This window comes from Xenopus laevis, chromosome 2L (assembly GCF_017654675.1).
Source record: "Xenopus laevis strain J_2021 chromosome 2L, Xenopus_laevis_v10.1, whole genome shotgun sequence".
NCBI lineage: Eukaryota > Metazoa > Chordata > Amphibia > Anura > Pipidae > Xenopus > Xenopus laevis.
The window spans coordinates 148135389-148196734 of record NC_054373.1 but is presented as its reverse complement, the minus strand read 5'-3'; the positions used below and the strand labels follow the sequence as shown (position 1 = coordinate 148196734).

Sequence of the window (61346 nt, the reverse complement as noted above, 5' to 3'; positions counted from 1 at the left end):
CACCTTCCCTCATGGCAGGAGCGGCCCTGCAGAAAGCTTACGGAAAGGCCGCCTCCCATAGACTCAATTTTATCCAAATAATTCGAATTTTTAAAAATGATTTTCTTTTTCTCTGTAATAATAAAACAGTAGTTTGATTTGATCCCAAATAAGATATAATTAATTCTTATTGGAGGCAAAACCAGCCTATTGGGTTTATTTAATGTTTACATGATATTCTCGTAGATTTACATTATGAAGATCCAAATTACAGAAAGATCTGTTATCCGTAAAAACCCTGGTCCCAAGCATTCTGAATAACAGGTCCCATACCTGTAGTAATTTTCTGTTCTGTTTTGAAGAATATTGCGCAAAAAGATGGACATTAGTGATGGGCGAATTTATTTGGCAGACATGGATTTGCAGCAATATTCTGCACTACGTCGACTGCAAATATTTTCGAGAAACCGCTGCGAAAAATTCGCCATAAAAAAATTCACTGCAAGCATCAGGTTCATGTAATTTAACCATCTATGTGACATTTTTTTCTCATTAACATCTATAGATTCTATAGGTTCTTAAACACGGGTGTATCTTGCTGTGTTTTCCTACAGGGGATCACTCCTGTGTTCTACTCACTGTGTTGTACTCATTCAGACACATGCACCTAACGGCAGTGGAACACAACTCAAACTGGAAAATGTTTCTATATACTCCAATTCTATATATCCACTATAAGGTAATGCAGCAACAATAAGTATAAGTGTATAAGAGCCCTTACAAGTAACTTGGAATGAAAGATTCACATTTCTATTCATTCCCACTGACTGCATTGGTTAAGTGCCACCTGCTGGATACGCTGACATACAACTACTATCGCTTTCTTTTTTTTCTAATTTAATCTTTGTATTTGTGCATGTATGCTTTGATTTTTACGCATAACTATTCTACCTCTTACAATACATCTTCCCACAAAAGGCAGAGTTCAATATTAACCAATAGATTGATTGTTTATAATCATTATCAATAGATATATTGATAGCCATTGGTGGAACGCACAACCATAAGTAAGAAAATGCCTGGGTGCCAGTCTATAGAAGACAACATGTATAACATCAAGTGATGGCCAGTGTCAGACTGGGACACCAGGGGCCCACCAAAAACCGTAGACCAGGGGCCCACTCTAAGTATTATATTCTTCCTCTCCTCACTCAACCTCTATTCTGTTTTTCACTTCTTCTTTACATACTATAAACTATTATTCCATCTATTTCACCTCTTTATTCTCATAGAAATAGGGAATGGCCATGAAATAAGCTAAATGTTTAGAAGCAGGAGGGCCCACTGATACCTGGGCCCCCCGGAAGTTTTTATGTTATCCCGGTGGGCCAGTGTGACACTGGTGATGGAACATCGAAGAATATATCAACAAAAACAAAAAAAGTCATCTAAATCAAGGTTTATTTATTCCAATGTATGGGTTCCGTGTTGGAACCTTCGTCAGGGAAAATAACATAACAGTGCATAAAAGGATGCTTAAATATGTATGCTTGGCACCAAAAAGCTGTTGCTAGGATCTCTAGCAACCAGTGTAAACAAGAAAGTGGATAGCCCCGTGTAGTGAAAAGAGTAAAAAGTATTACATTATTACTGCATTACAGAAGAGGATCACCACACAAATCACCGTACAACTCGTACTGGAACTCGTCTGAAGTTTCCTGGTGAAGGCCATTACGGGCGACTTCGGGAAACGAAGCATACTGTGTGCCTGCCCCCAGGTGATTTGCATTTTAGCCGGCGGAAGGCAGGGGAAGGCAGATCGAGGAGATTAGTCGCGGTGAAGAAGTGGAGATTTCTCGCCTGGCGACTAATCTCCCCGAATCTGCCCATGTGACCAGACCCTTAAAGGGGTAAATCTTAAAGGGATGGCTCAAAACTTAAAGAATGGGGATATATATCTGTCATCCATCCACTTGCATATATGCCCTCCATCTTCCTGGTGGAGGCACCAGAAGAGCCCAAACAATGGACTACGGAAAGAGCATCAGCATTCATTTGCTGTTTTCTGGGTCTATGCTCTACCGCAAACTTGAACTCCTGGAGTGCCAGGAACCGCTGCCTTACCCTCACATATGCGCATGCACCCCTGGGCTAAGCCGGCGCCGCGTTCACCGGCTTGCCTTGGGTGCATGTGCAGCGTGGCCCTGATCAGAGATCAGTCAGAATCTCTTACCCAAAATGTTATAATGGAGCGAATCTAAGGGCCACTTGATGGCCAGGCATTTTCATTCAACAATTGTATAGTTTTTCTCAGCTGCCATCAGCTTTCTACTGAAGAACACTACAGAATGCTTCTCCGTATTGATAACCTGTGAGAGAACGGCTCTCAGACTTACATCAGAAGTGTCTGTCTGGATAATAAATTCCTTACTAACCCCTGCACAGAGTAGTAAACAGAGTGCAGACTTGAGCACTAGGAAGGCCTTTTCAATGTCTGCGTCCACTCCTGACCTTGGGTCAAAGTAGTCAATGGTTGCTAGGGTGCAGAGATTTGGGAACAAAACTCTGGTTATATATATTAAGTCCCCACTAAACAGTTTCCTAAACGCCATATACCTGTATGATGGGTTACAAGACCTCCATAGAAGCGCATGGCCTGCACTTTCATTCATTTCATGGTCATCAAACTAATTTGCAACAAATAAAATTATATTTATAATATAAATAAAACTCCAACATATTCAAACTATCCCTGTTTCTTGGTGTCAATGTAGGCACATTTCCACATTTCTGTGGTTTTTATGTGTTATTACAGTTTTGTTAATTAAGGTGAATTGCCCTTTAAACTGCAAGTCAGTTCCCCCAAGAGAGCTGCTTGTCTTATATTGTTACAAAAGTATCTATTCTGGGCTTTCTGCCAAAAGCCAATTAAATTAGAAACTTTGTATCTTTTACTAGCTGTTTAGTGCAGGAGATCAAACAGAAAGTCGGGATATTTCAGTAACAAACCCGGGAATGTGGGTTGATTTGTCAAAATCAGGACTGTCCTGGTACAGTTGAGAGGTATGACTTAACTGACACCTTGTGCCGGTGCTCCTATCAGCAGAAAACCGCACCGACCTGGGTTATACCAGTGAGCACCATGGAACAATCGTTTTCCAGCTTCTTCTTTCTTCTTGTGGCTGCGCATGCGTAGTAGAGCAAAAAGCCGAACTTTAACAAGAAAGACAGATATTTCGTTCTACTGGTCATGCGACTGCCCCTCTGAAAATTTAAAGAAAGAAGAAGCAGGAAGAGGAGCGCTCCATGGTGCTTGCTGGAAGAACCCCAGCCTGGGGTGTCAGGTAAGTAAATGCAATCACTTGGGGGTGCATAACTTTTGGCACCCCAAGTAAAAACAGCTTTCTTTCTCCTTTAAGCTTTGTTAGATAGGATTTATCTGACAGACAATGAATGTTGACAGTGTGATGAGTGTTTATCATTTCTTTACTCAAATGTTCTTAGACCTTTGCAATAAAAAAAGGAAAAATAGACTTTAACAAACATCTGTTCCACTCAAAAGCAGCCACTTATCCTCTCATTCAGATGACATAAAACATCCCTTTCTTGCCTGCAGCCACATATTTATATTCATTGTCAACACAAATCATTTTAGCTAAAACGTACAAAGAAAGGCAGATTTTTTCTTTCTCAAGAGCAGCGTTGGGTTTTTTTTCTCAGCAAGCTATATTGTTTATCAGTCACATTGTAAGGCTGGTGCAGCTCAGAACACTACATGTAGTCCCCTGATTTGCCTTTTCTCTCCTTTGTCTGTAACACACAGGCACGTATGAAGGATAAGAGAAGACCCCTGTTAGTGTTCCTAATGGTTGTAGCTGTGGTGAGGATGCAAGCAGCAGATGTGCGTGGGAACTGAGAAAGGACTAAAGGAGGAGATCAGGGTTTCCTGACATCACAGGAATAAATAATTCAGTGAAAAAGGTGTGCTCCTCTCACCAGAACTCGCAAGTGCCTGGGTGTGGGAGCAATTATTATGCACAGGAAAAAACAGCTCCACAGATACTGTGCCAATGTCTTAAAGAGCCAGCAGTGAGCAATAATTGAAGGGATTATTACATACTGGCACTTAAACATCTCAGGGTTTATGTACTTATTGTTGCCAAAAAAAATCATGCCTTTCTCTTATTTTATCTTTCTTCCCTATTAATAACATTGACATTAAGCATAATGTTTTCAGGCCAGGTCAGGTGGCAACCCTATATGTACCATAGGCAGGGGTAGGGTTGCCACCTTTTTTAAAAAAATTTACCGGCCAGTGATCGGGGCGGTAACTTGACGTGACGTAAGATGGAGCGGAGCTACGGGTCAATGGGCGGGATGTGACGTTGTGGTGCGAAAGGGGGCGGGCCCCATCGCGAGAGGGGCAGAAGACAAAGGAGAGGCAAGTTTCTGGGGGAGGGCCAAGGGCTTTTGTTATAGGTATTACAAATTACCGGCAGCTACATTGTCGGTAAATTTGTAATACGGGCCCAGCCGTGGCAGATATTTTACCGGCTAGGCTGGTAAAATACCGGCCAGTGTCAACCCTAGGCAGGGGTGCAAGTGCTGAAGGGGTATGAGACAGAAAATTGCCCTCCCTCTTAGAATTCATACACTGGTCTACATCAGTGAAAATGTCTTAAAACCTCAGGCCTACATATATATTTTTTATTATAGAACAGAATAAGCAAAAGGCAAAGACCATCAGACATAAAATTAAGGAGGAAGGAGGCAAAGGGTATGGATAGGGGTGGAGGGTGAATGCCAGGAGGAAGGCCCTTAAGTTCAGCCCCGGTGGGCTCCAGATGCCTCAGTCTGACCCTGAGTATATATCTCTTTTATCTGTTGCCCTATGGTGTAGACACATTGAAATAGAGACTCAGACATGATTCAGTTGCAAATGCTCCTTTATTCAGTAGGAACTAGAATGGCCATATAAGCAAGTGACATTGTGTCTGTGACTGAAAGCTTTCCAAGCAAAAAGACCCAAGGACATGAAGAATGATGAGCTATAGTGCAGCACAGAGACAATGCTCAGAGGAATCATTTAGGGACACAAATGTGACTCAAATTCGTATTTATTTACAACTGAATTGTAATACAAGTGCAAAGTGCTATTTTCAGGCGCAAGTCACCATATTTTTGTCCACAATCCACTTTTTTTCCCCATAGTTCCAGCAACACCGCATCCGCCAGAATGTTGGCACAATTGAGACATGTTAAAATGTGCACAAAATCTTTGGTGTCGGGATGCACATTTCCAGCAACAGGAGTCAAAATGATACCTGCAAGTGATATTTTGGGGGGATGTGCACTACATCCACTATGGGAACCCTGACAGTAGCTCCAGTTCTCCTAGTCATTCCCCTGCATTAATAGTAACATTGTATTGATTCTAATGGTGCTTCTAGATCTAGATGGTTCTTCAGTTGCAGTGTAGCCGAGCAGTGTCAGCTATTGACCTTACATAGTGTATTCATAAAGCCATGTCTCCTTGCTGGGCCAGACTATTATCTAAATAATGATATCTGACAGATGCTGTACCTACTGTATCAGTGCTCGATGACATGCATAGCTTGCAAAATGAAACCTTCTTCTCAGATAACACTGAACTCACCTCTTGTAAAATTCATTAAAGCCTAACCTAGTTATACATTCATAATATAAATTGCATTGTATTCCCATAGCTCAGCTGTTTTATTTCTGCCAGAAACATTACTAGCATTTTAAATGTGTATTTAGGAAATGTATGTTGACTCCAATGTACAAATAGCCCTATTTGGTCTCAAAAGCTGGGTAATTTACTAAAACTAATTATTACATGAGCACTAGATATTGTATTAGGCTATAAGATGATATAGAGCAAAAAACAGGCATTCAGGAGAAAACATGTCAAAACCAACATTAAACTACTGGCGGAATGATATTATTAGCAATATTATTAGAATCATAATAGGGGGACTTTTAACCACTGAAGTTCAAAAATGACTTTACTAAATAATCATAGATCTATGCTGAAAATTAATATTGTGTGCTTTTTAATCCAACATTGTATGGATTGGCCTTTATTATTTTCTGAGTCAGAACCATAAATCCCTAAATCTGATTCTGGTGGTCCCTGTATATTGTATGTATTTGAGTTTAGTTATGTTATTTTGATGAAGGCTGAGGGGAAGGTATGGGGGAAACAGAGAAGGTGTCAGGTGGGGAGTGGGTCTGGGTTGGTTTTATCCCAGTGTCCCACTGGCCCAGTCCGACCCTGAACACAGGATTTCCTGGGGAGCCCCTGCCCTGGTGGGCCCCACCTGAAGGATATTACCATCAGCCCTGTCTTACTTTAACAATACTAAATACTAAATGACACCAGTTATATTTAGTACTGTCTACATCTAATTCTTGGAAAAGTGGTCTCTCTATTAAAGGTTGTCTTGTGGGCCCCAGAAAGCCCCTTTGGTTTCAATGAGACTTAAATACTTTGCTACCAGGAGGTCTTAGTGTTATTTGTCCCTTTAGTATCAAGAATTAAAATGTAAAATAAATAGACACTGGGCGCTTCCCTGATCTAGCAAATTCTTTGAAAGAAGTGACTTGGCTAAGGCCATTTCTGTCACATAAAAGGAATTTCCAAAAGCAGCGGTTAATCTAATAAAAGTGACCCATAATGCTCTTCTAAGGCGTAGCAAGCTGGGGAGCAATTGGCTATGCACTACAGACTACAGTGAACATTATCTAACTGTAGGAAGGCTGATGTGTAAAGGGGACCCAATTCTTTACATTACAATTGAAGTTACACTGGTTACATTACATATAGAACATGCAGTGCTAGTGTCCTTCCAGGTTAGATCTGATGAAATGATAAAGAGCTGAAAACCTAACTTTTAATAATATTACTTAATACAGAATTGTATCTATATACACTCTGCCAACAATACAAAATCAACCAATACACTCTTCCAAATGGCTGGAAGCAGTGTGGGATTGTGTCCGTAAAACACACGTAATTAAAAGGCAACAGGTGGAACAGTGGAGGTAAACACTTGCTTGAAATCTTTTAAATGGAGTGTGCAACTGTTAATCCAGGTGCCCAGAAAGTCTCCACCAGTAACCCTCCCTTCCAATCAATTCCCCAACACCAATCATCTTAACAACGTTATGACATAGTTGACAGCAGCTACAAAGAAATTGTTATTCTGGTTATCTGTATCTACACCTTCAATAAAGGATATCTTGTCCCTCTTAAATCACTTATGCTGGCAAGAAGCGATAAGGATTAAGACTGCTGATCCTCACCTTACGAATAAAGCCATACTGGGCGTTTTGGGGAGATTTGGTCGCCTAGCGACTAATCGCCTTGTCTTTGCGGCGACCAATTGTCCCGTAAAGGGCGTCTTCGGAATACGAATTGCCACATGTGATTAGCGCCGGCGTTTTTTCATTCTAGCTGGCGCAGAGTGAGGAAAGGCGTTTGGGGAGATTGGTCGCCACAAAGATGAGGCGATTAGTCGCCAGGCTACCAAATCTCCCCAAAACGCCCAGTGTGGCCTAACCCTAAACATGATTTCATTAACAATTGGTCGTTATCTTGGGACTTTTTTGACTCAACTAACAAACTCCGTTCACTTGGACTGCTACATTTATAATTATAGTTTGTAACTCATTTCAAAATGTTTATTTACATTTGTGATGTGTTTGTAGTCACTTACATGTTCCGGCATATCCTTAATAATATATTTCTTGTTCAATTTACAAGATTAGCTGAGCATTATTAGGTTAATATGTTTTGTTTTACTTTAATTTTCTTACTTAGCTCTAACAGCTTAGGTGTATTCTCTATAATCAAATGGATTATAATCATTCTTCTAGGACACCTAACTCTCTAAGCTGTATAAGTTTGTGATATAGTCCTTCGATGGACCAATGTTATATCTTGCTTGTTTTTGTTAAATCCACATATCACGAGTGAGGCATCTCGGGCAAAAGCAACTTCGGCTCGCAACATTGTAATTCTTAATTCTTATGCCCCTGAGGAAGCCTAATCTTCAGCGAAACGCATAGGGCAGGCGGCATAGGTGGACGGTGGGGGATTAGGTCCCACTCGTTCCCCACGTAGACAGGCAGAATGGGGGAGGCTTTCTGGGCACCTGGATTAACAGTCCATTTAAAAGATTTCAAGCAAGTGTTTACCTCCACTGTTCCAATATTCCTCTCTTGGCATCTGTTTCTCTTCATTCTGTCTTCATTCAGGAGTTGGGTGTCAGATGAATGATCCAATATGTCTTATATATTCTTTTGCCTAGAAGATGTATTAGAGCTCACTCTATTAAAATCACCAGACATCATGTCTCTCTAAAATGCAGGATTTGGGCAAAAGGCTATTTTGTTAGATTTTGTTTGTACTGGGATCAGTTATTTGAGTTAGCTCTAATACATCTGCTAGGAAAGGAACCCCCCCCTATAAGATATATTGGATCATTCAACTGACACCCAACTTCTGCATGAAGACAGAATGAAGAGAAACAGATGCTGAGACAGGAATAGTGAATATAAACTTGACTATTTCAGAAACAATGCAGAATGTTTAATTGATTGTATTTAGAAAGTTTCTTACTTCAGTATGAGGACGCTTATATTAAATTTTAATTTTCATGATAGTTTCCCTTTAAGACCTGTCCCCTCCAGCCACTGTGATATACAATTCTTCTCATACGCAATTTAGTTTTAAAGTTTCCAGCCCAAATAACTGGATAGCCCAGTGTTTGCCCTCCTTGGCTTATCCTGGTGATATACTCCAGTATACCCAATGAAACACGTCTTTACTCTTTTTCTACTACTAGCACATAGACTGACATGTACCATCACCACTGTGTTCCTCGCCCACATCCCAGTGTTGTTGGGGCACCGCATCAAGTTTCCTTCTAAGCAGACGGATCAGTCTCTGGTGCAACAGACAGGAACAAATCGCACACCTGCCTGCTCTTGTATTCAGTGATGTGCTAGTGCTTTCTGCTTCCGTATATAAGGAATGCATTCATTTCTGACTTCTCAAAGTCAGGGCACATCTTAAAGTATTTATTATAAACTTAATTTAAAGGGAAATACATGGTATCTACTCTAATAAGGAAGACTGAGTGAATACATGATACGTTTCATGATTGCATCACAAAAGTTGTGGTGTTAAAATTGTATTTTGTAATTCCTATACCTACAAAGACAAACCCCCCTTTCAAAAATCTTGATTGGAGGAACCACCTACAAGGGGACCCACACCGCGCTCTTTTCTTGGGCAGGCAGTCGAATTTCACGCCTCTAAGTGCTGGACTCGTCACTGACTCAAGAAAACTGTACCCCTCCTATTCAAATTGACCTAAATATAAGGGTTCTAGTGAAGTTTCGTTAGGCAGGAATGAACTCTAGTGAAACTTCGCTATGAAATGGTCGCACTGCAAAAGTAACAAAAGAAAAACTGCAATTGATTCATTTATTTGTACCTTGCACACAAGGTTGTGCCCCTATCTATCCAAGATGGGCAGGCAGGGGGAGGCACATTGGTGTCTCCTTTCCACCCCCTACCACGCACATCTTTTTAGGGAGCAGCAGGAGGCACAGGGCTCAACATTCACCTCCTGATACTGCTGTCTGCGCCAAGCGTCGGATTTTTGATCTAGTACTCGGTGCAGAGAGCAGCATTCGCCCGGGTGCAAGTGCTTCAAGTGCTTGTTAAATATAACTGTTTTTAGTGCCAGAAAGGATGTCCATTGGGTTACATAGTCAAGCTTATTAAGCATAGATGTGTCTTAGCCCTACTTGTGAAGGTAACATTGTGTGTTGTGGTGTTTATATGTAGATGTCACTGTGCTCAAGACTTATATTGTGCATACTTCATACAGCTTAAAAGTGAAAGTTACTGTTGTGTAATGGCTGCATGACTCTGCTAATAAAGCACTGTTATACTCTACTCATCCTCGGCTACCCAAAACATAACACATGGTGACAAGGATGCCTCTTCTACATCTGCAGCATCCTGCACCTTTTCTTCCAAACCCTGTTGAGTCTACCATACCTTTTACTGCTTGGATCCGTATGTTTAAATAGTACATTATTGCTGCTGACCAAGGGGAGATTTCTGCTGCTAGAAAGCGTGCTTTACTTATTCACTGCCTGGGAGCAGAGGGACAGCGTACATTCTATACATTACCATTACCTGATGATACTTATGAAACTGCTCTTACTGCTATAAAGAACTTTTTTGTGCCAAGAGTAAATGTGTTTGCTGAAAGATATAAATTCCGCCAACGTGAACAACGTAATGGTGAATCCATAGAACAATTTGTAGCAGCTTTGAGAGAGCTGGTTGTTACCTGTGAGTTTGGGAATCTAACAGATGAAATGCTAAGAGACCAAATAGTGGAAAAAAAAAACTCACCTCTCATTAGAGAGAGACTGCTCCTAGAGCATGATTTAACCCTTGCAAAGGCTATTACAGTTGCTAGCCAAATTGAAACAGTGGCAGAGGCTAAAACTCTCAGTCAGGGAACTGCTGGGAATGTGCAGATTGTGAATTCAGCACTGTGGCCTAATAATGCACAGTCACAGGCAAAATACAGTGCTAAGGAAAGGGATTCACTGCAAAAACGTGCAGCAAAGACAAATAAAAAATACTGCTCTCGCTGTGGTTCAACACAACACACTGCAAATCATGTTACATGTCCTGCAAAAGCTAAATGGTGCCGCAAATGCACAAAAGTAGGACATTTTGCTAAGATCTGCCGTAGTTCTGCTAAAGATGTTCATGAAGTCACTACTACAAATGTTACAGTATTAAGTGTGGATAAAGCTGGTACATTTATTCCAGACAAGTTTATATGCACGGTCAGTTTCAGTACTGCTACTGTTGACAAGGGACACTCCATTAACCTAATGCTTGATACAGGTTCAGCTGTTTCTATACTACCAAAGGATATTTTCTTGAAATACTTGAAAGATCCGCTTGTTACACCTGCCCTGAAACTGGTCAGTTACTTAAAGAATCCAATCCCTGTGCTTGGTTGCTTGCCAGTGACTGTACAATTTGAATCAAATACTGCAAAATGTGACTTTTACATTGTGAATAAGGGCACTGCTATACTTGGAAGGGATCTCTTTGCTGCATTAAACATACAATTAGTTGATGGTCTCATTACTACAGCACCAGTGCCTGCCACACAGCCAGTGTCTAAAATTTCACCACAAATCAACACTTCACTGGGTTGTGCAATGAACTTTGTACACCAGATGTAAAACCAGTAACATTCCCTGATTCAGTATGGGAAAAACTTGCTATTGATATTGTTGGTCCTTTTGCAGATGCCCCTATAGACTGTAGATTTGCTATAACCTTGATAGACTATGACAGTAAATGGCCTGAAATTGCATTTGTTTCTCATATAACATCAGCTACAGTAATTTCTGTCTACAGTCTTCAGCAGAGAAGGTAATCCAAAGGAGTTAATATTAGACAACGGCCCACAGTTTGTCTCATCCGACTTTGAATCCTTTCTGAGAAAGAGGAATATTGTGCATAGGAAATCTTCAGTGTATTACCCACAAACAAATGGAAAAAAAAAGAGCGATTCAACCGAAGTCTAAAAGAAACACTACAGACAGCAAATCTTAATCGGAAGATACATAACTACAGAGCAACGTGCCATGCAACAACCCAATCATCTCCTGCTGGCAGACAGATGCGCACTAAGTTACAAGTTGCAGACATCAAACTTCCACAAAATAATGTGCCTACAAAATCGTCTACTGCTGACATTGTGAAACGTTAACAAGCATAATGCAAGGCTTATACTGACAGAAAACGTGGTGTCAGAGAAATACACTTTCAGCCTGGATCTTTAGTCAGAATTGAGAAACAAGGAATACTGAAACAAGGACAATCTAAATTTACTACACCACTTGAAGTGAGATGCCAGCGAGGACCATACACATGTGAACTGTCTGATGGACGCATATGGAATGCAAGTCATCTTGTTCCTGTTAGATATGACTTTGGAGAAGCACCATTTGATGAAAGACATTTTCCTACTCCTGATGTCAACTACAATAGACCTGAAGAAAGTGAACCTATAAGACGTACTGAGAGAATCAGAAAACTACCTGCATGGACCCAGGACTATGTGATGTGAATAATATATATTATTGCTTTAAAATGCATTGTTGTTGTTTATTACATTTGCCCAAATGCTTTCCTACTATATGGGGAATATGCGGTGTTTATACAAATGGCCTGTAGATGTCACTGTGCTCAAGACTTATACTGTGCATACTTCCTGACAGCATAAAAGTGAAAGTGAAAGTTACTGTTGTGTAATAGCTGCATGAGACTCTGCTTATAAAGCACTGTTATACTCTACTCATCCTCAGCTACCCAAAACATAACATGTGTCTTTGTCTTTACCTCCTGTACCTTGAGTTAGTTAAAGAGATACAGTCATCACATGACTTCAACATTTTTTTAAACACAGTCATACTGAGATTTTCTTTGCTGTGTTAATGAACCGTCATCCAGTTCACACAAATTTTTTTTTTAGAGGAATAACCTTGCTGCAAGCTTCTGTTTTCATCAGTACAACTATAAACATGGCCTGCACTTTTCTTCAGATCCTGTTTGACTGATTTTGGCCTTTTTTGTGACCAATACTCTTGTTCAATTTCATATCTGGACTTTCAGGCATGACTGAACTGTTTCTTGATGAGAAGGAAATAGTTATAATTAGTTCCAGAGCAACAAAACTCTTTTTCACATTCAAATACATCATTGTTGGCCTTTTATGACAATTGTTTCTCAAAGTACTCTACTTATAAGGACACAAGGATTTCAGTTTACTTTTACTTTAAAAGATAATGACCCTTTAAATTCTTGAAATAATGCTTTGCGTTGAATAAAACAGAGTGAGAATGTTACAAATGTTATAATCCAAGCTAAATGCATCGGTTATCTCACGATGAGTCTTCAGTACCTAAAGTACTAGTTGGTTCTTTAGGACATTTCCACCATTTATCAGAACCCCAATGTGCTCATTTATTAAAAGAAGATTTTTTTATTTTTATTTTTGAGAGAAACCTTACCTGGCATATTTTCGCAGAAAGTTGAAACCTACAGTAAACAGAATCAGCCATACATCAATTACAAAGTAAAATGTTGCATGGCGAAATGACACCAAGCAAAATTGATTAGTCAGAATAATATTAATGGCTTTAAAGCCTTATTCTGGGACAGGGATTTAGAGTTAACTATCCTCTGGAAGATCAAAGAAAGGACTTCTAAAAGCCCTTGTAGATAACCTCCAAAATCACCAGTTTGGCAGCCTAGTGTTATCAAATAGCTGTGGTTATAGTTTCTCCAGTGAAACTACTATTCTTTTAATTGTAGTCCAGGTGACATGCTTTATAATGATATGGCCATGTAGTTGGATATGTTTTTGATTCTTCTGTGTATTCTCTGGTCATTATAAATGTACCAATATCATAAATAAAACGGTGTATAAACAAAGCGGGTATATCCTATTTAACTTGTAGTGCGTTTGCCCTGGTTCAGTAGCCTGAAGCAACCAAGATGCAGTAAACTTTAGGTGAAGTAGAGCATTAGTGATCACTTGCTGCCTCCACATATACTTTTACCCCATATTCGTATATTATTAGTACACATACCATCAAAACATCCAGTTTAACAACTGGAAAGTTATGTCCGATACTAAAGAATTACATGTAGAGATGACCCCCCCCCCAAAAAAAAGAAAGCACAAAGATGAGTAACTAAAGAACATACATTTATCCAAAAGATTAAGCACTAAACTAAAAGGTTAGAAATCAATAAACTGTAAATATACAGGTATGGGACCTGTTATCCAGAATGCTCTGGACCTGGGGTTTTCCAGATAACTGATCTTTCTGTAATTTGGATTTCTGTACCTTAAGGGTGGTGGCAGATGTGGCTACTGGGAGAGATTAGTTGCCCAGAGACAAATCACCACTTCTTCGGGCGACTAATCTCCTCTAAAGGCCTTCCCGTCATTTAGAATGTAAATCACTTCGTTTTCCGAAGTTGCCTCCTGAGGGGAGATTATTCGCCCAAATAAGAGGCAATTTGTCGCTAACCCCCAGCAGCCACGTCTGCCACAACCCTAAGTCTACTAGGAAATCATTAAATAAACCCAATAGGCTGGTTTTGCTTCACATAAGGATTAATTATGTCTCAGTTGGGATCAAGTCCAAGGTACTGTTTTATTACTACAAAGCGAAAGGAAATCATTTTTAAGAATTTAGATTATTTGGATAAAATGAAGTCTATGGGAAACAGCTTTCTCGTAATTCGGAGCTTTCTTAATAGCAGGTTTCTGGATAACGGATCCCATACCATAATATGCATGGATAACTGGGCAGGAGAAAACGTTGCCTGTGTTATTATGTGCCCCCCATATGGGTAACACAATCACATATTGTCTTGTCCAGTACATTATAGTGATCAGTCTGCAGTAATCTTTGACGGGTCTTACACATTAGAAACACCTTATTGGCTGCTTAGGGATACCGAACAAGAGAATATTGCTCATATCCTAATTTATGATATCCATTTGTCTTGAGTGGTATTCTGTGGAATACCTGAGCAACATATCTTTATCATACGGCAATACTAACAGTAATCATATTGATTATAAACGGAACCATAGATAACAAACTGAAACTGCATTGCAGCATCTAATACTCTGGGCCATTATAAAGGTGCAATAAGCACCCCGTCCACTACTGCAATACTGTAACAAAGGTATCGGGACTACAAGATCCAGAATGCACTGCAACAGCAAACATATTGAGCATTTCAAACTGCATTTAAACTACAAGACCCAAAAGATGTTGCAACTCCGGGTTTATTAAACCATTTTTAAACTGAAGAAATCATAATGCACTGCAAATCCCACAGACTGGTGTTATTCTTTTCAGAACTCTAGCCAAACACTATAGGCGAATCAGTATGAGCACTAATAGATAACCAGCTATGAAGCAAGAATGCTACAGGCAATTTATCAGTGTTTCTCTATGTGTCTCTTCCACTGTCAAATGTTCAGTATTGGCACTCATTGTTCCCAGTATCTTCAACTGATTCACCACGAAGGTGAACCCAAAAGAGTCCGCATCCATGTTCAACATGGTAGTAGAGTGTCACGTTTTAATGTTCCCCAAGTTCCAGGTCTGTGTTTGACATTAGTCCATTTTCTGTAGTCAAACAGATCCGAATAAAAAGCTAAGATGACAGGACAAAAAAAGTTTTTTTTTCCACATGAATAATTAGCTGTTTGAGCCACTTAACAGAACAAACACAATTTCCTTTGTCAACATTCCTCTTCCAGTCCTGTGAAGAACAGTTCCCTCAGTCAGCTGTGATACCTTTGGCTCGGAGCTCCTCCTGGACTCTCAGCAGGTAGGTTGGATCTGGGTATCCAAAACTAAAAGCAGAAGACAAAATAAATTATAAAGCTGTAATTAAAGAGTATATATCCACTGATCTGTTTGTAGCCTTCCCTGACTTTACCCTCCTAAAGGGGATATAAATAGACTTGGACCAAGGTGTGGACGCACAATAAAAGATTAATTTGCAGTTAACCTGCTCATAGGGGCAAATTCACTAAAGGACGAAGCGCCTAAGGCTAGCTTTAATTCGCTAACGTAGCGCATTTTTCTAATTCGCCGATTGACTCACAGACACTGGGGTAAATTCGCTAGTGTTACTTCGCACCCTTGCGCCTGGAGAATTTGCGCAATGGACGTAACTATGCAAATTCATTGACGCGCACATTTTTCTGAACGCTACCTTTTACGCCAGACTTCCTTCGCCACCTCAGTCCAGGTGAAGTGCAATAGAGTAGATAGGGATTGCTTCAAAAAAAGTTTAAAAATTTTCTAAGTCCCAAAAAACGCAGGAGTTTTTTCTTTTTTATGGGTGATAGGCTGAAAAAGATCGAAAAAAATTTTGGGGCTACCCTCCTTCCCCTCTACATTTCCTAACTCATGGCACCTTAACTATACAGTGGGCACATGTGTAGGGCAAAATACAAATTTTATTTACTGTTTTGAAGGTTTCCCAGGCTTGTGTAGTGATGCTACATATACCTCCATTGTAACGCTAGTGCAACTTTGCAACCTTACGCTTCCCCTAAGTGCAACTTCGGATTTTAGTGAATTTGCGTAGCTATGGCGAAAATACGCCTGACGAAGTGCGGCGAAGCGGACGCTGGCGCAACTACGAATCTTAGTGAATTTGCCCCATAGTGTGTGATTCCCAAGTTCACAAATGTACTATTAATACAAGTAGGAGGCCAGGGGCGAAGCTTCCAGGGAACCAGAACTAATATCTACTAAAAGCACAGCTAGTTTGTGCATTTTCTTGTTGAGACTTGGACCTATGTTCACCTATGTATCTGGATAATGGATCTTTCCATAATTCGGATTTCCATACCGTAAATCTACTAGAAGATTATGTAAACATTAAATAATCCCAATAGGCTGGTTTTGCTTCCAATAAGGATTCATTATATCTTAGTTGGGATCAAGTAAAAGGTTCTGTTTTATTATTACAGAGAAAAAGGAAATCATTTTTTTTTAAACTCAGATTATTTGGATATTGGAGATGGCCTTTCCGTACTTTGGAGCTTTCTGGATAATTTAAATCCAGATAACGGATCCCGTACCCTTTAATTTGTTTCCAATACTCAATTATTTTGAGAAAAGTTACTTGGCAACTGGTTTATCAAAATTTGAAAAATAAATTCGATTTTGATCGGCTAAATGTTGCTCTTGGATTATGACGCTGAGTGTGCCTTCCCTTGTACCTTTCGTTTACCATGCAAATGTTCTCACGTTTCTTGCTGGTTCTGCACATGGCCGAACATGGAAAGAATTAAGAAAACATTTGAAACGTGCACACCTTTTCTCTTGAAGGCACCAATTAAAAAAACGAGAATTCTTGACTACACTCAATTATATGGAGTGCAGTAATGAAACACATATGTTGGTTTGAAGGGATCTTGGCAACTTTCAGCTCAATCATTCTTTTAGTGAGAACATTTTGGTGAGAATACGCTAACAAAAAAGTTGCAATAAAAGGCAATCTACTCAGGAATGGCATACTGGCATAGGACCTGTTATCCAGAAAGCTTGTGACCTTGGGTTTTTTTAGGGAAAAGGGTTTTTTCTGCAATTTGGGTCTCCATACCTTAAACATGTTTTTTTCCGAAAGCATCAGTTAATAGTGCTACTCCAGCAGAATTCTGCACTGAAATCCATTTCTCAAAAGAGCAAACAGATTTTTTTATATTCAATTTTGAAATCTGACATGGGGCTAGACATTTTGTCAGTTTTCCAGCTGGCCCAGTCATGTGACTTGTGCTCTGATAAACTTCAGTCAGTCTTTACTGCAAGTTGGAGTGATATCACCCCCTCCTCCCGACAGCAGCCTAACAACAGAACAATGGGAAGGTAACCAGATAGCAACTCCCTAACACAAGATAACAGCTGCCTGGTAGATCAAACACTCAATAGTAAAAGCCAAGTCCCACTGAGACTGATTCAGTTACATTAAGTAGGAGAAATAACAGCCTGCCAGAAAGTAATTCCATCCTACAGTGCAGGCACAAGTCACATGACTGGGGGCAGCTGGGAAACTGACAATATGTCTATCCCCGTGTCAGATTTCAAAATTAAATATAAAAAAATCTGTTTGCTCTTTTGAGAAATGGATTTCAGTGCAGAATTCTGCTGGAGCAGCACTATTAACTTATGCGTTTTGAAAAAAAACATGTTTTCCCATGACAGTATCCCTTTAAGTATACTAAAGAATAATTAAAACATTAAATAAATCCAATAGGATTGTTTTGACTCCAAAAAATGATTAATTATATCTTAGTTAGGATCAAATACAAAGTATTGTAGGAAAAAGGAAATCGTTAAAAAAAAATTAGAATTTATTTCTCTATAGGAGATGGTCTTCCCTTAATTCAGAGCTTTCTGGATAATGTGTTTCCAGATAAGACAAAATTAGAGCTCACCATAGAAAAAATTTAATTATCAAAATGCGGCTTTATCAATGAGTGAAAGTTAGAGTTCACCATTTGATAAATATGCTTCTAAAAATCCCATAGGAATGAATAGAAAGTGGGTGAGTTTTTCTGTGGCAAGCTCTAATTTCACACCCCTAAGCATCGGGTTCAGATTTTATGGCAGGTGAAGGAATCAGCGACTTTACAACTTCCTAATGCCAAACTCAGGTGGTGCTCTTGAGGACCAGATGTTCCTTGGATCATGGTATTGGATAATGGTATCTACATTTGCACTTAGCTAATAAAAAAAATGTTTTGTAACAAATCTTATTAGAATTTTGAATCAGTTGCTAGGGCCACAAGTACAGGGAATTAGTGAGGGTGATCATTCCAAAGGATACTTACAGCTGTGGCCCTCCTGTGCAGTTAGTTTTGTGGTGAATATCATTCCACGTTATCACATTGGGCCGCCCTGTAGTCATTGAAGTCCCAATGGTGAAGGTCAGACGTTGGTCAAAGGCTTTCTTAAATAGCGTGAGAACTTTGTTCCCCTCTGGGCAATCAGGCAAGTAAGCCACACGCGTTGTTCCCGGATACCTTACTCCAGGGTTGGGGTGCTCTGACTGCAGAAAAGGAAAGAAATATTAGTAGATCCAATCTATGCTACTCACAGTCAGACAGAAAAGCACATTTAATTCATATACGGAATAACAGATCCCATCATGTATTAGCAGGGGCATTAATACAGAGGAAGCAGGCCCTGCGGCTGCAGGGGGGCCCAGGAGATATAGGGGGCCCCATGAAGCCCTAATTTCAATAAATATTGGTAAAGCAGGTCAACCTTTAGACATTTTGGGGGCCTGAAAAATAATTTGCTATGGGGCCCAGTAATAACTAGTTACACCACTGTGTATAGCTCATTCAAAAGGACCAAATGGAACCCAGTTTAGCCAATATGTACAACCGGTTGAGCACAGTTACATTCATTCTCTAACCTTTTCTGTTGCTAACACATGTTCTCTAATGAGACGCATGCATTCGTGTTTGGCAAGAACTTAAAATAAATCCTTTATAAGGCAACCATTGGCAGACTGGCTAATGAATTCACTGACATCTAATTGAAGAGGGAAAAACACTGACATAAATAAATGTTTATCTCCTATTTTAAAATGATTATAACCCCATTAAACTACTGAGTCTTAAATACGCATTTGTTTTTCATTAACAGCTTGTAATGAGGGAAAATGTTTGTCAGTTTACTGCATTATGGTTATGTTGGTGACAGCATTAATAAGAAATGGATTTTTTTTTTTTGCATATTTTAAGGCTTTTTTTCTATATATTATACCCTGACAGCATATCTCAACAACAGGCTGCAAATTGCATTTTAGGTTCCTACAAAATTCTGAGGTTACAGTTATATTTTTTTAAGAGGTGTTACGGATTACAAATTATGTATTGAGCCCAACAACACTGTACAGGTAAGGGACTTGTTATCCAGAATGCTCAGGACCTGGGGGTTTTCCGGATTATGGGTCTTTTCATAATATGGATATTCATACCTTAAGTCTACCAGAAAATGATTTAAACATAAAATAAACCGAAATAGGCTGGTTTTGCTTCCAATAAGCATTACTGATGGGCAAATTTATTCGGCAGGTGCGAATTTGCAGCGAATTCCTGCGATTCGCCGGATGCCGGTGCATTTTCGCCAGCAAATTTGCACCGGCAGCCAAAAAACGAATGCCGGCGTAAAAGAAAATGCCCGCCGGCGTCAAAAACAAGACACTGGCGCCGTTTTGCGAATTTTTCACATTTTCGCGAAATTCGCTAATTTTTCGTGAATCTAAATGCCTCTAATTCGCCCATCACTATTTAAATCTTAATTTGGATCATGGACAATGTACTGTTTTATGATTACAGGGAAAAGGGAAATGTTTTTTTTTAAAATTGGATTATTTGGATAAAATTAAGTCATTGGGAGATGGCCTTCCCTTAATTCAGAGGTTTATGGATAACAGGTTTCCGGATAACGAATCCCATACCTGTACCAAGTATTCAATACTAATACTAACAGTTCAGTTTAGGAAAATAAAACATAACAATGCAGTAGTTATCTGACAGATCAAAGAAAACTTATGGCATACCCTGGAGAACTTTTGGCCAAATCCTGTACCAGCTTTATAGGAACATTATTTATTCTTTGTACATTTATCTATATAATTAACAATAGGAGAGTAGTGTGTGTGTATGTGTGTGGCTGTGCAAAAATTTGGGTACCCTTGTAATTTTGCTAATTTGAATGCATGTAACTGCTCAATATGGATTTCTGGCAACACCAAATTGGTTGCATTAGCTCGTTAAGACTTGAACTTCATAGGCAGGTGTGTCCAATCATGAGAAAAGGTATTTAAGGTGGCCAATTGCAAGTTGTGCTTGACTCTCCTCTGAAGATTGAGAGTGGGATGGGATCTCAAAGCAACTCTCAAAAGATCTGAAAACAAAAGATTGTTCAGTATCATGGTTTAGACTGGTGTTATGTTTTGGTTGCCGAGGATAAGTAGAGTATAACAATGCTTTATTAGCAGGTTAATGCAGCTATTACACAAGAGTAAGCAACTCTAACACCACAAGCTGTATAGAAAGTATGCACAATATAAGTCTTGAGCACAGTGACATCTACAGGCCATTTGTATAAACACCACAACTGGAAGGCTACAAAAAAAACTCTCTCAAAAGGTTTAAACTGTAAGTTTCAACTGTAAGGAATGTAATCAGGAAATGGAAGGCAACAGACACAGTTGCTGTAAAACCCAGGTCTGGCAAGCAAAAAAAAATACAGGAGCGGCATATTCGGAGGATTGTGAGAATGGTTAAAGACAACCCAAAGATCACTTCCAAAGACCTGCAAGAACATCTTGCTGCAGATGGTGTATCTGTACATCGTTCTACAATTCAGCACAATTTGCACAAAGAACATCTGTATGGCAGGGTAATGAGAAAGAAGCCCTTTCTGCACTCACGCCACAGAGTCGCTTGTTGTATCCAAAATCTCATTTAGTCAAGCCACAGTAATTTTGGAACAAAGTGCTTTGGACTGATGAGACAAAAATTTAGTTATTTGGTCATAACAAAAAGCACTTTGCATGGTGGAAGAAGAACACCACATTCCAAGAAAAACACCTGCTACCTACGGTCAGATTTGGTGGAGGTTCCATCATGCTGTGGGGCTGTGTCGCTAGTTCAGGGACTGGGGCACTTGTTAAAGTCGAGGGTCGGTTAAATTCAACTCAATATCAACAAATTCTGCAGGATAAAGTTCAGTCACAAAGTTGAAGTTACGCAGGGGTTAGATATTCCAACAAGACAATGACCCTAAACACACTTGGAAAAGTACAAAGGCATTTATGCAGAGGGAGAAGTACAATATTCTGGAATGGCCGTCCAGACTTGAATATCATGGAAAATCTATGGGATGATTTGAAGCAGACTGTCCATGCTCGGCAGCCATCAAATTTAACTGAACTGGAGAGATTTTGTATGGACGAATGGTCAAAAATACCACAATTCAGAATCCAGACACTAATCAAAGGCTATAGGAGGCTGTTACATTTGCAAAAGAAGGCTCAACTAAGTATTAATGTAATATCTCTGTTGGTGTGCCCAAATGTATGCACTTGTCTAATTTTGTTATGATGCATATTGGATATTTTCTGTTAATCCAATAAACTGTATGTCACTGCTCAAATACTACTGTTTCCATAAGGAAACAGAGGAAATGAAAGGCGCATCCGCTGGCTCAATGCAAGGGTTATTCCAATGTAAAAGTAAAAACCATGTTTATTATATCTATTAAAATCATGAAGCAAAAGTTCAGAAATTCAAAAAATGAATGAGCAAAGCAGGGGAGTGCATGGCTTTACGTGTTTCGTGACTACAATGGTCACTTCGTCTGACGTGGTTTTTACTTTTACATTGGAGTAACCCTTCCATTGAGCCAGCGGATGCACCTTTCATTTCTTCTGTTTCCTTCAGCCCACGTGACCAGAGTGGATCGGTTCAGCTGGACGGAGGGTTAGTGCTCTCACCCTACCTCGCGGTTGCTGTCGGTTTCTGCGTGTATGCTCTTCAGTATATGGCGCTTCTACTGTTTCCATAAGGCATGGTATATATTAAAAGGAAGTTGCTACTTTGAAAGCTCAGCCAATGATAAACAAAACTCCAAAGAATTAAGAGAGGTTCCCAAACTTTCTCATATGACTGTATGACTCGGAGTTCCATGACCTGTATAAAAACACATGGCCTTTGGTCTCGTGCTTTTATATGGTCAACTCCTTCAGCATCTTATAACCAATATACTTATATATCAGTTAGATGTTCTCCTTATATGGTATTATTGTACCTAACCTAATTTTGAATGTACCATTCCCCATTGGCCTCTAGCTGGTTGGTGTAAGTCCTTGGCATGTACTACCCCATCTTATCTCGATGCTTTGCCCTAGAAATCTAAGACTGCATCTTACACAAAAGACGGCCATTTTTGAATTGCCTGGAAGAGGAATGATTGCTAATAGCTTGGAGTTACATTCCCTTGAAAAGTGCAATGGACAAACAGACGTTTGGTCTGAGTTATTTTTCCCAGCTAATGAGAATGTTTTATACAAATTGTTAATATCCAGCCAGTAATTCTAAGCAGTGCCTTCATGAATGATTTTATTATGTGATTCTGAAACCAATTGAAATCTTTCATGAATGGCAATAACTGCAGCCAATTCTGCCCATAAACAGAAGCTAAAAGGAGCATGCACTGTAGGTATCTGTGTTCATGAGAATGGCCAGAAGATTTTTCTTTAACATGAGCATTTCAGCTCAGAGCTATTTCATGCTTATGACTTTGTTTGCTGAAGATCTTGTCTTTGATATAAATCTTTCTGGTACTGCCTGCGGTTGGGTGAATTCCCAGCTATAAAGAAAATCAGGCATAATACATTTTCCAGAAGGTATGCTTTGTACGTGAAGGGCAACTAGGTGACATATGTAAAAGAAACCTTCATTTAAACAAAATCAGATGATCAAGCCTCAAGTTCAGGCAATGAACATTTTCAGCTTTGCCTACAGTTCATTGTTGAGAAGATTTTGATGGAAACCTTGAAACAATTACTACACTTATTCAAATCAGCATAGGTATAGGTTTATAAGCTAAATGACAATGTCTTTAGATGTTAAAAAACATTTTCACCTTAGTATTCTGCACTGGCCGCACTCTTTAAAGTAATTGAATGCCTTTTTTTTGCTGTAGTTCTACTGTGTAAGCGTAGCTAGACTGTCCCTGCAGGCAGCTATTTTACACTAATCTTTTTCTTCGATTGCCTGAGGAGCAGACTGCAGGAACATCAGCCAATATATAGTGGGGTTGCAAAACAATGGTTCATACCCTGGTATTGAAGCACAACAAGATCTTTGATATACTAAATCCTGCATGGCCGGCAAAAGCATTGACATCTATCTCTACAGCAGACAAGATCAGAGAAGCATGTACGACATTCTGTGATTCAGTGAAACAAAGTCCCCTGTGTCTGTTCCCTAATTACTCATTTGAAAATATGTTTGTTAGAGGTCAGCTCTGTTTCTGTTTCACCCAATTATCTTTTTTGCTGTTGATTGATGGTTGATGAGCTGGTTTCCCTATTAGATGGTGAGTTTAGTAAAGACCCTCAAAGTGACATATACAGATACGAACAGGAGATGAACTCCAAATGAAATATTTCTCATGTTGCCGATTTATGCATTAACATTTTCCAAACTGCTGAGTGCTGCTAAAACACTTCTAGCTAGAAATAAATGTAAGAACTGATGATGTATTGATGATATATATATATCTGTACACTTTTCAGCATGTGGGTTGATCGGTTTTACTTGGCAGAACAATGTGAAATAAAAAGTCCAAGATAACCGCTTCTCCCAGGCTGATGAAAAATGTATCTCCTATTATAAAGATTATTTAGCTTATGTATATGGTTGGGAAAGCTACAAACTCTTTCTGTTGTGAGCAACTGATATGCTACAATGGTCTAACTTCTTGGGGGGCAGGAGCTGTGGGCACGTACTAGGTGGGGAGTTGCAAATTTTTCATCCAGGCCGTGTTTGTGTATTTATGCCATTGATATACCAAGACAGGAGCTCCACAAACCCATTAACCACATTCAAATGTAAGAAGTCTTTTGAGAGCCACATAAGCATTAAAAAAGTCCCAGTGGGTACCAAATAATGGCTGTGATTATGTGGACTGGCAGCCTGCAGGAGGCTCTGTTTGGCAGTTCACTTGGTCTTTATACCTTAAAAACATCCCTTCAAGTTAGGAATTTAAATATTAGCTTTTAGGTCATTGGGAGTAACATTAAAGGGCATGGTGAGCAACATGTAGTTCGTGAGCCACAGTTTGGGAATCACTAATGTGTCTGCAAATAGGAGTTTTAAAAAGGATTTTCCGTCTTAAAATTTGGAAGGGGTTTTTTACAGTAAGAGCTGTGAAGATATAAATGAGCTGGAGAGAGTGCAGAGACGTGCAACTAAATTGGTTAGAGGGATGAAAGACTTAAATTATGAGGGTAGACTGTCAAGGTTGGGGTTGTTTTCTCGGGGAAAAAAGACGCTTGCGAGGGGACATGATTACACTTTACAAGTACATTAGAGGACATTATAGACAAATAGCAGGGGATCTTTTTACCCATAAAGTTGATCACCGTACCAGAGGCCACCCCTTTAGACTAGAAGAAAAGAACTTTCATTTGAAGCAACGTAGGGGGTTCTTCACAGTCAGGACAGTGAGGTTGTGGAATGCACTGCCGGGTGATGTTGTGATGGCTGATTCAGTTAATGCCTTTAAGAATGGCTTGGATGATTTCGTAAACAGACATAATATCAAAGGCTATTGTGATATAAAACTCTATATATATATATATATATATATATATATATATATATATATATATGGGTATATATAACATGTGAAGGTATGGAGGGGTGTGTGTATGGATGCTGGATTTTCATTTGGAGGGGTTGAACTTGAACTTTTGTCTTTTTTCAACCCGGTTTAACTATGTAACCATGTGGAATTGTCTCCCTGAATCAGTTGTACAGGCTGATACATTAGATAGCTTTAAGAAGGGGTTGGATAGCTTTTTAGCAAGTGAGGGAATACAGGGTTATGGAAGATAGCTCATAGTACAAGTTGATCCAGGGACTGGTCCGATTGCCATTTTGGAGTCAGGAATGATTTTTTTCCCCCTGTGAGTCAAATTGGAGAGGCTTGAAATTGATCTTTTGTCTTCTTCTGGATCAACTAGCAGTTACGCAGGTTATATATAGACTTAAAAGGTTGAACTTGATGGACGTGTGTCTTTTTTTCAACCTAAATTATGATGCTACTATGACTCCATAATGAGGGCAACAATCAAAAGGCAAAAGTTTGAGGCAGGACCACTAATTATTTCTCATGCCTTCGCACATATTGAAAACGTATTCACCTTGCAGTAGTTACAGGTTGCTTGCTGCCATCCTACAGAACACTGATTCATACAGTGATATCTCCCATGGAAACTTCATTGTGTAGCTAAAATGATCATTCTGCATGAAGACATAGTGTTGCGTTCTGCTTGCTAAGCGGCATTGCAAGGTTAGCAACCTTCTTGTTGTGTGACCTTATAAAGTGATATATATATATATATATATATATATATATATATATATATATATATATATATATATATATATATATATATATATATATATATATACTGCTTGGTTTTAATGTTAAAACATATGAACTGATCAGTGCCAAATCATTATAGCAATAGACAATAGAGCAGGGGTGCCCAAACCTTTTGCAACAAGGGCCAGATTTGGTGAGGTGGAAATGTGTGGGGGCCGACCATTCAGCCCGACATTCTTTGAACCATTAACATTAAATTACAGGAATCAAGTAATCGTAGCAGTAACATTTGGCACATTTGGGTGAAATGATCTGCCACTTGGTCTATACTGCTGCCTGTGAGCTGAAGGTGTTAGCAATAGACACGTACTGGAACGTAGTGACGCCATACTTATTTAGTTTACTATACTTGCCCGTCAGTACGTCTATTGACACCTTCAGCCCTAAAGAAATATGCGAAAACAGCGCGTCTCTCTAGGCCAGCAGTATAGACCAAGTGGCAGATCATTTCACTTATGTGCCCAAATATTTCTGCTATGGGATTCCTGACCGCACTGTGCTGGGGGGGCCTCATTATTATTAATTTCATGACAGAGGCTGAGGGCCGGTGTAAATTTTAAAACAGGCCGCAATTGGCCCCCAGGCCACACTTTGGACATGCCTGCAATAGAGCAAGAATCCTATGGAGCAGAAAATTACATCAAACGAGAACCTCATGAAGGTGCTCTGTACCTTGCTCCCGAATAAAAATCCAGTGTAAGTGTTGCAAGGTTAGTACTCCCTAGTTTGTACATTTGAATGCCATAAGCCCTAATATCGACAGAACTGAGATGCAATTCATGTTGTCTTTTCTATTAAAAAGAAAAAAACAATAATTCTAAATGTAACCTCTTTCAGTGAAGCAGAATAATTTAAATAGTTGCACTTAAGAAAAAAGAGATACAGTTGTGGGACCTATTATCCAGAAACCCATTATCCAGAAAGCTCAGAATTATGGAAAGGCTGTCTCCCATATGATTTCCCTTTTCTTTGTAATAATTATACAGTACCTTGTATAATTCATCCTTATTGGAAGCAAAACTAGCCAAATGGGATTATTTAAAGGGATACTGTTAATTTCAAAATGAATCAGTTAATAGTGCTGCTCCAGCAGAATTCTGCACTGAAATCCATTTCTCAAAAGAGCAAACAGATTTTTTTTATATTCAGTTTTGAAATCTGACATGGGGCTAGACATTTTGTCAATTTCCCAGCTGCCCCAAGTCATGTGACTTGTGCTCTGATAAACTTCAATCACTCTTTACTGCTGTTCTGCAAGTTGGAGTGATATCACCCCGTCCCTCCCCCCCCCCAGCAGCCAAACAAAAGAACAATGGGAAGGTAACCAGATAGCAGCTCCCTAACACAATATAACAGCTGCCTGGTAGATCTAAGAACAACACTCAATAGTAAAAACCCATGTCTCACTGAGACACATTCAGTTACATTGAGAAGGAAAACAGCAGCCTGCCAGAAAGCATTTCTCTCCTAAAGTGCAGGCACAAGTCACATGACCAGGGGCAGCTGGGAAATTGACAATATGTCTAGCCCCATGTCGGATTTCAAAATTGAATATAAAAAAAATCTGTTTGCTATTTTGAGAAATTCTGCTGGAGTAGCACTATTAACTGATGCGTTTTGAGAAAAACATGTTTTCCGATGACAGGATCCCTTTAATGTTATATGATTTTCAAGTAGATTAAGGAAAGGAAGATCCAAATTACAGAAAGATCCATTATCTATGGATATATATCTATATATAGTAGTTCCCCAAGATTGACGCACTCCAGGGCTTCATAATGCAGTTTAGAAAAGAAACTTTATTGTCAACATTTCGGTCCCGTTCTGGGCCTTTCTCAAGACACGGGACTGAAACGTTGACAATAAATTTTCTTTTTTAAACTGCATTATGAAGCCCTGGAGTGCGTCAATCTTGGGGAACTACTATCTACAATACATTTGACAGCATATATATAGATATATATATATATATATATATCTATAGATATATATATCTATATATATCTATATATATCTATAGAAATAGAAGTAATTTAGAAGACAATCTAACAATGTTAATAATGTTTTGTTGCCATAGTTGGTGGTAGTAAACTATATCAATATCTTACCCCTTGAATGCCTGGTGGGAAGACATACTGGATAATAATGGTCCCATATTTCTCATAACCAGGCAACAGCAGGCCGGAGTCCTTGGATACCAACATTCTACCATTTTCTGGTTGGTTACCCACCAACTGCCCATAGAAACGGCCACACATTGGACATGCCTTCTTCACCTGCAGTGCCCGGGTAATACAATCCTCGCAGAACGAGTGTTGGCACTTCTCCAGTGTCTTTATGTTCTGAATCTCACCCAGACAAATGGGACATTGGTTCTCTCGATCATCCTCAGGATCTTCCCGTCTATGATCTCGAGAGCTGCTATGACTGCTGCTAGCCCCCATTCCTGCACACCCAGGAAGTCCTTTGCCACCAGAGCTCTGTGTCCCCCTGGAATATGTTCCTCGGATGTGCAGCTCTGTTGCATGTTCATTATTCTTATCACCATAAGCCATACATCCACTCAACTGGTGTTGTTTATAGGATTTCTTCAACTCTTTCTCAGTCTCCTTTAGAAGGGATTTCAGTGCTTTTCTGGCTAGATAAAGAGCATTTGCTGGAACATGACTTTCAGGGGATAGTCGCAGAACATAAATTTCAGATGTTTCACCATCAATCAGTATCCTCACTCTGTTCTCTTCCCACAGTCGTGTGAGTTTGGAAGGGGTCTCTTTGTTAAGAAAGTCCCATACGGTCTTATTAACTGTGACTTTATTCTTTATGTTTCCTCCACAGGCTGCCATTCTGGACAAGACAAAGGAAACTTCAGAAAAAAAAACAAGAGAAAGTGAGAGATAAAGTTAGAAGCAAATAAGAGAAAAAATAACATATAAAAAAAAAGAACGTGTCGCTTTCTGTACTGAGTGGTAAGAAAACAGCCTTTGGCATTCTCAAGGTGAGAAAATCTCAGCAGCTTTTAACACTGTCAAGAGCAGAAAACCTTGCGCATATTACACGACATACTCATTGAAATATACATACAGGGAATTCATCAGTTCAAGATCATGTAAAATATATAGTAGAAACAACATACAAGGATTTAGAAACAAAAAATATGTTTAGTGATATCTGTGCATAATATTCTTATTATAACACATCAGTTCAATATTATCCTTTCAGCTTGACAAAAAATAACATAACTCCAACAAAAATGTATTTATTTATACACATCCTACATCCATCCTACATTCCCAGCACACCTGGATTGTATAGTCACTACACTGTGGTATCACTGGTTTATTATAAGAAATAAGATAAAGGTCTGTCCAGTAGTGCTGAAAGTTATAGGCCAATCACAGTTATAGAGCTGCAGCCCCTCAAGGGGGGTAAGTGAGACTATAGACCCACAGGTTAACTATGAAAAATCAACTATTCTCTTTAAATGAGATGATGTATTAAAGAGGTGGTTCACTTTTAAGTTAAGGTTTAGTATGTAATAGAATGACCAGTTCAAAGCAAATTTTCCATTGGTCTTCATTGTTTATTTTTTATAGCGTTTTAATTATTTGCCTTCTTTTTCTTCTGGCTCTTTCCAGCTTTCAAATGGGGGTCACTGACCCCATATAAAAAACAAATGCTCTTTAAGGCTACACATTTATTGTTAGGGATGCACCGAATCCAGGATTTGGTTCGGATTCGGCCAGGATTCTGCCTTTTTTTTCAGCAGGATTCGGATATGGCCGAATCCTTCTGCCTGGCCAAACTGAATCTGAATCCTAATTTACATATGCAAATTAGGAGCTTCCCTGAATACAATCTAGCAAAACTAGCGAGTTTTTACACCAGCACTGGAAGACTAAGAACACAAAATGGGGTTACAAGTACAGGTATGGGATCTGTTATCCGGAAACCCGTTATCAAGAAAGCACTGAATTATGGAATGGCCGTCTCCCATAGACTTCATTTTATCCAAATAATCCAAATTTTAAAAACTCCTTGTTTTCTGTAATAATAAAACAGTATCTTGTACTTGATACCAACTAAGATATAATTAATCCTTATTGGAAGTAAAACCAGCTTATTTGGTTTATTTAAAGGGACACTGTCATGGGAAAAAAAATTCAAAATGAATCAGTTAATAGTGCTGCTCCAGCAGAATTCTGCACTGAAATCCATTTCTCAAAAGTGCAAACAGATTTTTTATATTCAATTTTGAAATCGGACATGGGGCTAGACATATTGTCAATTTCCCAGCTGCCCCAAGTCATGTGATTTGTGCTCTGATAAAGTTCAATCACTCTTTACTGCTGTACTGCAAGTTGGAGTGATATCACCCCCTCCCTTTCCCCCCCAGCAGCCAAACAAAAGAACAATGGGAAGGTAAATAGATAGCAGCTCCCTAACACAAGATAACAGCTGCCTGGTAGATCTACACTCAACACTCAATAGTAAAAACCCATGTCTCACTGAGACACATTTAGTTACATTAAAGGGCATGTAAAGTCTAAAATAGAATAAGGCTAGAAATGCTGTATTTTGTATACTAAATATAAACATGTATTTACTGGGCCACAAGCCTAATCAAACATATGATTTATGCTTTCAAAGTCGGCCACAGGGGGTCACCATCTTGTAACTTTGTTAAACATCTTTGCAAGACTAAGACTGTGCACATGCTCAGTGTGGTCTGGGCTGCTTAGGGATTGTCATAAACAAAGCTGCTTGAGTTCTGCATGGCTGGGAAGTAAGGCGGGGGCTCCCCCTGCTGTTCATAAGTATGATTGTTTCCCTGCTCAGCAGTTAGGGACCATCTGACAATTCCTATCCACAGCAGTAAATGAAGGGAGAATTTCACTGCGTACAGTCAGGTTTCTTATAAAAATGGTACACATTTTTTAATTAAAGTATATTGGAGATAGGTTTCTTTTTCATTAAAGAAAGTAAAAATTGGATTTTATTTTTTTGCCTTTACATGCCCTTTAAGAAGGAAAAACAGCAGCCTGCCAGAAAGCATTTCTCACCTAAAAAGCAGGCACAAGTCACATGACTGGGGGCAGCTGGGAAATTGACAAAATGTCTAGCCCCATGTGAGATTTCAAAATTGAATATAAAAAAATCTGTTGGCTCTTTTGAGGAATGTATTTCAGTGCAGAATTCTGCTGGAGTAGCACTATTAACTGATGCGTTTTGAAAAAAACATGTTTTCTGATGACAGGATCCCTTTAATGTTTACATGATTTTCTAGTAGACTTAAGATATGAAGATTCAAATGACAGAAAGATCCCATATCCGGAAAACCCTAGGTCCTGAGCATTCTGGATAACAGATCTGTACCTGTATAGTAATAATTCTGTTTTCATAGATTGCACTGTGCCTCACCAGGTATCTCAGTGACTTTGGAAAGAAATGTTATATGTCCTATGGCAAGCATCTTTAATACAGGTATGTGATCCCTTATCTAGAAATCCATTATCCAGAAAACAGCAAATAACAGGAAGGCCATAGACTACATTTTAGGCAAATAATTTAGTTTTTTTTTTTAAATGATTTCCATTTTCTCTGTTATAATAAAACAGTAGCTTGTACTTGATGGTAACTAAGCTGCACAAATACACATTGGAAGCAAAACAATCTACTTGGATTTATTTAATGTTTAAATGATTTTTAGACTTAAGATAGGGTGATCCATATTACAGAAATATTCCTTATACAGAAAGCATTCTGAATAACAGAATCCCATGCCTGTATATATTTCCAAGTGCTGAATATTTTTAAGTTTCACGACAAATAAGAATGCTCAGAAGGATTTTGGGATCCATTATCCGGAAACCCATTATCCAGAAAGCTCCAGAATATGGGATGGCGATCTCCCATAGACTCCATTTTGATCTAATTTTTAAATGATTTTCTTTTTCTGTGTAATAATAAAACAGTACCTTGTAATTCATCCCAACTAAGATATAATTAATCCTTATTGGAAGCAAAACAATCCTATTGGATTTATTGTATGCTTAAATAATGTTTTATTTGATTTAAGGTATGGAGGTCCAAATTAAGGAAAGACCCCTTATCCTCAGACCTCAAGTATTCTGGATAACAGGACCCATATCTGTACTGCATGACATACCAAGCCCTCTGTTGAGTAAATTGAAAGAACATAATGGAATAATAATGCAAACAGTTCTTAGTAGAGAAACAAAGAGCTTGCAAACTATGAATTTTTACTTGTCTTGTAATTATATTCATTATAATCATGTTTCAATGTAATGCGTCCATAGGTGTTAAACCTTTAGCAGGTTTTCACTTGACTTATAAATGTGTTCTAGGACGCATATTACCTTGAAAAAATTTTCCTGCAGCATACTAATATTATGAAATCAAATTTTATCCATATTGTGACAAAGCACGTTGAAAGTTCTCTCAAATGAGTGGGTCCAATACTCTGAGCACAATGATATAGTAGATAGTAGAGATTGGTGGTGCACACTAATTTATAAAAAGTATATCTGCTGCTGACTGCGGGGTTTTCCCTTATAAGATCCCCAATATTAATCTATAAGAAAGAGGAAGGCACTCAATTGAATAAATTTAAATAATTCTTTATTGCATAATAGCCAAAGTGATTTGACCCTAGATGTTCATCAGGGGAACAATAAAAATTACTAATACAGGTATAGGATCCCTTATCCAGAAAAACCCGATATCCAGAAAGCTCCGAATTACAGAATGGCTGTCTCCCATAGACTCCATTTTATCCAAATAATCTCTGTTTTCTCTGTAATAATAAAACAGTACCTTGTATTCGATCAAAACTAAGCTATAATAAATCTTTATTGAAGGCAAAACAAGCCTATTGGTTTTATGGAATGTTTACATGATTTTCTAGTAGATTTAAGGTATGAAGATCCAAATTGCAGAAAGATCCATTATCCGGAATACCCCAGTTCCTGAGCAGTCTGTATAACAGGTCCCATACTTGAAGCAAGAAGGGCTGAACACCAAGAGGGGTCTCCTGTAGTAGTTACCATTGCCTTTGCACTGCAATCGATACCCATGAACAGTTAATGGCATTTTCCTGCCAGCGCCAAAAAATGCACTGTCCTGCATTGTTTGTTTGTTTGCCATTTTAACGTGAATGCATTATTGGTGTCATTATGCCACTGTGACACAGCATGCAGTTGCTAGCAGCAATTAAAGAAACTTGAGGGAATAAGCTGAAAATATTAAATATCTAAAACAGTACAGAAAAGTCATAAAAGTTCAGTGAAACGGTTATTAAATATTCCCCACTGCTTGGTATATATATTTTTTTTATTCCAGTGATAGCTCCCCTTTCATCGCTGCACTCAGTTTCTGGTGCACAACAGAGTTTTGTCATCCACAACACCATGTAATTACCATTTTTATTGCAAAAAAATATATAACACCAAATGTGATCTTGTAACAAACCTTCAAATATCTTCCCTAGTACAAATGTCAAACCTATAATTAAACAGCTCATGCCGTGCACCTTTTTTGAACATTGAAATTGATATATTTTATTTCAGCTTTCACCCAATCCACTAGCAGCATATGAAACAAGAGGTAATCTGAGAAAATGCAAAATAATGGCCAGGCAAGTTCTTATAGTCGTGTTCAATCATTTCCCCAAGGTTTGCTGAGACCAAAGGGGTTTGTTCACCTTTGAGTTAACTTTTAGTTGTAGAGAGTGATATTCTGAGACATTTCGCAATTGGTTTTCATTTTTTATTATTTGTGGATTTTGAGTTATTTAGCTTTTTATTCAGCAGCTCTTCAGTTTGCAATTTCAGCAATCTGGTTGTAGCATTACAGAGCATTTGTATTTAGATGGAGCCGGTGACCCCCATTTGAAAGCTGGAAGGAGTCTGAAGAAAAAGGCAAATAATTCAAAAACTATAAAAAAAATAAAATAATGAAGACCTATTGAAAAGTTGCTTAGAATGAGCTATTCTACAAAAGTTAACTTAAAGGTGAACCACCCCTTTAACTTTCCCTATATGTTTAAGTGTCAGGTCTTTTGTTTTTGATTGAAAACTTCTGTACTACAACAGTGTGTCCCTCAGAAATTATTTTTTGTATGTGTGCCAATGACAAGGATGGGACCTGTTGCTTGGGATTTCTGGATAGGGGATCTTTCCGTAATTTGGATCTCCATAACCTTAAAAATAATTTTAACCCAACAGGATTATTTAGCCTCCAATAACCATTAATAATGTCGTATTTGGGGTCAAGTACAAGATACTGTCTTAATATTACAGTGAGAAAGGAAATCATTTTTAAATATCAAAAGTTTTTGATGAAATTAAGTCTATGGGAAATGGCCTTGCCGTAATTTGGAGCATTCTGGATAACCGGTTTCCGGATAACAGATCTGTACAATTTTTCTTACTTCTTACAAAGCTCTGTCCAACTCTATCCACTTAACCAACAGTTAACTTTTCTAGTATATAAATAGTGCTACACGGACACAACACTGCATTTTCTATCTATCCTCATTCAACCTTTCCAGGAGCTATTCACGCTTATCCCCAGGAAAGTTAACACAGCCCACAGCAGATCAGCTGCTAAGTCATTTGGGGCTCTGTTCTTTGTTAGCCCTTTAGGATAATGGCACACGGTAAGATTTGCTGGACATGGTTATATCTTTGCTACCGTGGGTGACATATCTCTCAAAAATGACTCGCCATTAAATATCAGTATGATGAGCTCAAGTAAAACATATACTCATTAATAAAAGGAAAATGCAAAAGAAGACAATTTCCTGCAATTAAATCAGATTTCTGCAAATATATGTTTTACTTGCGGCGAAATAATGTAATTCTATGGCAAGTCAGTTGAGGAGAGAAGTGGATCCGCTCTATTCTGCATCTCCATGTATCTGCAAAAATACAGCTTCGGACAGGTACACGGAGCCGATGCTCTGTGTGCCCTTGCCCTTAGAACAATATTGGCAGTTGGCAGAAACTGGTGCTACTACAAAAATAAATCTGCTTTTCATCATATTTCTCTGCCATAACACAAGCCAATCATACAATTGTTAGACTGTGAGCCCATAATCAGGGACAAGAAGGCCCAGCTAATTAGTTACATAATTACATAGAGGGTGCGGTTGATCAAGTTTCGAGCTGATACACAGTAAGGAGAACAACTGACATGCTATGTTTTAGGATAAAACATCCTATCTTCTAATCTCTAAGGCAGTGATCCTCAGACTCGTGAGCAATATTTTGCTCTCTGATCCCTTCGATGTTGCTCCCAGTGGCCTCAAAGCAGGAGCTTATTTTTCAATTCATGGATGAAGGCAAGTTTTGCTTGAATAAAAACCAGATGTAATGCTGAACAGAGCCTCCACAGTCCACATAAGAGCTACCAAATACCCAATCACAACACATTTCACACCAGCTAGGAACATTTGTCATGCTTGTGTTGCTCCCCAATTCTGTTTACAACTGAATGTGGCTCATGGATAAAAAAGGTTTGGGGACCTCTACTCACTAAGGAATACCCAAGTGTCCTCTGGAGATATCTTTTGGTTGGCAATGAACAAAGGAGGTTATTTTATTGCCCCTTATATAGTCATTCATAGATATTGCCTCCATCCTGCTATTGTGACCAGACTCCTTACCAAGCATTACTAATTGCCAGGGACATGATTAGTCGATATGTTCTTAGAAACATATCGCATCTTACATTGTCCAGATACACAGCAGAGGGACTCCAAGTCCAGCTCACAGTCTGGAAGACTGCCAGCCATAATCAGAAATGTACCACCCTGCATTTATATAAGATACAGGCAGAATTCATGGGTAATATTTTGATACATATATTTTTGCTACCTTCTTGATCAGCCTTTAAGAAACAGTTAACCAAATGAGCTGCGTGTCCCCAGTGCTCCCGAAAATGCGGCCGCAGCAGCATGCCATCCCTAATACTTTGCCGCCCTAGGCCCAGGCCTTGCCACAAATCCAGGCCTGATAGTCTATCTATTTACCCATTTTTTATTTTTACATTGAACTATTCCCTTAAACAACATTGACTGGAACAGAAGAACATTACTCTTTATTATCAGAGTTACACATTGATGAATCTTGCTCAGTACAACTCTAGAAAAGATTAATGTACCTTGATTAAGTGTTAAGTGCTACTGAGAAGAACTGTCAAGGGTTTCTCTATACAATTTCCATTTTACTTGCATTTTCAACTTTGGCATAGAAAACTCTACCAGTGACATATGTGGGAATGGACCGCTCATGCATGTCATTGATGTTTAAACCTGTGCAAAAGGAGATGAGGTTTATCGAACTGCACATCAAATTAACATGCAAATATAGGTGAATCATGATAGTGCTGTATGGTTCTTATGGTGGCAGCCTGTAAAGTGCTTTAGGACATTTTCTCAACTCCGCTACCATCCATCAAATCAACTCCAAACTGTCATCTTGAACAAGAGATGGAAACACAAGCAAATGTATACACAATCCATCTAGCTTCCATCATGTGGGGGTCATCATGCTAACTAGCCTGCCAATTACTCATGTTTTTGGCAACAGGAATATTACACAATTTCACTAGTGTAACAAAACCCAGTTATCTCATAAATACAGGTATGGGACCTGTTATCCAAAATGCTCTGGGGTTTTCCGGATAAGGGATCTTTCCATAATTTGGATCTCCATACATTGAGGCTACTTAAAAATAATTTAAACATTAAACAAACTTAATAGGATTTTTTTTTTTGCCTTCGATCAGGATTAATTATATCAAATATTATATTAAATATTATATATCTTCCTTGGGATTAAGGACAGAATACTGTTATTATTACAGAGAAAAAGCAAATTATTATTTTTATTATTTTTATTATTATTTGAATTCAGAGCTTCCCAGATAATGGATCCAATACCTGTCATTTTTTTTTAATGCTTTATGGAAGTATGCCATCCAAACATTTTTCTTCACCTTATAATTCCACAGAATTTCCATAATCACATACCGGGAAAGATAATTAAACAGTAATAAAGTACATTAGACTAATATAAATTATTTAAGAACTGTAGATACAGCCTCTGCTCAGAGTCTAGGTCATTTAAGTTTGGAAAGTTAAATTATTAAATAAAATTACAAAAAACAATGTTATTTCTTGTAGGCGGACAGCTTTTCAGATATCACAGCTGCTTGTATTCTAGTTTGAAGTGGACACTTTCCTGACGTTACAGGTGTAGGAACATTACCAGGAAACTGGTTATCCAGAAAACTCTGATTTGCTGAAGTACAGGATGGCCATCTCCCATAGACTCCATTTTAATCAAACAATTCAAATTTAAAAAATATTTTCTTTTTTCTCTGTATAATAAAACAGTATTTTGTACTTGATTCCAACTGACATAATAAACCCTTATTGGAGAATAAGCATATTGTGTTTAATTAATGTTTAAATGATTTTTTAGTAGACAAGCCAGAGAGACTCAAATTACGGAAAGATACCTTATCTGGAAAACCCAGGTCCCCAGCATTCTGGTTAATGGGTCCTATACCTGTACTAAGCAATGTATCAAATGTAACATTATTTACAGGAAAACTGTAAAGTATATAAAATAGAAAACAAAGAAAAATGTCATTATTTGTGGTATACTATTCGAAAAAGATGTTTTTAAATATTAATAACCCCTTCAAGGTTGCTACCCTAAACCTCGTAGTCTGTTTGGTTTATATGGTCAATACACCATGAGTAAATAAATTGTATTTCTTGAAATTACCCAGTTTGTCCTTTAATTTGCTAAATGTGTATTTGGCAGAGCTAGAGGACTAGATGATTCGGAGAAACTATAAGCCCATGGAGTTTGCATCAGTGAGCAGAGACACTGGGATTCATTAGTTATTTGTCGTTTCACAGCACAGCTACTCCATGATTGTATTGGCTCTGACAGGGATCCTCCAGTTTCACATAAGTTGGAAATAGGGGCTTGAAATGTATTGGGGAAAAAAGAGAGATTTGTAACAGCCAAAATCACACTAGGGGTACATTCAAACTACCCATTTACATTACTTCCAGAGAAGCTTAAATATACAACATTTTAAAGGAAAACTATACCAAAAGCAATGTAGGTCTCTATAAAAATATATTGATTAAAACAGCTCATATGTAAAATCCTGCTTCATGTAAATACACCCTTTTCATACCATTTTCATAATAATATACTTTATTAGTATGTGCCATTGGGTAATCATAAATAGAAAATTGCCATTTTAAAAAATAAGGGCCGCCCCCTGTGATCCTATGATTCACGGTGCACACAAACAAACCATACATGTTAGGTCACATGAGCCAATTAACAGACAGAGTTCTGTCTTTTGCTTCCACACTTCTTGTTACAGTTAAGCTGGCCGTAGACTCAAAGATCCGCTCATTTGTCGACATCGCCAAATGAGCGGATCTTTCCCCGGTATGCCACTAACGGCATGGCTATATCGGGGGTAATTTGAACGTTCGGCCGTATGGTCGAACTATCGAATTATGATACGTCAAGGGGCTCAGATGGGTCAGGTAAATATCAAACCTTCCCGATCGATATCATGGCCAGAAATCGATTGGGAAGACCCGTCGGAAGCCCCCCAAATTGGTCTAAACGACCGATATCGGCAGCTTTATCTGCCCGTGTATGGCCGCCTTTTCTGTTCAGGTCTTCTTTGAGGCAGCACACAGACTATCACAAAATGGTGGTTCAAGGTAAGGGATGTCAAAGGCAATATTTACTTAAATATATATACTAGTTTGGTATATTTAATTTGTTACACTTAATTTGATATAAACTATTTGTTGCTTAAACGTTCATTTTGGGAGTATAATTTTCCTTTAAGCAGTTTTCGATGTCATCCATAAGGTATTACCCATAGGGACCAGGCAGTCTCTTGCCTAGAATGTGTATAGTATCATTCTCACTGGATGGTGGGAGGTGGATTGATGCCGGCTGAGAGCAGAACCCCTGCTGTGGGTTGCTTATTGGTGCACTCTGTGCTGTATAAAAAGATGGCAGAATTACACTAGAGGTGTAGCAGTAGCTATGGTAACATTCATTTTCGCCAAGCATGAACATAATGAGAGTTTTCCACAGCTGCAAGTGCAACTAATTCACAAGAATTTTACAGGTGTAAAATAATTCAAACATTCCCATGACGCAAGACTTGCAAGAAGCTGGAACTTGCATAACCTTTAAAGGGGTTGTCCACCTTCCAACACTTTTTTTCAGTTCAATTGTTTTCATATTGTTCCCCAGAAATAAAGACTTGTTTTTTAATTACTTTTCCAATGTCAGTGTTACTGGAGTCTGGCAGCTCAGTCATTTAGGTGCAGATTCTGAACGGTTACAATTTGCTACATTAGTTGATACATTTCTCAGCAGCATCTCTGGAGTATTGGCAACTATTGTATCAATTCTAACAGCTGCCTTTAATGAAACTCAGAGATTCTGCTCAGCAGGGATAAAGATATGAAATGTAGCAACTAAATGTATCAATTTAGAACAGTTTACAGGGTCGGCGACTCCCCCTCCGAAGAGTTGCTTTATAAGGTGAAAATCGGGTGCAAGTTGTCCACATTTTGAAAGTGTACCTTACGTCACTTATTATAGAATGCAGCTAAATTGAATTACCCTTTGGGTGTCAAGCCCTGTGTAGGTTGACTTTAGGTTTGGGAATGGGCAAATCTGTCATGTGACTTTTCAGAGAAAGGAAAGTTTGGCAGCCTGGTCAAAGAAGTATTTGCACCCAATGCAACACTACTTGACCCAGCTCGCACCAGGGTATACCTTGTTTTTTACAGCAGCCAAGTTTGTCACCACCATGTTGCCGGTGTAGCGCAATGTATTTTACGGCAGTATAGACAGAGCATTAACTTTAAAGGTAGTTGAAGCCATGAATGATTGGTGATATCACCCCTTCCCCTCAGTGCTGGATCTATGGTAGGGCCGACGTCCTGAACCCTTGAATCAGAGGAGTCCAATAAGTGAAAATGTAAGATGTTGAGAGCAGTTTATGTTACAGCTGGAGAAGTGAATTTGGTTTTATGTATTTTTGGAATCCACCTTAGTGATGGCCGAATCGGACCCATTTCGCTTCTCCAAAAATTCGCGAAACGGCAGAAATGCATTGAAGTCTATGGGTGACACCATTTTGTTGACAATTTGTTTTTACCCATTAGAGTCCATGGGCATCACTTTCACAGTGAAACATGGCGAAACATTTCGCTGATCACTAATCCCCATCCTTCCTGGTTCTTATGGGTTTCTATACCTGAAGCAAACAAACTTAAGGGAGTAGAAAGGGAAAACAGCATATCTTATGCTAGTTGCATAGTAAAAAGGCTTTTATTTTCACTATAAAGAATACAGCAGAAGAAACAATTTTGAGACTCCTCACTCAAAACAGCACAAGCCACCTGTACTGGTGAACCTAATGCAGATCTCTGTCATACAGCAACCTGGGTACTGTTTTTATGATCCATCCATGTAAAATCAAAGTTTTTTGTCAAGTATTCTAAATTTGCTGTTTTACTTTAATTTCATTCTGAACTGCAGAGAAATGTAACATCCAAAAAAAAGGTTTGGGTAACCGATAAGGGGCTTGCAGATTCTTGGTTGCCATGGCAACTATTCTAGCCATACAAAATATTCCATATCCAAAGGCCCCATAAAACACTATGAAGTGCAACTGCATGGTGTCTGAGCAATTTCCAAATGAAACTGAATTAAAAGCACACAGTGCATGACAAATTTATGTTACAGCAAGTGGGCCCTGAGATTGCATTGGCCCCTTTCTATGTCTGATCAGATTTCATTTGTCCTGTTCTTATGGCTGCGGGAGCACCTAATTGAGCTCCATATATTAAACATGAGTTTATGTCTTTTCACGTACAATTAACATCCCACTTTGTACAGGAGCTAAGGAAATCCATAGTAATAAGACTGGGTATTGTCCCTTATTATTTTTTAAAGACATCATTTGGATAGTGTAAGCATGAGATCATAATCTTTTTGTGTTTTTATTTTGTGTGTGCGGGGGGGGTGTTTTCTCTGTAATATTTTCCAACCGAAGATGTGAAGGGGAGGGTAGAGCAGAAAGAATATTGCCATCAAATAGCCATCATGTAATGGGCAGCTGGTCCTGACAGTAGCTTAGAGGCTGCCACTGAGAGAATGATGGCAATGGAAAGCTTTTTATTTCCTACTCTACACGTCATACTGCTTCTTCCCAAAGCTGAATGGCACAATCCTGACAAAGGTGCACAAAAATTGCTTCCCTCAGCTTTAAATGGAAATCCAAGCAAAAAGTTATGAAATATAGCATGGATATATTGTTATCACGACTATACACAATGCTTGGTGCTAAATTCAAATATTTAGACCCCTTCCCTGTATCTATCCTTGCTCAAGCTTTCTCTGCCAGTATCCGTGACTAGGCTTTTTGATATTGTTGGTTTAACCCTTGCCTGTTTTTGATTTGCTGATTGCTGCCTGCCCTGATTTGTAGTTTGTGCCTCCTTGTGCTTCTCCTCCAAATCGTATCCTTGCCAAGCATCTCTGGATTCTGGAGCAGTTAGAAATTTAATTGACACTTTCATTCTTGGAACTCCGTGGTTTTCCTTCTACACCTATCGAGATGTCACTCTATGCCCAGGTGGTTGATAGTAGACCTTTCAGTCCAGAATTTCTGACATCAGCTACTGTTCCTCTGTTCCTACAAGTGAATTGGTTACACTCATAAGAGATTTCCTTTCTTATCATAAAGTGTCCAGCCACTCCTGTCATTCTTGAATTTCCTTGGCAAAGACTGCATAATCCTGTCATTAACTGGGCTACAGGGCAGCTTCTGCTTGGAATCCTTTCTGTCTTGCCATTTGTGTTCTGGCTCCTGTTTGTCAAGTTTCCATGGCCGCCATTGCTCAAAGTCCTACTCTTCTACTCAAGTTATGGTGACTTCTATGACGTCTTTGAGAAATAAAATGCTGAGACTCTCCCTCTTGCTATGCAAAATTACAGAAATGGGAATTTCACAAGTGTAAAATATCATTTAGGTTATATAATCTCTTCTTCCTGTTTCAAAATGGATCCTGTGAAGATCTGTGCAGTGCTAAATTGGACCACACCTGAAGATCTAAAATCCATTCAGCGTCTCCTGGGCTTCTCAAATCAGAAATTTATCAAGTAGTTCTCTCACCCATACACTCTTACAGTTCTTACCTATAAAGAATGGAAACTCCCATGGCCTCTTGAAGCTCAAAAGGTTTCTAAAACTCTCCTTCAGCTCTGATCCTGTTTTAGTCCATCCTGACACTTCTTGTCCTTTTATTCTCAAGGTTGATGCCGCTATTAGAGTAGGAGCCATCCGGTCTCAACAAAAAAGTTTTAAAAGACCTCTTTATTTCTGTGCCTTCTTCTCCTCACCAAGAGAAATTACAACATCATGAAATATTAGTCATTAAGTTAGGCTTGGAAAGTTTCTACATCTACTGAAAGGTTCAAAAGAATCAATATATATATCTCTATATACACAAAAAATGAAACCGCACTCCTAGGGCTTTGATGAAAAAACGTGATAGGCTTTATTTCAACGTTTCGGCTACTACACTCGAGCCGTCTTCAGAAAGTGAAACCCCTAACCCCAACCATCACCTTTAACCCCAAGATTGGCGCCAAAACTGAAGTGTGACATCATAATTTCACATATAAACATACAAAGAAACTTGTAGTGAATAGTGAAATAAAATCACTATAGTGTAGATCTATAGTACAATAGTAGCGGAGTGCAAAAATATATGCGCTATCGTATCGCATTTAGGTAGCTCCTGTGTGACACCTCAATAAGGTAGACCAGTGTGTGATTAAACAAATGAGTGACAACAGCCGCCCCCATTGTCAGATACGGGATTAAGTATAGGTTATTACCTATTTAATACAGAGGAGGACACACAGATCCAAATACGCTCGACTTACGCCCCTTAGACAGTGGTCAGACCAACACGCAGTGTCCCTACCCCCATCTTTGATCGCAACCCCAGTCGGCTGACGAGTGATCCCCATTTGAGCACCTACTTTCATTCTGCAGACTCGCTGACAGTGCCTGGGCCACGCCCCTTGATACGTCACCGTAAGAGGAGTTCCCTGCTGTCAGGCAGAGTATCAGCTGTCATACAGGTGGTTGCGCCAGTCTAGGTCCTTCCCATTTCAGACATCACTCATCACAGGCAAGCCCTATCAGGAGCGCCGAGCCTGGTATTGTACCTGACTCTCGCTCACCAATTTGCGGGCACCATCGCTCTGTGTCTGTGAACCATCGCTTCTAGCGAGTGATTGTCCTATTCGACTATACCAGGCAGAAAAGTAGTAGTGCTGGGTCACATCTTGCAGTTATCCGACCATATACACAAGCCTACTAAGGGTTGTAGGACTGGTTGGTCCATCGCTCTGCCGGGGGCCTTCCCACTGACTCTGTATACAGTATGTATAAATTTAAATGTGCCATATAGGGTGGTTCTGAGATACAGATACATTCTTGCCTGCATTTTGTGAATGGAATAACTAGATGTTAATCTTTATCATGAATAGGTTATATTTATCTATCAGGCTTAACATCTCTCGCTTTTCCCCTTGTGCTATTTACAGTATATGATATTTTTTATTACATTACACTAATTATATAGTAGCAAAAGATGACCCCATCTTTGCCAGGTTAGGATCTCTAGTCTGACTGACTGTATCCATGCCAACGGTTACCTTTTTTTTTCCTTCAAAAAGGATTTTTTAGCTGAAAAATTCTAAGGTTCAGCTGGTTTATGCAATGCTCAACTGGACATATTAACAGTGCTTTCCAACGCCAGATGCTTATCAACCACCTGACAAATGGAAAAAGAGTAGGTGCAACTGCTACTGGATATGGGTTACCTGTGGGGGGCAATGCCATAACCATTAAGTACCAAATGCATATGAACCACAAAACAACTCTGTTCACTGTGCATTGTGTGCTCTGCAGCCACCGTTGTGATCTCCGACAGCTCAAGTGACTCCTAAAAGGACCGTTTGGATATGGTGTCAGCATGATACATGGTCTCCAAGTTTGTCACAGTTCTGCCTAGGTTCTACCTAAAACTGACAATTTTCTGTGAGGGAGCTCGGAAGACGAGCACAATCAGGGCAAAGAACTGAACTATTATTATTATGTCAGGCACCATCAATCACAGCTGCACATAAAAGGGTGTTACCATCTAATAGTTTCTTATTAGAAGATTATTCTGGTGTTGCTATGGCTGATACTTCTAAATCCCTTTTCTTCTTTTCTTGAGAATATGGGGAGCATAGTTTGCTATTTAACTGTATTTTTTTACCTACTGTAATTATATCAGCATTGTGTGCATTTTTTTTAGAAGTATACACCCTTTCTATTGTGTGGCACTGAGGAATATGTAGGCTGTAATAATAACACACATTCTAGTTCCTAAATTCCGACGTGATAAAGGAATATCCTACCATACTCTTTAAGACAGGGATCCCCAAATTTTTTGTGAGCCACATTAAAATGTAAATGTAAAGTTGGAGAGTAACACAAGGATGAGGCATTTTGAGGCCACTGGGAGCAACATTCAAGGGGTTGGTGAACATGTTGCTCATGAGCCACCGGTTGGGGATCACTGCTATATGATCGATTGTCCCCAGTGCTTGATGCTGCCCTCTTGGCCTTTCTTTATTGACAAATTTTGTCCTTAATCCCCATATATAAGTACAAAGTTATAACACTGGCATTATCTTCCCTGATGCTCCGACCACATTCAAACAACCTAAAATCTCATTAACAGTAAGTCTAGGGTGCTGGAAGTGGAGGATTAACAATATCTGAAGGACTATAGGTCGGAACTAGTTTTGCCCCCGTTTAAGCAGCTACTAAAAGAAGGTCTTAATTTTATGCTGCTGTTACTAGGTCTTCTTAAGGTGGGTGGAATCTCGAACTGGCAGGGCCCTAAGAATGGTTCGACTCTGGTTCAACCTTTAAAACCCGTAAAGTATCAGGCTTTTCATTATTCTGCTCTCCAATGTTTTAGGGCAATATCTCTAAATGACCACTGAATACAAACAAAGGAAAGAAGCATACCAGGGCTCATTTACTAACTTTGGGAAAATTTGCCACTGTGAAGTTTCCAATCAGCAACTAGCTTTGATTAATTATAGGGGGTTTACAAAAGCATTTTAATTCTGGCTCTGTTTTGGTCAAAGCTTTAGTTCTACCTTCAGTTTTTAAAGCTAGCTTCACTTTCCTAACAACCTTGGCATATACCAACAGACATACCACAGGGTGCAGTCACAGTCCTTGTTCAGTCACAAAGCAGAGGGATAGCATTAGGTACATATTTTTCTGGGTTTCTGGTAAAGAGGACACAGGGACAAGATTCCAATCAGGCAAACTGATGGCTTTGAGCAAACAGACAGGAATGCTGAGTGAAACTGGCCAGCACGTTGTCTAGGTGGGTACCACAACTATTGTTTTATTATTTCACAGATAAAATTAATTATTGGATGGTGATCAGCAGTCACCAATGGAAGCACAAACCCCATTACAGTACCTATTGAGACCCCTTCCCACTAAATCACCTCTCAAAATTAATTAGGCTCAGGAGACCAAAATGAAGGGAACTGTCTGCAAACTATGAACATGATTTTAAACTTCTACTGCAGTATTGCAAGACAGGTGGGAAAAAGCAGCTTTAGCACATTATCTAACAGAGACAGTCTTACCTCATCAGTGCACACTTCTCCCATACATTATAGCTAATAATAGCAGCTTATCACTCTATATGAAAATCACAGAAGGAAGTAGACCCAGACATTTTCTTTTGAAACCCATTCTACATCACATTGCTTAGCCCAGTGAAAGCACTTGCAAGGCATATCTCACTGTCTTGCCTAAGATATTTTTAATGGAGAGCTAAAGCTTAACAGAGAAGTAGGCTAGAAATGCTACACATTGGGGCAAATTCACTAAGATCCGAAGCTGCGCCAGCAACAGCTTCGCCGCACTTCGCCAGGCGTAGTTTCGCCATCGCTATGCAAATTCACTAAAATTCTAAGTTGCGATCAGGGAGGCGAGCGGTAGCGAAGTTGCGCTAGCGTTAATTCCTAATGCCTAATTTGCATACGGCGCCAAGTTAAACTACAATGGACGTATATGTAGCAGCAAATACATTACACTACACAAGCCTGGGAAACCTTAATAAAATAAAATAGAGTTGTTATTTTTTCCCTATACATGTGCCCACTGTATAGTTCAGGGCCATAGGTTAGGAAATGTAGGGGGGAAGAGGGTACCACCAAAGGGTGCGAAGTAGTGCTAGAGTAGGTCCACTTCGCTAGCAAATTTACGCCAGCGCCCATTAGTAAATCAGCAAAGTAATGAAATGATGTCACGCTGGCGAATTTGCGCTAGCGTTAGGCGATTCGCGCTTTAGTGAATTTGCTCCATTATGTTTTGGGTTTCTGTTCCAAGCCAAGGTGACCACAGTCATTCAACAGCAAATATCTGGGTTTCTTATTCTGTCTGCAGTAGATCTACTGATTCACAGAACATGCTCTGGGCTGGTTTTAATTGCCTAAGCTTTAAGAACCAACTCACAATATACAGTATATATAAACTAAAAGTTATACAAGTTAAAATGGCAGTTAGTAATGAATTCAGGTTCACATTATATGTCATTAAGGGACCCTACTTTTTTTCTCTACGGATTCTGGAATTCTGGGACTTATAGTGCAACAGTGATGGCATTATGGGTGTAAATTAGCAAAATATAGCCACATTACATGACTTTCCTCCTTCCAATCCTATGCCTGTAGACTTGAGAGGATATGTTTCTTGAATATACAGTACAAGCATTCAGCAAGGTTATGAGAAATCAATAAAATAAAATGACTGGTGTGTAATTCTGAGATTGGATAAAAGTGCCATTATAAAGCTATCATAAATGACCTGAAATGATTGTAACTAGTTATTCATTTAGCAGTATCTCCTTAACATGACAAACCTGCAGTACATCAGATAGTACTGGCAAGCAATAGCACTAAATATTATTCAGCAAAGGACATAACTGCCTCCCAAATGTCATTGTATTGCAGGGGTGTAAATGGCGATGCTCTCCATCACTTGACAATGATACCTCTCATCTTCACCCACAGTCCCAATTTTCAGCTTCAAATCACTTTAGCCATAGTGGAAGAGAGACTGCTACCTGCTTATACACAGGGAAAAAGGCAGCAACCAGACTTTCTCAGCCCGTAGGAGTCATTTTTGAATGGTGGGGCAGGGTGAAAAGTGTACATCAACCATGTTTTTCAAACTTTGCACCCTGCCATGAGCGCGCACACAGGGATAGGTGCTTGAGCTCCAAAACATAGAGCAATGATCTGGGTTTTCCCAATGAATGTCGCATGACGTGTGGACCAGGGGGAGGCCCATTGACATCCTGCATTGCAAACATTTTCTTGTCCCCTAACCTGCGAGGTTGAGGTGCACAAATTAGGGGCTGCCTTATGCTCACCAGAAATGCGCTCTGCAACTTGCTCCTTATTTTTAATCAAACGTCAGATCCAGAGAACAGCAATGGCCCAGACACAAGTGAGCACTAAGTGGCCTGGTTTTGCACCTCTAGCACTTGCACCTGAGGCATCTGTAAATAACCTCTCTATCTTTAGTCTGCCTTGGGAAAGGATAGCGCAATTCCAGAAAATATGCTAATTGCTGTTATATTGTCCAAATCCAATTATCAATTCTTGACACCTTCATAAACATACTCTACTACATTCATAGCCAGTTACTGTTGTGTCCAAGATGCACCTGCCTTCACGTGGACACCCCTCTCTACTCGTCAGCCCAGTTCTGATTGGTTGAAAGCAGATATGTGATATCATTAGAGCCAAGTGACAGCAAGCCATCAACATAAGCACCAAGCATTTAGAGCAGTGATCCCCAACCAGTAGCTCGTGAGCAACATGATGCTCCACAACCCTTGGATGTTGCTCCCAGTGGCCTCAAAGCAGGTGCTTGTTTTTCAATTCCAGGCTTGGAGGCAAGTTTTGGTTACATAAAACCAGGTGTACTGCCAAACAGAGTCTTCTGTAGGCTGCCAGTCCACATAGGGGCTACCAATAGCCAATCACATCCCTTTTTTGGCACCACCAAGGAACATTTTTCATGCTTGAGTTGCTCCCCAACTCTTTTTACATCTGTATGTTGCTCACGGGTGAAAAAGGTTGGGGACCCCTGATTTAGAGAGAGGAGGTGCTTGTAAAGAAGAGGAGGGTTGGCAATTGCCTCCCCAGCACATTGTCCCCCTCATTTACTCTGTATCGTCCACTAATTCTTCCAGAAAGGAGGTTATAGTGTATTATATTTTGGTACTGGTTAGCAAAAAAATGCTTTAGGTTTGTACATCTGACAGTCCCATCCCTGATCCTCTGCAAGTCATCAGTGGCCATGCTCTCAATTGACCACAGTGGAGCCAATGAAATTAAAGGGAATCTGTCGTCATTTTAAACTTTTTTTTTTTTTTGCATTTATATAAAAAACACACATCCATAAACACTGTCTGGCAAATAAAATGTTAATCCACAAATCCAAGCATAAGTTATTTTAGTTTGTATTTTGTCATGGGGGCTTCCATTTCTGCTCATTACACATTCATCCTGTGCTGCTCTAACAGCAGGCACAGCATTACCTGTGTGCTTGGAGGCAGCCACTCTGTAATGAAAAGCCAGGTCGCACTTGAGAATCTAGCTGTACACTCCCCCTCCCCTCTCTGCCCATGCGTGATGTTTGGAGGAGAGAGGTCACATGGTTTGCAGGGAACCAATTACTTTCACTTTCCTACGTCCTGCTCTACAGCTGCACTAGCAGCCCCTCCTCCCACAGACACTATCAAAGCTCCTGCCCTTCTGTAAGTTTGTTCTCTGCATTCCTTTGGAGGGGGGAACTTTCTCTCCTTGCTGCCTTCCTAGTTTGTTGTACTGGTTACTAGATGAGGTAAAGGAGCTGTGAGTTCCCTCTGTTATCCACCTCACATACACTGCGCTCCTTTCCTGCCTGCAATACTTCTTTTCAGCGGCGATTCTGACTAAGGAGCCGCCTGAGGCGGCTCCTGCAATGCCGCCCCCCCCTCACCAACTTACGCATCAGGAGGGGAGGCAGAAACATATATATATATATATATATATATCTCTTAGGGATGCACCGAATCCACTTTTTTAGATTCGGCCGAACCCCCGAATCCTTCGTGAAAGATTCGGCCGAATACCGAACCGAATCCGAACCCTAATTTGCATATGCAAATTAGGGGTGGGAAGGGGAAAACATTTTTTACTTCCTTGTTTTCTGACAAAAAGTCATGCAATTTCCCTTCCGCCCCTAATTTGCATATGCAAATTAGGATTCGGTTTGGCTGGGCAGAAGGATTCAGCCGAATCCGAATCCTGCTGAAAAAGGCCGAATCCTGGATTCGGTGCATCCCATATATATATATATATATATATATATATATATATATATATATATATATATATATATATATATATATATATATATATATATATATATATCCATACAAAAAAGCCGCACTCCTAGGTCTTTTGTAGAAAAAAAGGAAAAATTTATTAATTCAACGTTTCGGCAACCACACGTGTGCCGTCTTCAGGAAGGTATATATAAATATTTATTTTTGAAACGTAAGTGTGGGCAGTGATCACAGGACTATCTTATTTCAATCCTTCTGAAGTGGTGTCAGTGGGAGCTTATTCAATTGACAGGCTCAGCAGACAAGGCTCTATTTACATTACAGCAGCTTGTAGGAGGGAGGGGTAATGACATCACTCCAACTTGCAGTGCAGCAGTAAAGTGTGACTGAAGTTTATCAGAGCACAAGTCACATGACCTGAGGGCAGCTGGGAAATGTCAAAATGTCTAGCCCCATAGCAAATTTTAAAATTAGAGATAAAAAAATCCATTTCTTGTTTTGAAAAACGGATTTCAATGCAGGATTCTGCTGTAGTAGCACTATTAACTGATACATTTTGTAAAAAACATGTTTTTTCCATGACAGTATCCCTTTAAGTACTGTACATCATTTCTTTTTAACAATGAAAAAAGATCAAAAGAGAAAGATCAGACGAGGCAAACTAAAGAGATGCACTAATGCAACAATTTGAGTCTAGTCCTAGTAGGAGACCTCTGCACAATGGATGGGGGCCCAGCCTGAAGGCCAGTTGCAGTAAATGCTCAGTTCGTGCGCTGCATTACTGTACATGATACAGCTATGGTTTCCATATACTTTTTATACACTTGTTTATATAGCCTTATTAAATACTTTTAGACTTATTATAAGCAAAGGGGCCTTGTACAAATTGTGCAGTGCAAAGGGGATTTTGAATGATTTTGATGTTTAAAAAACATAACACAATGCCCAGCAATGTGTAAACAAAAGCAACATGAGAAGAGTGCAGCTGAATCCTATCTCTACGTTTGGCTTTGTTTACCTACCCTGAAGGCAAATCCATTTTATTGGAATCAATACAGTTATCCACTGACATATAGCTAATGCGCTGTGTACAAATCTAATAACTGCCAAAATCACAGTGGATTATTTTGATGATCACTATTAATTAAACAAGTAATTTCTCTCCCCTATGGAATGTGACAAATGACAGTGGCCAATCTTTTCCCCATATGTAACACAGCTGTGACCCCCCCCCTAAAAAAATATTGCGAGTCAAACTATTTATTACTCCCCCAGCAGAATGTACCAAATGGAATGATTCATTTCTCTGCCTACAGAAAATACCAAATACAATGGTTCTTTCCTGTCCCCAAAGAAAATACAAAATGAAACCATTCATTGCTGTTCCCACATAATCTATCACATGAAAGTATTTATTTCACTGCCTACATAATACACCAAATGAAAGTAATTATTTCTGTCCCTATAGGTTATACCAAGCAAAAGTATTCATTTCTCTCCCCACAGCATGTACCAAATGGAATGAATCATTTATCTGCCCACAGAATCTACCAAATGAAACCACTTCTTCCTCTCCCCCAAGCAAATACAAAATTAAAGTCTTCGCTCCTGTTCCCACTTCATATACCACATGAAGGTATTTATTTCTCTGCCTACATAATATACCAAATGAAATTAATCATTCCTCTCCCAAAAGATTATACCAATGAAAGTATTTCCTTCCCCCCCTGGAATGTACCAAATTAAACTATTTATTCCTCTCCCAGTGGAATATACTAAATGAAACTATTCATTCCTTTGCAAGTAAAATATAACAAATGAATCTGCCCCCCCCCCTAAAAAAATACAAATGGAACTATTCATTCCTTTGCCTACAGAATATATCACTAAAATATTGTTTATTGGCCACATAGAGTATACCACGTGAAACTATTCATTCCACTGCCTGCGAATGTACCAGATGAGACAAAATGTATTTATTCCTCTCACCAGGGGATATACCAAGTGAAAGAGTTGATCTACGCACAGACTATACAAAGTGAAACTAATGATTCCTTCCCCCCACAAAATATACCAGATTGAACTATTCATTCTCCATATACCAAAATAAACGATTCATTCCTGAAGCTACGGGAGTTGCCATGTTTTTCTTTCTATTTGCAAACCCCTATAACGGGCAGTGGAATGCTCTGCGATACGCAGCACAGCAGGGAAGCAGTTAAATGGAAAGTAATTGCATTTGTTCTCCTGTCAATGGAACAATGCAGATTTCTCTGTTGCTGTTACACTGCTGCCTTCTGCTCATGAATACGCTCGCTCAATCAGACTCATGAATACTCTCGCTCAATCACACTCTGTGCACAACACAATCAAATGAAGGTGCCTTACCTGGAGACCCCATGGGCTGTTTCTACAGAAAGCCCCCCCAAAGGTCCTATTTGATGCGATCTGTTGGGAAGACAAAAAAAAAAAAAGTGTAGAGGCGATCAGAGCTGTGAAGAATAACAAGAGTGCTGCAGACACAAGCTTCCAGCCTTGCTCGGGCTTTACATTGTTAAGAAATAGGGGGATTTCTCCAGCAAGCATCCTCTTGTGGGAAGTCGGCTAAATAGCATTGTTTACATCGGACTCTCCCACTGCCAGAAAGCACCATTTGCTCAATGGCAAGTGACTTTAGGAAGCAGGAAAATAATCCTGATACAGAGGGACCAAAAGGCTGAGATCATGAAAATATTAAGAGCATTCATCTTCATTTACCTGATATCCTAGAAGGAAATAAATAGCTCATTTCACAACCTGCTTTTCTTTGCAAGGCCCTGCTTTACTGTACCGATCTGCTTTACTGTACCGATCTGCTTTTCCTGTCATGTGCTCACATCACTTGGTCCTGCCTCTAGTGCTGGAGTCCTCCTTTCTTTAATCCCTTCACTGCAATGATGCCTTCAGTACCAGCATCCTTTCTACATCGCTCTCTAGGCCCCTATTAAAATGCCATTCATTTTAGGGCAGAATAAGCTTTGATGTGATGCCGAGTTATAAGGGTACTTGTATTTAATGGATAATACAACAATAAAATGGTTACATTTGTACTCACCATTATGTACTCACTAAGCAAGGTTAAATATAAACTTTTGTTTGTCGGCACTTAAAACAAATTATCATTGTTTGGCCATAGCCAAACCAATTAAACTAAGGCAGGGATGCCCAAACTTTTTGCAACAAGGGCCAGATTTGGTGAGGTGGAAATGTGTGGGGGCCGACCATTCAGCCCGACATTCTTTGAACCATTAACATTAAATTACAGGAATCAAGTAATCGTAGCAGTAACATTTGGCACATTTGGGTGAAATGATCTGCCACTCGGTCTATACTGCTGCCTGTGTGCTGAAGGTGTTAGCAATAGACATATACTGGAACGTAGTGATGCCATACTTATTTAGTTTACTATACTTGCCCGTCAGTACGTCTATTGACACCTTCAGCCCTAAAGAAATATGCGAAAACAGCGCGTCTCTCTAGATCAGCAGTATAGACCAAGTGGCAGATCATTTCACTAATGTGCCCAAATATTTCTGCTATGGGATTCCTGATTGCACTGTGCTGGGGGGGCCTCATTAATATTAATTTCATGACAGAGGCTGAGGGCCGGTGTAAATTTGAAAACAGGCCGCAATTTGCCCCCGGGCCACACTTTGGACATGCCTGAACTAAGGGAACGCTACTGTTATGCAAGACTAGACTTAAGCCATAACAAGAAGGATTATCAGTAAAATAGTTTTAAACAACCAGGAAAACCCACAATAGAGGGCACCCCATGAATTCTAAATGTACCAGAGAATATTTTTTTAAACAGCAAGAAAATAAATATGTTGTTACTATAGCTGCACTACACCTAAAAAAAACACCTGCGAAGACAAATACAATAAAGTGTGGGCAAAGAATTGGAAGAAGAGTGGACACATAAAACAGCGAAGGGTAAAAAATATACAGTAGCAGGCAATACGTTAGGCCCAAATACAGTACTGCACATAAGGGTACATAACAACAGGACATACCAATACAACTGCTGTAATATATCGTAAGGGGTGGGAGGAGGCAATAAAAATGCATGAGGGAGGGGGTTTCCCCAGACTTAAAAAAAGACACTGTGTAAGTGGGTTGCCTGTATATAAAGCACACTAAATAAATACTAAAGCATTTATGGGGGAATGTAATAAAAGTCGGTAACTGAAAAAATATTCGCAAGGCGAAAAGTTATGCCTCTATGCGAATTCAATATAGCTTTTGCGAACCTGAAACAGTTTAGCGACCACTTCCAACAGTGGAAGAAGCTTTGCTAATTTTATAGTTAGCGCCAGTACACAGTGAATGTAATAAAACTTATTACTGAAAAAATTATGTTTGCTCCAAAAGATTACGACATCTTCAAGCACTTCTTAAAAGTGGGCAATGCGCAATTAAAATTCAATTAAAAAAACAGTTTAAGGAAGAGTATTATATTGCAAAATTAGCCTTTTTATTCTTATTTGTGCAAATTGTTTTGATCTTTGCGACTTTTATTACATTCCCCCATTAGTGACTTGTTGGTTCAACTGACAGGACAGGACAGATAGTTAGGCCTTTTCAATTTATGCTTCCCTTTTCTTCTACCCCCTTGAGTACTATTCTCTCCCAACCATTTATTTTCTCTCTTCTACTCTTCACCCATAGCTGATTCCCTTTGGTTGTACCCAACTGGTGGCATCTCGGGTGAGTATTACATCTCCATTGCAGCCCACCCAGCCCTCATTGATCCTGGGTTTTATTATTTTCTTATTCTTTTTGGCCTACTCACAAGGGCTCAGAGTGTTTCCCAGCTCTTCTATGCCTCACTGTTTCTAAGTATTTGGTCTGGTTTTCAGCAGATTTAGATTTCTGTGGATTTAGTCCTAGTGGTAGTTTGATGGAAACTGCCAGAATATTCCCAGGCAAAAAAAACAAACTGGCACACCGATCGGTTTGGTTTTTCGAAGTCGCCTGAAGTTTCCTGGCGACTTCGGAAAACGGAACGAACTGAGTGCCATCTCGCCGTCAATACATATTCTAGCCGGCGCAAAAGCATTTTGTGGAAATTAGTCACCCGCAGAAGAGGAGATTTGTTGCTGGGCGACTAATCTCCCCGGAATGCTATGTGTGCCACCACCCTAAATGTTATAAATAAATACTATTATATCCTATTCTAAGTAACCACCAGAACTGAGATACTGTATGTTTGCTTTACACCATATACTGTATATTAGGCTAGCACTAGGAGGGACTTTTCTCATAAAATAGTTATTTTGCTGCAGAGTTTGCTGATGAGAGCTATTTGCCTATTCTCAAAACCCCCCTACGACACTGTTTAGGGTCAGGTCTGTGCAGGTTTGTATTTGGGCAATAACACAGATTTAAAATCAGTGAAGATATAAACAATTCAGCACAGTCCATTATATTCTCAGGTATGATGATGATGATGATGATATCAAATGATTTCTGATATTGATGTCCTCGTATCTGGTTGCATAATTATACAAGTAACCCAAGTGTAGTGTATTTGGAACAAGGTATTATGTCTCTTTTATTACAAGAAATGAACTGACATTTTTAGAGTCTGCTGCCTTTACTGGCAAAGTCTCTCACACATACACACAGAAGGCATTGCCTCTGCTAAAGCAGCTATGCCCAGGGTGCCAGCATCTACACACATTAGGAAGCCATCACTTCCCATACAGTAAAGTGAGCCCCTAAGGCTGTATTTGACAGCAGGATCTCAGTGACAGGCCTATACATTTCATTGAAAAGCAGGTGTGCTGTCATGCCCCGATATGAACCTTTTGCCAAATGATTAAAGGAAGTTATTTAGGTTGAATTTGAGATCCGTGTTCACCCTGTAATGCAAATAGGAGTGCACATATTTAACCGTTGCACCTATGTGTATGGCGCTCCATCTGCAGCTACATTATCAGCATACCCGTCAACTGAAGGCATTGTGAAGATGCCTGGCATTAAGGGGCAGTTAAGGCAGTTAAAGAGAACAGGGGAATTTGGGGAGAGCAGTGATCAGGCCCAGGCCAAGCCAGCTGGGCGCCCAAGGCAACCGGGATGGCCGCTTCGCCCCCTTGCCAGAACAGCTCAGAGTGCACATGCTCGCGTCTCACTATTTATCCCGAAGTGCGCATCTGCGCTCAATATTTAAATTAGTGGAGGGGGAAGACAGTGCCGATGGGAGAGAAAGGGTCCGGACCAGGGGTAGGCTAAAGAGGTACGTGCTTGGTGCCCTCACTTCGTTGCATCCTAGGCACGTGCCTCTTCTGCCTACCCCTAGTTCCAGCCCTGGCAGTTACATCAAGGAAGTGCTGAATGGAAAGTAATTGCCTGCCCCACCTCTATGCCTAAGGCATAGAGGCGGGGCAGACAATATTTGATTGACAGCTGAGATTTTTAAATGAACAGCTACGAATGCTTAAATAAAAAATAGAAATTGGATTTCATGTTTAATTTGAAAAGGACTTTTATTTTACAGATTTTTGTGGGCCAGGTCCACTTTAATAATCCCCTAAAAGGCTGACAATATAATGAAATACAGAGTGAATTCATGGTTTTTGGGGGAAATCTTACTACATACACTCATTTTTCAGTTACAACCAACTCTCATCATGTGGCTTAATAATCCCCTAAAAGGCTGACAATATTATGAAATACAGAGTGAATTTGTGGTTTGGAATAACAGATGAAAATACACTATGATACAAATCAATATTAAATCTGCCAATATAAAAAAATTATGAAAATATGAAAGTAATTAAAAATGATTTTATCTGAAGAATGATTGTTTCAGCAAGAAAAACACCTTATGCTGAACAAGAATTTTATTTCATATGCCCTCTACCTCCCAAAAACACAGTTTAGCCAGTTGTAGTCTCTTACTGGCTAATAACAGACCAATGTTCTTTACAAGGATCAGTTGACATGATTCACAAGTCTTCCTCCTATATTATTTCCTTTCTAATTGGGACTCTACATCCTATACTGGCTGTTCAATGTCAGGTAGAAAGTTTTGATTTAAGCAGCACATTGCAGAACCAAGGCATAACAAACAGTAATGTGTATTGCACTTGCATACACATAAAGTGTGTATTTTTTACATAGTCTGTTGTATCTAAAGTGCCATAACTGGACTATGGCGACGGAACCACAGAACTGTAAGTGTGAAATACTGAGCTAAACATGACATTCCTTAACCGAGAGCCAAGTACTGAACCTGACCAAAATGCGTGTGACCTATTGGAAAACTGTCCGATGAATAACTGATGCACACAGCTTTTCTGTTACTAGCAGTAAAAACACAATTAGCAAAACTCAAGCTAAACTCAGTTTAAAAATCAGTTGTCAAAGGACACAAAAAGCTTGAATTCTGCCTGTGATTTACACACAGCAAAGGCAGCCATGAGAGAAGTTTAGAGTGCAGGCAATACTGATATTTCTGTGTATATTTATTGTGTGATTTGTCTTCCCTGTGTATAATATTATATATATTGTACTTTTATGCACTGTACGGCGCAGTGGCTCCTTAACAGCACTTTACGAATAAAGTTACATACATACATATTTCTAATAAACAAAAAATATACCTTATATACGTACATAAATACCCTATGGTGGACATATTGTTAGACTGATGCTTTGCTTTACTAAACCATAACATTTGGACTACGTGAGCATGTCTTTGGCAAGGAGGGAGCATTTCTTTGGCATGGGGGGAGCATGTCTCTGGAATGGGAAACCATTCTTTTACACAGAAAACACAGTTGGGGGTTGAATGGTCAAATAATAAATCCTCTAACGGGGACCACTCTGCAGTCTATAAGAATCATGCCTGTTGACAGAGCTGATTTTAGGGGGCAACAAGCAGGTTCAGCCATCCTAATGGCCATAATTAGTGGGGCTTTAGACATCCGAATTGCATGCAGAGGGAACTGCCATTTACAAACTCCAGATTTATGCTAGGGCTGCTCTACTCGCCAGTTTCACATGCAGCTGATCTGCAACTCATGGGGGTGTGAAGAAAAAGGTTTTTATTTAGTGTTTTTGGAATTGACAGGCAACACATTTCTCTCCTGCTTCTCTATAGGGCAGGAAACAGCAAACAGACAAGAGCAAAGCTGCCACCCATATGTGAGGCCTTATAGACAATGAGGCAAGATCAGTGGCATAACAATTGGGTAAGAGGAAGAGCATAGTAGGGGTCAGGAATAATTTTTGCTGGGGTTGTTATATGATTCCCCTGGACAAAGGAACAGATTGAATTGCTGCTATTGTTTTATACCACTTCAATAATGAAAGCTTTGGAGCGTTTTTGGAGAAGGTTAATGTGAAAGGGGTATCCAGTTCTTGGTCTTCATAGGGTGCAAAACAACTTTATACAAGGCTCTAGGTAAACAAATAGCTCAATGCCCACCCATACACTCGGCCAAAATGGGCTGATCCCAGGGACCAACAACTGGATCATATTACAGACTTATGTGCTGATGCAGTCCTCAGCCAAATGGATTTTGAAATCACCCACATTTTTGAAGGGGAGCCAAATAGAGTTTACAAAGTGCTTTCCTATAATTGTGCTTGTTTATACACCCGCTGTGCTCCATTGTGCATAAGCTACAAGTCACAACCAACTACCTAACACAGCCTTGGCCAGATAATAAACACAGGGTTGCTTTAAGTATTCTACTCGCATATTACATTATTTGCCAGTAAAATTTTCAGGCAATCAAAGGGTGTATACTTGCAAATCCATGTTCTCTGCATCACCCCTTAACATTAAACATTGAGGTGCCTGAAACATGCTGGAATTCTGGGGAAAACAAATTGCATTGTGGAGAGAATAAAAGGCATATTTTGAACTTTTCAAAAGGATCTTTGCATTAAGAATGACTTTAGAAGCCCCAGATATCACTAATATCTGTATAGGGATAAAATTCAGGGGACTTTTTGAAGGTCTAAGTAAGGGGGTTTCTTAAATATTGCTTAACGCCTCTGCACAGCTTGTTTATAGTCGTTATGCTAGTAGTTGTGCTTTCAGTGTTCATGTGCAGATGATTTGGCAGCTTTTTTCTGTGCCCATTCTGTTGCCATTTATGCTTTTTGGCACTAATCTAGTTCCAGTTTATAGTTTTGGCTAAAGCTTTGTGTTTCAGTTCTGTCTTTGTCAGACTTTTCTACTTCTTATCTAACCCCAGGCCTGTTTTGGGCCTCCCAAACCTCCCAGTTTGCTCTGAGTGATCTTGGCCTGTACTCATGGCATCAGCCCTTGTGGTTCCTGATGTTTGTATTGAGTGGGCCTGTCGAAACTGCTACAGACTACTCTAATCACAGCAAGGTGCTATTTCTCTTTCATCCCTGACCAGAGCCATTCTTCAGGCAGTGTGTGCCAACCCAACAGTCTACTTTCCATTCAGAACAATGATATGAGTATGTATGAGTACCACTTCTGATGACAAAAGCTCCTAGCCCTGGTTTCATTAAGATCAGGCGGCAGTCTGCATAAACTAGCGCTCTATCAACATTACAATAACACACAATTTGAGGAAGGAATAATACAACATATTAATATGGACACATTTTTATGCATATAACACAACATATAAGTACAAAACCTGTGGACAATTACCAATTACCATCTCTAACAGGAAGGATCCATACATCGTTTAAGCTGAGACACAATGCAACTTTCATGCATTTCCACTGCATGGAGGGAGATGCAGCATGGGAATGTTGGGGGAAGGAGAGTTTTGTGGGTTCTGGTAGACCCAAGAACTAAGCAGCAGTGAATACTATAGATGTACTGTCCCCCTATCATGCAGTCACAGTGTCAGACAAGATCTCCCAGCTCCTTTGTAATGAAAAAAAAAAACAGATAATGGAGACTTATTCTGACAGTAGCACTACCGACTGGAGCCCCTCCTCTGTTTTATACATCAACTGGAATCTCTGAGTTAGAATAAGAAGATGCCACATGCCTTGAGGATATGCAAACAAAACACATTCTCCTTGTGTCCCTGTCCATTTCTTTTAATAGAAATCATAAGCTGATGGTTGGAGTGATGATCCCCAGTAAAGTGTCACAAGTTTAACCATGCATAAAAGGAAAGAGTATAGAAGTCAGGCATATGGACATACACAAAGCCCAGCCCTTTTACACCCTTCTGGTACTCTAGCAGATATAAAAAATCTTATTTCTGCATATAAACATACACAAGTTTATAATCAATGTGAGAGCAGTTATCTATTGTATAAATATATATATATACGTACCCCAGAGCAAACAATACACAGCCGGATTCCTTGGCTAAATGCACAGAATCCAAGCACTAAGCCCATGCACAAATTCCAGCACAAGCCTCCCCCCACTCTGTGGTCCAAGGATCCCTAATGTAGATAATGAGATTAAGCAATAGCACACATTTCTTTTCTTGCATGGGTTCTGACAATAAAAGCCAGAGTCAAGGATTGTAAGGAGCATTCTGTAGGATTACATACCTCCCATCAGAGCAGCCATAATAGAGCAGGTCACATGGGTGTTTCGTTGCAGGAATGATGATCATAGCCATAGCAACAGCAAGAGAGCCTGGAAAAAAATCCTGCACTGAATTGGTGCTGGGGATAAGGAGGCTGGAGGTGACACTGACATCGCCTCCCTCCCTCCCAACTCTGTGCCACACACATCCCAGCCAATAGGGGCCCTCAGCAGGCTACATGGGAAACAGCTTGCACACAATTAGCGTGAAGGGTGTCTCCTGAGACATTGTGAGGGTGTCTCCTCAGATGGTGATGAATTGCAGGAGCCGGGGGGGAACCCCCTTTTCCAAAATACAGTCATCTACCTTGTAGGCACCTGCCTGGAGGGAACCTGGTGCGTTCCGAATATTCTAAATCCTAATAGAACATGAGTAATATCATTATAGATAAATCTAGGGCATTAGCATGAGTTCAGTGAAGCATTGGCTGGAAACAGGAGGGGCACACTCCAAGTAGGACAAAGCCGTGTCAGAGAGAGCTATTTTATGGGTGGTTTAGGTGCAAAGTGCTGTCTTTTTTTTTTTTTTTTAAATCACCAATGTAATAAAGAATTTACTAATGCAGGTATGGGACCTGTTTTCTGAACGCTCGGGACCTGGGGTTTTCCAGATAACATATCTTTCCATAATTTGGATCTTCATACATTAAGTCTACTACAAAATCATATAAACATGAAATAAGGCTGATTTTGTTTCCAATAAGGATTAATTATATCTTAGTTTGGATCAAGTACATGGTACTGTTTTATTATTGCAGAGAAAAAGAAAATCATTTAAAATTTTTAGGATTATTTAGATAAAATGGAGTCTATGAAAGACGGCCTTTCCGTAATTCGGATCTTCTGGATAACGGTTTTCCGGATAATGCATCCCACACCTGTAACGTTTTCTCATGAGATTGCCACATATTTCAGTAAAAATGCAAGACACCTTGGTGACTTTTGAATAGAGAAAACCACCCAGGCTCCTTGTTAAAGATGTTAGGATATCTATCAGTGTCCCGTCCCGTTTAGTTTAATGGCTGTTACTTCTTCAAAACAGCACTTCTTCAAGCACCAGTGGTCCATGTGGAGCGAACAATGGGGATTTCCATTTCAACAAAATGGGAAGCAATCTAGGGCAATCAATAGAGTTTTGATCATAACACCATAGTTAAGGTGGCCATAGACTCAAAGATCCGCTCGATCGCCAAACGAGCGGATCTTTCCCCGATATGCCACTAAACAGCATGGCTATATCGGGGGTAATTCAAACGTTCGGCCGTATGGCCGAACGATCGAATTACGGTG

At 39.5% G+C, this 61346-nt stretch overlaps 1 protein-coding gene across 3 annotated transcripts; it reads right to left on the bottom strand.

Moving 5' to 3' along the window:
• Positions 1–14912: 14912 nt before the first annotated feature.
• On the bottom strand, positions 14913–60662 carry dtx3.L (deltex E3 ubiquitin ligase 3 L homeolog). 3 transcript variants are annotated; one of them, XM_041582541.1, is made up of 5 exons: positions 60020–60662; positions 51854–51913; positions 27975–28729; positions 18501–18718; positions 14913–15506 (listed from the first exon to the last, which is right to left on the bottom strand). In XM_041582541.1, exons 2-5 carry the CDS (start codon positions 51864–51866, stop codon positions 15431–15433), a joined length of 1062 nt encoding a protein of 353 aa, XP_041438475.1. In that variant the 5' UTR covers positions 51867–51913; positions 60020–60662; the 3' UTR covers positions 14913–15430. The 3 variants fall into 3 exon arrangements, with proteins under 3 accessions (XP_041438475.1, XP_041438477.1, XP_041438476.1); XM_041582543.1 differs by lacking the exon at positions 60020–60662 and adding an exon at positions 59795–60007; XM_041582542.1 differs by lacking the exon at positions 60020–60662 and adding an exon at positions 52223–52453.
• Positions 60663–61346: the final 684 nt, after the last annotated feature.

Excerpts from the sequence above, each read along its gene's own strand:
- dtx3.L (XM_041582541.1), bottom strand. Across the intron at positions 18,719-27,974 it reads TCCCACCAGGCATTCAAGGG|TCAGAGCACCCCAACCCTGG; the intron begins GTAAGATATTGA and ends CCTTTTCTGCAG. Across the intron at positions 15,507-18,500 it reads TGCACAGGAGGGCCACAGCT|TTTTGGATACCCAGATCCAA; the intron begins GTAAGTATCCTT and ends TTCTGCTTTTAG.